This window comes from Trichosurus vulpecula, chromosome 7, assembly GCF_011100635.1.
Source record: "Trichosurus vulpecula isolate mTriVul1 chromosome 7, mTriVul1.pri, whole genome shotgun sequence".
Classification (NCBI taxonomy): Eukaryota; Metazoa; Chordata; class Mammalia; order Diprotodontia; family Phalangeridae; genus Trichosurus; species Trichosurus vulpecula.
In genome coordinates this window covers 259,372,799-259,444,887 of record NC_050579.1, presented here as the reverse complement: position 1 = coordinate 259,444,887, position 72,089 = coordinate 259,372,799, and the positions used below count along the sequence as shown (strand labels likewise).

The 72,089-nt window shown below is 39.7% G+C and overlaps 1 protein-coding gene and 1 pseudogene across 1 annotated transcript; both read right to left on the bottom strand.

Annotated features, from left to right (window-relative positions):
- The window catches only part of LOC118857933, a 1,489-nt pseudogene extending 153 nt beyond the window's left edge, over window positions 1-1,336 (bottom strand).
- A 32,011-nt stretch (window positions 1,337-33,347) lies between these two features.
- On the bottom strand, window positions 33,348-47,171 carry CCDC42 (coiled-coil domain containing 42). Its single transcript, XM_036767263.1, has 7 exons — window positions 47,089-47,171; window positions 45,823-45,928; window positions 45,172-45,276; window positions 37,873-38,070; window positions 35,407-35,628; window positions 34,561-34,722; window positions 33,348-33,443 (listed from the first exon to the last, which is right to left on the bottom strand). The coding sequence occupies exons 1-7, from the start codon at window positions 47,169-47,171 to the stop codon at window positions 33,348-33,350; spliced, it is 972 nt and encodes a 323-aa protein (XP_036623158.1).
- Window positions 47,172-72,089: the final 24,918 nt, after the last annotated feature.

Below are 72,089 nucleotides of genomic sequence, written 5' to 3'. Positions count from 1 at the left end.
CTGCTGATGCTCAGATTCTTCCTTCTCAGCAGTCTGGTTCTTATCCAGCTGGCTGATTGTTTCATTCCATTTGTCAAGGATCTTCCGTTTGTCTTCATCCCCAGTCTTGCCTTGCAGTTTCTCATCCTCTACGGTGGCCTTCATGTTGAAAGCATAAGATTCAAGAGAATTCTCAGAAGACATCTTGTCTCTCTGCTTCTCATCCTCAGCCTTGTATTTCTCAGCCTCCTGGACCATGCGCTCAATGTCTTCTTTGCTCAGACGTCCTTTGTCATTGGTGATGGTGATCTTGTTCTCCTTGCCTGTGCTCTTATCCACAGCAGAAACACTGAGGATGCCATTTGCATCAATGTCAAATGTTACTTCAATCTAGGGTGCTGGGGGGATTCCTGGGAGCTCAATTTTGCCAAGCAGGTTGTCATCCTTTGTCGTTGCTCTCTCACCTTCATAAACCTGAATAAACACACCAGGCTGCTTGTCTGAATAGGTGGTAAAGTGTCTGCTTGGTGGGGATGGTGATATTATGTTTGATCAAAATGGTCATAACTCTACCAGCAGTTTCAATTCCAAGGGAAAGAGGAGTGATATCCAACAGCAGCAAGTCCTGCACATTCTCAAATTTATCACTAGACAAAATGGCAGCCTGGACAGCTGGTACCATAAGCTCCTTGGCATTGAAGAAGTCTTGCAGAAGCTTCTGGATTTTGGGAATTTCAGTGGAACCACTCACCAGGATGATGTCATGAATCTGTGATTTATCTAGCTTGGCGTCTCTTAAGGCCCTTTCCACAGGGTCCAGTGTGCCACGGAAGAGATCAGCATTCAGCTCTTCAAAATGGGCTCGGGTGATTGATGTATAGAAGTTGATACCTTCATAGAGGGAGTCAATCTCAATACTGTCCTAGTTACTGGAAGAGAGGGTACACTTTGCACATTCACAAGTGGTATGAAGATGGTGAGCAGCCCTCTTATTCTCACTGATGTCCTTCTTGTGCTTTTGCTTGAACTCAGCAGTGAAATGGTTGAGCATTCTGTTGTCAAAGTCCTCCCCATCCAAGTGGGTGTCCCCAGCTGTGGACTTGACCTCAAAGATGCCATCTTCAATGGTAAGAATGGAGACATCGAAAGTACCACCTCCAAGATCAAAGATCAACACATTTCTCTTGGCACCAACCTTTTCGTCCAAGCCATAAGCAATAGCAGCCCCAGTTGGCTCACCGATGATTTGGAGCATATTGAAGCCAGCGATGGCTCCAGCATCTTTGGTGGCCTGATGTTGGGAATCGCTGAAATAGGCTGGTCTCTCCCCACCCTGAGATATTGCCAACTGGGCCATTGCACTCACGGGTTAAGGTTCCCAAATTGTTCAACTGACTGCTGTTCCTCTCAGAGTTCTACAATAACCCTGTGGGGCTGTAGATTTTAGTGCTCTTGCTTGTGAGCCTACACTGGTGTGCTTCCCATTATCAATCAACCACCAATCAAATTCCACTAGGGATAGTGGTAAGGATAGGTCTAGAGATGAGTAGTAGATCTGTGAGTAGTAGGGAACTTCCAGTTGAGAAAATTTATGAATTCAGGTCATCACCTTCTCTATAACTTCTAGCCTGAGAAAGAAGAGGTGATGTGATTTCCCCAGGGTCATATAGCATGTGTCAGAGGCAAGATTTAAACAGAGTTCTTCCTGGCTTCAAAGTCAGCTCTTTATCTATTACATCATACTTTTTAACTCCATCAACTTTTATTAAAGGGATTTGTGAAAAAGCGTAGTTGATCCAAAGCATTCCTCTCAAATAAAAGACATGGCCTTTCCCTCATACACACAAGTACAGTGGGAAGAGTGGGTTCAAATTTAAAGCATGATGGCAGTGAATTACACTTGTAGAGAATATGTATGGCAAAGGAGTAACCCTCCCCCAACTCCCATCCTGGGTCCTGCATGTCCTCTCCTCTGTTTGTAAAGTCTTCATGAATTTCCCCTTAGGTATAACTTTGCTATATCTAGTGATAGATCAGGTTGGTTCTCCAATAGGTCAAGCCACCTTTCACTGACTCCTTACTAGGCTTGGCAGCTGTTGTGATAGGCTAATAATGCAGTGTCCCTAGACCGACAACACTGCTGCCTCAGAGGACCTATATCAAAGTTTCTGCTCAGTCACCTTCCCATTCTTGTGGCTACTGCTACCAGCTCCAATGGATTCTGCTATCTACTCCAGTCACTGTGTGCCCTCTAACGGAACTGCTGGATCTCCCATGCTCATCAGGTCACCTGGACATGCCACTTTTGGAACATGAACAGAAAAGAAACCAAAGTGTTGTGATCATGAACCCATAAACACCAGGTAAGAAAGAGGGCAGCGTCTGTGAAGAGCTTTCCCAACCACTCAAAGCAGTCCTCCTCTCTCACAACCACCAAGCAAAAGTGTGTGAGAGATGGTTGCGTAGTGTCTTATGGTCAATTTTTCTATCTTAGCCATCATTTAGAACCCTTATCATCCCACGGTACCAACCCTTGAGACTTCGTGGCGAGAAACTGGCTCCCAAAGTTCCACGTGTTAGACTGGAAACTTCTATAGACAAGGAACATCTATACATCATCTGTATAACCCACCAGGAAGAATAAATTTCTGACCCTCTGTCAAGTACAGTTGAAACTGAGGTTTGGAGAGGCTTAGGGAAGTTAAATGTTTTGCCCAAGATCATATATATGATAAGTGGTGGAGCCAGGGCTCCAATTCCATTCTTTTGACTCCAAGTCCTATGTTTTTTTCACTATACCATGCTGTCCCAGCTGCTCTTGGTTAAAGGATTACTGAAATGACAAGGAGGGACACTGGGAAGGTGAGAATGTCCTTATTCATTCCATCCTGTGACTTATTTTCATCTGCAGATTCTGTAGAAAGGTTAGCATTTCAATTGGTGAGATGAGGTAGGGAGAGAGGTAGAGGAGCTATGTTTCAGTAAGAGATTTTTTTTCTTGCATAAAAAAGGTATTCTGTTGGGCTCCCAAAAGGAGCTGCCTGAGCCAGTCCTTGCTGAAATGCACAAAAGCATCTGTGAGCCTGTCTGCTTGACTGAGCCCCCACCAACCCACATGTTATTATGAAACAGTGCTATTGGCTCAGGGTTCACTGTTGCTCATTACAAGAACTGGGCACTTGAAAGAAGTGAAGATATTTCAGGATGTCTCTCAGATAAATGAGTTAAGAATAACTTTGCAGAGGATGAGATTCACACGATGCAAGTTGCCCAGAAATTCTTGAGAAATGATGAGCAATTACCTAAACTGCCTATCCTTTTTAAGGAGACAGTTTTATATAAAATCTCATCACAACCCTGCTACATTTGTTTCTCCTCATTCAAACACTTTAATTAGACATCAAATTGGGCATGAGGGTCTGGGTTCTAGTCACCTCCTAAAGTTTCCTTTCTAATGGTAAAGCATAGTCAGTATCTACATAGATGGCCCTATGCCAGGACTGAAATTAATTCCAATTTAAGTAAATTCAGTAGTCATTTATTAAGTGCCTACTATGTATAAGGCACTCTGTCAGGTGCTGAGGCTACAAAGAGAAAATAAAAGAAATTTTTTCTTGTCCTTAAGGAGCTTACAATATACTCAGGAATACACCATAAACACAGATAAGTAAATACAAAACAACTTTAGGGAGGACCGAGTTGTAGAATCTAGAAGGGTCAGAAAGACTTCCTGTTGTAGGTAGGACATGAAGTGATCCTTGATGACATCTTAGACAAAGTAGATGAACAAGTGCATTCCAGGCATTGGGGGATGGTTTGTGTAAAAGACTCAGAGGAAGAAGAGGAAATTAGAAATTTAGGGAACATTAAGTAAGCCAGTTTGGCTGGAACATATAGTACCTGAAAGAGAATAGCATGAAATAATTCTGCAAATCGCTTTCAGGGTCGCAATGAAGAGTTTCTATTTATAGTTTTTATTTCATGTAATTCTAGAGGCAATAGAGAGCTTAGGGAAATTTTTGAAGGCATTGGAGAATCACCACTTATTTCTCTGGAATACCCCCTGGAAACCTGAAGGAGTGTAATCTTGCTCTGACATGTTTATGAGTGGGAATTGGGATAAGGAGCCTCAGAGCTTATGTGGGTGACACAAATCTTGCCATTTCTACTGCTACAGAATCTCTTCTGATCTCCTCTCTCTATTCATACAGGTCAGGCATGCATCACCTCTCAGATTACTGCACCTGCCTTCTAATTGATCTTCCAGCCTTAAATCTCTCCCCAGGAGGTTCCTTCTCAGGGACTGTAGCAAGCCACACTCTCAAGTGACTCTGGTTCTAAACTTGCTTGATAATTTATAGATAGCTATTTCTTCAGCCTTTGTGTAATGTCATTCCAGATCTTTTTAGCATTTAGTTTAAAGCCTATGATTAAGACTGAGCAATTCATTGGGCATCTTATAACTAGCTTTAAATAAATAGAGGTGGCTTAATAAACAGAATAAATCAATCAATATTAGTCACCTATGCAATGGAGAGACGGATTCACTGATAATATAGAGGTGATAAACCTGGGAAGCTGAAAGAATGGTGTTGTTTTCTGCAGAAAAAAGGGAAGTTTGGGAAAGGGATGTTTGAGGGAGAAGGGAGATAATGAGTTCAGTTTAGGGCATGTCAAGTTTGAGATGTCTTTCCAATATCCAGCTTGCAATATTCTTTGAATAGTTGGTGATGCAAACCTAAGGTTTAGGGAAAGTCTAGGGTTGGATACATTGTGTAGATCCTCTGAATTGAAATAATAATTAAATCCACAGGAGCTGATGAGGTCACCATGAGAAAGAGTATAGACAGAGAAAAGAAGAAAGCTTGGAACAGAACCTTGGGAAACATTCATTGTTATGAAGAGCTTTAAAGCTAAGGAGTTTATATATGATCTGGAGGCAAAAGAAAGTCAATGGAATTGTGATGTGGCAAGAAGAGATTAATAAAGAGCAGTCAGACAAATAGGAGCAGAACCCAGAGAGAAAAGTGTCTCAAAAAGCCAGAAAGAAGAGAAGATCCAGGAGCAAAGGGTGGTGAGCATTTTCAAATGTAGTAGAGAAGTCAAGAAGGATGAGGACTGAGAAAGTACCCTCAAATTTGGCAATTAAGAGATCTTTGGTTGCTTTGGGGAAAGCAGCGTCTGTCCAGTGATAAGGTGCCAAGTCAGAAAGGAGTGATGAGAAAAGAGAAAACGGAGGAAGTTAAATGTATGTCACTTTTTCAAGGAATTTGAGAAAAAGAATTTGAGAGGCTGAGAAAAAGAGGGAAGAAATAGGATATCTTGAGTGTTTGGCATAGTCTAATGAGGGTTTTTTAAGGGTAGGGGAGACTCGGATATGTTTGAAGGCATTTCTTGAAAGATAAAACATAATTTTTTAAAAAGCGTTCAAACTCTAATGTGACCCAAGGGGTAGGAGAGCTCTACTTTCTTCAAGTCTCCTTGGACTGCCTTGAATTTCCACAGCTCTCCTCAGTCTCTTCAGGTTCTGAAATTACTTCAGGCTCTTCTGGCTTCCAGCTAAGAGAAATGGTTATTAATAACCAATTAATATTAGGGAGATCCAGAGTGTTTTCCCATCCAAAGCCTAATCTTTGTGAAGGTCATTGCTGATAGATGAGATTGCCCAGATCCCCTGGGTACATGCTTCTTACCTCACCCAACTAGAAGACTTTACAAAGACGATCTAATCTAGGTGGAATTCTTACCCCACCCTCGGTTCATTGTTCACTGATTGGGTAGAGGATAGAGGGTAGAAGCCCCCTCCTGAAATTAAGGCCACAGAGTCGGGGAGCCCTACCAGGGTTAGGGTTAGGGTTCGAGTTGGTATAGTTTGTATAGTTAGCATAGTATAGATAGATAGATAGGTAGTATACTATAGTATAGATTGTATAGTTAGTATAGATTGCTCAAGATGGGAGTGGTCTGGCTTGAAATGAGTCTTGCCTTGTCTTTGAGTGACATGATCAGAGTCACATACCTAGCCCCTCATTATAATAGGCCCACCTCTCATAATAGTCATTCTCTCATTAATTGTTAACCAATCAGAGTTGATTTCCACCTGTCAGGAACACCCAGTCTTCCAAGGGTATATAAATGCCGAGTGGCCTCCGTGAGCTGTCTTTGGTTTCTGAGAAAAAGCCAAATAACCAACATTTTATTAACTATTTGCTACCATAATTAATAAAATAATTGTTAATTACCTAGAAATTCTATCTCTCAGACTTTTTATTCATCACACAGCTTCAAGAGAGAAGATGGAAGATACCAATACCACCTCAGGTTGCTAAAGTGAAAAACTTTGGAAGAAGCTAACATGAGAGGAGCTGACAGTCTCCATCATGTCCCTATCTCTAGGTTGCTACTGTAGAGACTTTGGGCTACTTCCTGTTGGGTGATATCTGAGACTCTCTCCTGATTGAGCAGAGTTATCTCAATCTTAATGGGAGGACTTCTTCACTTTCTATTATCTGGCATATATTTTCTGTTTACTTTCTATAATTGTGTTTGTCTATCAAATTGGATAAATGGGTTTCTTTGCTAATAGCTTTGAGTGTTCACTGTAGAACTGGTATTTGGTGGGAAAGGTATCAAACCTTGGATACAAAGGTTGGAGTCCTGTGTCCAAGCCAATGATATCCCTAGGCTACATGTGGGAGACATCCCTCATTACATTAATAATCAGAGAAATACAAATTAAAATGATTTTGTGATAACCACCTTGCACCTATCAAATGGGGAAAATTAATAAGTATAGCATGACAGTATGATATAGTATGATACTTCGATAAATCTACATTGATATACACATTACCTTTAGTGGTACAGATTATGGAAACCATGAATACCAATGCAAAACAAAATATAGCTAAGAATAATAAAGTTTAATTTTGCCACAGCTTTGGAAAAAACAGGCATGGTGGTAGAATTGTAAATTGATTAAATCTTCTTGGAAAACAATATAGAATTATAGTTCCCCAAACTGTTCATGCCCTTTATTTAACCCAATGACCCTACACCTAGGACTATGAAAACTAGAGTAGTTATTGACAAGAAAAAGGAGAATTTTCTGGACAAAAGTATTCCTAGCAGCACTGTATGAAAACAAGCTGTGTGTCCAATAATTAGTGAATAGCTGATGAAATTGTGGCATATGAATTGTACAGTAATGGGAAATTACTATACCAAAAGAAGTGACAGATAGTAAGAATATAAAGAAATATGGGAAGATCCATGAAGTGATGCAGAGTGAAGCCAGAAGAATAAAGAAAAATAAATGACAATAACCTAAGACAACAATACCAGCAGCAAAAAGGAAATACATAGAAAAGAATTTCAGACGAGATCACATGAGGCACATAGGAAGTTTGCAAGGGGTTTATAAGACTGAAGGAGAAGGAAGGAACCAGAAAAACCAACACAATGACTACACAAAGTAAATGGAAAAACAACATAAATAAAAAAATGAAAATGGAATGTTGCAAAATTATGACGACCAACCCGGCGCCCAAAGAAGAGACATGACCACAAACCTCCCTGTGTTTTTTGCACAGGTTGAGTATTTGGGATGTGGTACGTACAATGCTGGATTTGACTGATGTGTTGGGATGTATTTGGGATGTGGTACATACAATGTTGGATTTGACTGATGTGTTGGGATATACTTGAGATGTGGTACATACAATATTGGATTTGACTGATGTGTTGGGATATACTTGGGATGTGGTACATACAATGTTGGATTTGACTGATGTGTTGGGATGTATTTGGGATGTGGTACATACAATGTTGGATTTGACTGATGTGTTGGGATGTATTTGGGATGTGGTACATACAATGTTGGATTTGACTGATGTGTTGGGATATACTTGGGATGTGGTACATACAATGTTGGATTGGATTGATGTGTTGATTAGTTTTGCTGAACTGGTTTTCTTTACCCTCTTTTTTATTGGGGGTGGGGTAGGGATGGTGGAAATATGTTGGGAAATAAAGATGATAAAATCATTGCAAATTTTAAAAATAAAATATAAAGCATAGTTTTATACACACACACAAAATCATTTACAATGAGTTCTTAAACAACACACTATGTAATTTACGTGCATAATAAGTTGTTTCTTTTTTTCTTTTCTTTTGTGCTTATTTATCTATTTGGATTACTTGGCTTGTGCATGGAAATTAAAACGAAAATTATTCATAAAAGTGTGTTGCAAAGCTTCTTTCAAACTTTGCTGTGTGTATATATATATATATATATATATATATATATATATGTATATATATGTTTTTTAAAAAAGGTTAGGAATTTGGTAAGGGCCTCTAAGTTTTGTTTTCTCTGTGCCTTTACTCAGTCATCTACATGGGAAAATAAAAGAGGCTTAGGGTTTGAAAATTCACAAACCCCAAACTCCAGAGCTGTTTGGTAATTATTAGAAAAATAAGCACTACCTGGTTCCTAGTTTAACCTTCAGAGGTAAAAATTTGGCAAGCATATGGAATGCTCACCAGAAACTGGGCATTTTCTCTTTTCCTAGGAGACCTACCAAGAAAAGCACTCATCCCCTTTTCTTTCATTGTGCCAAATACCCTCAGCTTGGGCCATTCCTGCTCTCTGTATCTGCTTTCCTTGAGCCACTGACCATAATTAAGAGAAAGCTGTGGAAGGGTGCCTGAGTCTTTACAAGACTGTTTACTTCAGAGATGTCTAGCCTCTCGGTTTCATAGATGAGGACGCTGAGAAATGATTTGCCTCCTTAGGCAAGTTTGAGTCTCTAAGGCCTTACTGTGAGTGAAGATTCAGGAGCATCCGAGCGTCTGGGATTTGGGGGAGGGAGCAGTGAAAGGAGAGGGGGGAGAATATAAAGAGAAGACAGAGCTGCTGAAGACACACTTGGCCTACTTCACGATTCTATCACAGAATCAGAGAATCTCAATGTTTGAAGAGACCTCCAAGGTCAGCTAGTCTAGGTAAGTGGAGAGTCAGACAGAGATAAAGGCTTTTAATGAAAAACAAAGTTTGAACTGTAATTATGTGATTTGGGGACACTTAAGCCTCAGTTTCCGCATCTATAAAAGGAAAAGATTCGATTATTTTTGTTCAGTCATGTCCAACTCTTCACAACTCCATTTGGAATTTTCTCGGCAAAGATACTGGAGTGGTTGGCCATGTCCTTCTCCAGCTCATTTTACAGATGAGGAAACTGAGGCAAACAGAGTGAAGTGACTTCCCCAGGGTCACACAGCTAGTAAGTGTCTGAGGCCATATTTGAACGCAGGACGTTGAGTCTTCCTGACTCTAGGCCTGGAATTCTATCCGCTGCCCAGGGTTACGTTAATGTCTCTTATAGCTCTAACAATCATAGGATCTCTTATGATCTTGTAGTTTCCTAGAGTTTTCTCCTCCAAGTGTCCCCATCCTGCTCCTAGGTTCTGCTATTCTCCTCTAAAGAGCACCTGTTCAATCAAATTAGCATGATCCATTCTGGAAAAAAAGTATAGGTCAACCTAACTATACCCTGGACTGACTATAGGAGGCAGCAGAGGATGAGCTGGAAGACTTGGGTTCTAGTGCTTCCTTACAGTTTGTTCTTTATGCATGACAACCCATCTTTCATGTCCATACCTAGTTTCCTTCAGCACTCGCCTTAAGTGCTACCTTCTATATGAAGGCCCCCACCCCTGCAAACTATTTCATGTCGATTTTCATATATAGATATACATGTACCTGTCTTCCCCATTCCCACCCCTACCCCAAATGTAAGGTCCTCAAAGGCAGGGTCTGGTTCGTTTTTGTCTTTATGTCCCTAGTGCCTAGCACAGTACGTGTTGCTGTTCAGTCCTGTACAATTCTGTGATGCCATGAACCATACCGTCCATGGGGTTTTCTTGGCAAAGATACTGGAGTGGTATGCTGTGTCCTTCTCCAGCGGATTAAGGCAAACAGAGGTTAAGTGACTTGCCCAAGGTCACACAACTAGTAACCATCTGAGGCTGGGTTTGAACTTAGGTCTCCAGGCTCAGAATTCTACCCACTGAACCACCTAGCTGCCTTCTGGCACATAATGCTTAATAAATGATTGTTGATTGGTTGAAAGGTCTAGCTCTGCTTCCTGCCTACTGGGTAACTTTGGGGGAAATCACTTTCCCTCTCTGGGTCTCAATTTTCTCATTTATAAAATAAGAGGAGTAGGCTAAGGGATCTCTAAGGTTTTTTTTTTCCTAGTTCGGACATTCTGTAAGTTTTTTGACCATTAACAGGAATGAAACAGTGTTCTGCTTTCCCCTCACCCACACCATTTTCTCTTGAACACATGGCAAATCAGTGTCCAAATATGCTGTGAAAGGAAATTGGCAGCCATCGAAGTTCCCTATCCCTAAGGAGCTTGTACTGATATAGCCAGGCTGGAGGCCTAGCCGCTGCTACCACAACAGACAAGATGGATGAGCTGTTACGTAATTGGGCACAAACATAGCATTCTGTCACTTGGCAAGACTTTTTCAAACAACACATGCATATTTCTGTGGACACCCAATCCTCCAAATTCCTTTCCAAGGACTCTGCAATTTCAGCTTTGGGGAGTTAATTTCTTTTCAACACTGGCTAGGAAAGAAAAAGCATTTCCTGAGACCCAACTAAATGCTAGGAGGCTGTACAAAGGGCTAATAAGACGAACAGAAGGGAATAAGCAATTCAAAAGCACCTACTATGTGTTGGATCCTAAGGAACGATAAGAAAATAGCAATCACAACTGCTCTGGGGAAACTTTACTTAGATTGCTTGACTTCGGGTTGATGTTGTAAGTCACGTCCAACTCTTTGTGACCTCATTTGGGTTTTAAGTCTGTTTGTTTGTTGTTGTTGTTTGCTAAGATACCTGAGTGGTTTCCCATTTCCTTCTCCAGTACATTTTATAGATAAGGAAAAGGAGGCAAACAGGGTTAAGTGACTTTCCCAGGGTCACACAGCTAGTAAATGTGGGAGGCCAAACTTGAACTCAGGGATTTCTGACTCCAGGTCCGGTGCTCAATCTACTTCGCCTCCACCTGGCTGCCCCTTGACTTCATAGAGTTTCTATGAAAAGTTTCTATATGGGTTCATATGAGTTTCTATAGGAAGCAGTTGTAAGTGTAGCAAAAATGCCCTTGAACTTGGAAAGAGCGCTGGATTTGAAGTCAAAAGACCTAGGTTCAAGTCCTGGTTTTGCTGCTCATTAGCTAGGTGACCTTGGTTAAGCTATTTTAGTTCTGGGCCTCAATTTCCTTACAATGTGAGGAAATGGCTCTCTTGACCTCATGGCTAATTGTGAAGAAAACACTTTTGCCATAAGACGGCGCCACCTAAAGGTTAGCAGTTAATATTAGAGTAATCCAGTAACCCTGACACAAGATGGAGTGGCAGTGACAGATTTCGCTGCTGGGGTCTTTTCCAGCAACTCTGGCTCTTTCCTTAAGCAGGAAGTATCAGAGACGGTCCTATCTTTCTTTTTCTCCTTCTCTTTACTTTCCTCTCTCCATGAGTGCTGCCAAGTATATTACAACGTTCATACTTGTGCAATGATTAGTGATCTGGACTGTGTCATTCCCATAGTCCATTGCCCCATTACCTACAGTCCAGGCACGTCTCAGTTCTTAGGTTTTTATAAAAGCTCGCTGTCTAAGATCCCATTAACGTATGAAGTAATAGGGCTGAGATGGTCTGTGGAGGAACACCTGGTATCAGAAAAAATCCAGTATCTTGATGTACATGTCAGGGCATAAAATGCCCATGTTTAAATTAAAACACTAAAGCAAGACAAAGGTGGTATCACTGTAACCTTGGCTTTCCCTTACTTCCACATATACTCAGTATCAGAGAATCACAGAATTTGAGAGAATACTGCCTGTTTTGTCCAAATTGCACATGAAATGACTTCTGACTATAAATATCTAAGCCATCCAGCCTCTCGGTGAAGACCTTCAAAGAGGACAGCCCATTCCCCTTGTGAACAAAGGTTTTCCTGATATCAAACCTGAATTTGCCTCTTTACGATTTCTAGCCATTGACTAAACTAAACAACAGCCAAATAGAATAAGATAAAATTCAGTAGGAACACATGCAAAATTTTGTACTTTGATGAAACAATCAACTTCACAAGTTTAAGATGGAGGAAATATTAGATAGAGAGTTGTTATTGTGGCATAGCATTAAAACTGTAAATTAACTTTGGTAGTGTTGTCATTTTTTATGCTGGTGCAGCCCAGCCATGAACACTGAATATTCCTCCAAATATTTAAATTTTTATTTTTTTAAGGAATACTTTGTAATTGTAATAATTTCTAATTGAATCTATGTAAGTATTTTGTTTGCTTTGGTAGATTAATCCCCAAGTGTTTTATGCATTTTCATGTGGTTATTTGGATTATAGGATGGTCTCTTGGATTTAGAGATTATTATGTAGAAATACCTTTTTTATTTTTCTGGTTTTATTTTATGGCCTATTTTATAATGTTGTCTCAATTAGTATCTTTGCTGATTTCCTAGAATTTTTAAAGTAAAGCATCATGTCACTGTAAAATAGGTTATTTTTAATCACCTTTTTAACCTCTCTTTACACTTTTAATTTCTTTCTCTCCTTTCTCTTGTTATTGTTAGCATTTCTTGAACTATATCAAATAACATAGTAGGTAGAGTGTGCCTCATTGCTTTATTGCTGTGTTTATTGGGGAAAAGTTCTGATGTATCTCCATGGCAAATGAAGCTTGTTTTTGTTGTAGAGAAATACTTTTTATCATTATAACCTGAGCCCCAAAGCCCATTGGTATGGGCTCTCTTTTCACTGGTCCTGCTCAATGCTCTATGCCTGACTGAAGGGTGGACTGAGAAGACAGAAGTGCTCTCTTGAGTATCATCAGTCTCTTTGATTTCTTAAGTCTTGTGGGGGCTTCTGGCTTCCAACTTCAAGGAAGAGGATGGGCTATGGCAATAACCTGAAGGGAGACGAGACACCCTGGGAAGAAGCTGACATGTAGAACTACGGTCATGTTCTTATTTTCTTTTTTTGTTTGTTTGTTTTTGGGCAGGGCAATTGAGGTTAAGTGACTTGCCCAAGGTCACACAGCTAGTGCATGTGTCAAGTGTCTGAGGCCAGATTTGAACTTAGGTCCTCCTGACTCCAAGGCTGGTGCTCTACTCACTGCACCACCTAGTCGCTTCCATGTTCTTATTTTCACCAGAAACTTTAGGGAATTTTCCCCTTGGGTGAGATCTGGGATTCTCTCTCTGGCTCAGTTGAGATACCTTGCACCTAATAGGAGAGCCCCTTCACTCTGTGTTGTCTCATATGTATACTTTCTCAGATTTCTGTTTTGCTAACAATTAGGATAAATGGGTTTCTCTGCTATCTGTAGAGCGATTTCTCTCAATTTTGAGAATTAATTTCATATTGACATTTATAAAAATTACTTTGTGATAAAAAAGATTTATTATTATTATTCTTTAAAAGTTTGGTAGAATTCTCCTGTGAATCCATCAGGACAAGGAAGGTTTTTTTTTTCCTTTTGATATTTCCTTTGTACCCAATCCTATTCCTTTTTCTGAGATTGCATTATTCAAAATCTCAATCTGGTCTTCTGTTTGGATATTTTATGTTGATGAATGTAATCCTTTTTCTCTTTTGTGTTCTCGATTTTGTTAGCATATAACTGTATAATAGGTTCTGATAACTTTTACATTCTTTTGGTTGTTTTATTGTTCATTTGCTATTTTGTGGATTTGATTTTCTAACTTCTTTTTAATCAGGTTAGCCAAAGGTTTATCAATTTTGTTCAATGTTTTCTATTATTATTGTTAATCTTTTCAAAGAACCGGTTTTATTTATCTTAGATATAATCTTTTTGCTTTCCAGTTTATTTCTCCTCTGATTTTTTATATTTCATCTTTTCTGCTCATTTTAAGTTTGTTCATTTGTTGGCTTTCTAATTTGGAAAATACAAATTTTCTCCTTTTCTATTTTGTTAATGTATGCTTTAGCTGTATCCCAGAAATTTTCATATATTATTTCATCCTTGTCACTCTTTTTCACATAATTATTAATTGTTTCTAAGATTTGTTATTTGACCCATCCATTACTCAGGATTTCATTGTTAATAGCAATTGTACAAAAAAGATCGGAGGGGGGTGGGAAGAGGAAGGTGGGGTGTTAGTGGATATGGCTGCCCAAAAAGCAAAAGCAAACTTGAATTATATGAAAAAGTTTATAGCTTCCAGACACAGGAAGGAAGGTAACAAACATTTATTAAATGGTCATTATGTGCCCACTGTACTAAGCACTTTCAACAAATACTATCTCATTTGATGGGACAATAATCTCATTGTGTTCTGCCCTCATCATCTGGAACGCTGTGTTCAGTTCTAGGCACCATGGTTTAAGAAAGACATTGACAAGGTCTATGACTAAAATGGCATAGCAAGAAAAGTATTTTTCCCCAACACCAGGGACGCACTGCCCCATAAACACAGACAGAATCTGGCGGGGGTGGGGAAGAGGAGGCAAATCTGGACAGCATACTAAAAATAGGAGACATCATCTGCTGACAAAGGTCCATATAGTCAAAGCTATGGTTTCTCCAGTAGCAATGTACAGATGTGAGAGTTGGACTATCAGGAATGCCAAATGCCACAGAATTGACACGTTCAAATTGTGGTTCCAGAGAAGACTTTTGAGAGTCTTTTGGATAGGAAAGAGATCAAATCAATCAATACTTAAAGAAATTAATTCAGACTGGAAGGTCAAATATTAAAGCTGAAGCTTAAATATTTTGGCTACATAATGGGAAGACAGGACCCTGATTTTGGGAAAGATTAAAGGCCAAAGGAAAAGGGGACAGCAGAGAGTGAGATGGATAGATAGTGCCACGGATGCAATGAACATGAGCTTGGACAGACACTGGGAGACACTGGAGGATGGAAGAGCCTGGTATGCCATGGTCCATGGGGTCACAAAAAGTTGGACATGACTGGAAGACTGAACTTCAACAAAGGTCTTCGTCTTAACATTTCATTATCTATATTTAAATTTCTCAACTTTTGCTAGAGACTTACAGGGCCACACTCTCTTATACTAGCTATTACTATTATTATTGCTGAATCACATTTATGACTTAATTTTGTGTTTTCCTATATCACAGCCTTCAAGTTTTTTTTTCTCTTCACAAAGAAGGAAATAGAGAAAAGGAATCTAACCAGCACTAGTATTGTACAATTGAGGTAGTGTGTTCTTAGTTCTCTGCTCCGCCTCTTTTCTCCAAGCCCAGACCCTGGTGTCTAGTTAGTATATATTTTTCTCTCTTTTTGGTGCCCTCCTTTATGATCTACTGTCAAAAAGTTATTTGTTATTTCCTTGTTGATTTTAATGTATTTCTACACCAAACTCTGTGTGTATCTTCACAATCCTCCTTTGTAAAATTCAGATAATAGACACCTACTCTCCCCAGTGTTCCTCACGTGTTCTCTTCTTCTCATGCACCCTAATTATGTGAAAAAGTAAGGTCTTCCCTCTTCTTTATCATTTCCTCCCCAGAATTTTCCTTTTTCCAGCCTTTTTTTTCCTCTCTTAAAATCAGAGAAACAGAATAAAACCATACCTAGTTTCTGGGTTTGTATATTTTGTAAGTATCTCTATGATTCTTGGAGACAGAGGGGTTCGTAAGGGACATTAATGTCTTCTCCTTTTAGATTATAAGCACTCCATACTGGTTTAGTCCCTTATAATTATTCAAACATAATTGTCTTTCTAGATTTTCCTTAATTCTTGTGTTTTCATTTCTAAGTTTCTACAAATCTTTGGTCTTTTCATCATGGATCCTTAAGAATCCTCTCTTTTGCTTAAGGATTTTTTTTCCTTCTGTAGAATTATACTCTGTTTAGCAGGGTAAGTTATTTTTGGTTATAAGCCTTTATCTTTTTGGAATATTGCATACCAAGATTTTATCTTGTAAGGGTAGGGTTAAAAATCTTTTAGCTCTGATACAACAGCTCTTGTTCACTAAGGGTGAAGAAAATCATGGCACTTCTTTGGGTGAGATAGCAAATCTGTTTGGATTGACTGAGATCTTAGTAATGATTTCTGGGACTTGTATAAGATCATCCAGCTAGTTGTAATAGAGATTCAAGAGTCAAGTGTCAGGGAAGAGAGAGGGGTCTGGGTGATTTTAGACTTCTTATCTTTCTATCAGTGTCCAAGAAGAAACAGCTTATGGCAGTGTCAAAGACAAAGCTCAGTAGAAGAGCTACAAGATAACTAAGGGAAACAGCTTGAGAACTCTAGCCAAAGCACTTCCTGGAATTTTAAGTTGCCCTTTGCCACATGTATTCTATGAGCTTGAGCCCACTTTCCCCAAGACTCAGAATGCACTCATAGGAGGGTATGGTATTTGGTTTCAACTGTTCTTACTATTCTACCCTTTCTGAAAATTAATTACGTCTTGCTGACTAACAGATATCAACTAATCATCATGGGGTGGGGGTGGGGAGTTCATGAGTTACATAGCATTAGTCAGAACATCTCCAACCCCTCAGGAATACCCCTAGAGACCAGAGGAGATGTAGTGGCCATGCTCTGGGGATCCAACTTTTCAGAACAAGTGGGAGTTCATATTGCTACGTTCTCTTTTATAGTAGTTGTTGTCTAGAGATGTGTGATCTTGACAAGTGGTTCCTAGGTACTTGAGCTCTTTCTTTCTGATTACTTGCAATATTTACTATTTGACCTAGAAATTCTAGAATTTGGCTATGATAATTTCAGTGTTGAGGTTGATTTTAGTAGGGTTTTAGTGGATTCTTTCTATTTTGAGCCCACTCAAAAGGGGGCAAAGTAGCCTTATTTTAATACATTCAGAAGGGTTTTTTAAAAATAATTTCTTGAAATATGGTATCCAGGTTTCTTGCTTTGTTGTAGTTTTTCATGATTCTTGGATGATCGCTCCTTAACCCATTTTCCAAGCCAGGTTGTTTGATGATAGATACTTTATATTTTCTTCTATCTTTTCAACCTTTTGACTTTGTTTTAATGATTTCTTATTGTCTGATGGAATCATTGACTTCTGATCGGTTCATTCTACTTCCAGAATTGATTGCTTTGGTGAGATTTTCCAGCTGTAGTTCTAAGCTTTCTATTTCTCTGTTTGCCCCTTCTAATTTCACTTGTTAAGCTCTTGCTTCCTTTCTTCCTGTCACTTTTGTGGCCAAGTCACTATTTTCCTCTAAGGTCTTGTATTTGTGTATATATCTTCATCATCTTAATTTACCTTTGAACCTTTATGGCTTTTTAACCTTTATGGCTTCTTTCTTTAAAATTTTAAAAAACTTATTTATTTATTTTGGAGGGGGAAGGCAGGGCAGTTGGGGTTAAGTGACTTGCCCAAGGTCGCACAGCTAGTAAGTGTGTCAAGTGTCAGATCCTCCTGACTCCAGGGCCGGTTCTCTACTCACGGTGCCATATGGGTTCTTTTAACCCACTGCATTTCTTCATTGTGTTTGCTGTTGAGATTGAGTTGAATGGAATTACAGCTCAGTCATCACAAATTTATAATGCCTGCATTCACTGATTCCCTAATTCTGTAAAGCAAGTTGCTTCACTTCTCATAAGCTCTCGGTTTCCTCACCTCAGATAGGAATAATACGGCTAATACCACCTAAGCTGTTGTGGGCAAAGCAGTTTGTAAATCTTAAAGTGTTAAGTAAGTATGTGTTATTTTTAATAACAACATACTAAGTTAGTGTGATATAGTAACTAGGATGCTGAACTTGGAGACAGGAAAACCTGGATTCGAATCCTGCTCTGACACTTAGCACCTGTGTAATTATGGGCAAATTACTTAATTTCTGTAAGCCTCGGTTTCCTGATCTATAGAATGGAGATAATAATATCTGCAGTAAGAACAATAATATTGGTGTGATTATTGTGATGTTCTAGAGAGAGAGTAATGTATAGAAATTGCTTTGCAAATTAAAAAAAAAATATATATATATATATACGTATGTATAAATGTAATTATTAATCCAGATTACTCCCAAACTGGGTATTTTGTTGGATCTGCATTTCAAGTGTCTTTTAGGCCTGAGGCAGGAGACTTTGTAATAATCTCCTAGCAAAAGTATATTGTTTAAAACACTATCATATGTATAGTATCACTATATCCTCACAAAAATTTCATGTTCCCATTCATCTTGGGCAGATCACTGGATTTCTCTGGGCCTTCGTTTCCTCATCTGTAATATGGGACTGACAATACCTGTACCATTAACCTCACAGGGATATGCTGAGATCAAATGAAATATTGCCTGTGAAAGCCCTTTGTAAACAGTGAAGCATTATGTCAGTATCAGCTTTTATCACAGTGATTGTGTCGGCTCCATACCAAGATGAAGCACACTCCATAGCTGGGAGGACGTTCATGGGGAACCAAGAACTTATCCTGCTTTTGTGGGGAGACCGAGACATAAGCCAGGATTGCAAAGTTCCCAGAGAAAATCCTTAATGGAAATAAAATTCCCCAAATTCTGATATTCTCAGAGGAAATCCTGGGAGTGTGAGTAGTGTGTTGGGGGCAGAGAGAATAGGGGAGTAGGGAGGAGGGGGATGGGTGGTGTAAGCCAAAGAAAATTTTGAAAGACAGTCCCATGATTAAATCAGACCTGTGGGAGACCATTGCAGAGCTGTAGTTCTGTGTCATGGGTTACAAACAGAACAATAACAAGTCATACACACAGCTTTTTGGTTATACACAGTTGTTAGGGAAATGCCTCTGCCAAAGAACTGTGTTTGTCTCCCACCCTGCACTCACTATCCAGGCAGCCAGCTGTTTGTAGTTATAACCACCTGCAAGCCTACAACCCAGGCTCACCCAGGAGTGGCTCTTCTCCACAGGAAAGAGAATGTAAAGGCCCTTGAGAAGAGCTAGCGGACGATCTCAGTATCAAGATTCTGTCAGATCTTGGTTCTTCCTCTGGATTTCTTGGTTATTAACTTTTTGCTTTGACTTTGTATATCTTACCTGTCCTTTGGGGTTTTGTACTCTCTTCTTAATTCCTATTATTTCTAGCCTCTTGTTCATTGGTGCCCAGGCCCCACTATTTGGCTGGGAGGGGCAAACTGTGTGCCAACTGTATGGCAACTGTATGTCAAGTTCACATTGTGAGGGAGGTTCCAGCTATGGAAATGCACATCTGGATGCTAAGAATAAGATGGAAAGAGAGCAAACCTAGAAGGCTAAAACTTCAAGGGAAAGATCTGAGATTTCTCTTCCACTGATCTTCACTGACTCTGGAGAGCACAGGGCCAGTGCCTGGAGAACAGAAGCTATATTGTCTCTGATTTTACGTGCCCACACAGGGTCTTGCAGGAAGTAAGCACTTAAATGCTTGACAAATGAATCTAAGAATCAACATTAAATACAATGCTACAACAAACACATTTTTCGTTAATATCTCATACAAGAAGAAGTGGAGACCCATTGTAGAAGATTAAAGTCTTTTTCCTTTTAAGTCACAAGCTTGGAATTTCTTTCCTTTTTTCAAAAATATATGTTATTTTCCCCCAATTATGTGTTGAAACAATTTTTAAACATTTTTTTAAGTTTTGAATTCCGAATTCCATCCCTCCTTCCCTCCCTTCCATCCCCCCTCCCTGAGACAGTAAACAATCAGATATAGGTTATATATGGGCATTCATGTAAAACATTTTCATATTAGTCATTTTGTACAAGAAGACTCAAAAGAATGAAAGAAAGAAAGTGAAAAAAGCATGCTTCAGTCTGTATTTAAACAATGTAAGTTCTTTCTCTGGAGGCAGATAGTATGTTTCATCTTTAGTCCTTTGGGATTGTCTTGGATCATTGTACTGCTGAGAATAACTAAGTCATTCACAGTTCTTCATTGTACAATGTTGCTGTTACCGTGTACAATGTTCTCCCGGTTCTACTCACTTCACTTTACATCAGTTCATGTAAGTCTTTCCAAGTTTTTCTAAAATCACCCTACTTGTCATTTCCCATAGAACAATAATATTCCATCACAATCAAATTACACAGTTTATTTAGCCATTCCCCAGTTGATGGGCATCCGTTTGATTTCCAAATCTTGAGCTTGGAATTTCTTTTTTTTTTTTTGATGGGGGAAGGCGGGGCAATTGAGGTTAAGTGACTGAGCTTGGACTTTCTACAAAGAATTAAGAATATACCTAATAATTTTCAAACATTGGAAGTTTTGCTAATGCCACTCTCATTTTAGTTTCTTCCCCTCACCTTCCTTTCCTTATTTGTTTACTTTTTCCCCTTCCTCTTGAACACTTGAGTGTCATGTCAGGTCCAGACTCCAGGCCAGACATGGTAAACTAAGGAAGCTGGGTTGCTGGGATTTTTAAGGCTAGCAGAAGGTAGCAACACTGCTCCAAGATGACAGCAGGAGAAAGTCATCAACTAGAATCTGAAAATTCACATTCTACAACCAGAAATCACATTAGGAGGAGGAGTCTAATTAAAGAGGGGAACAAAACGACTGTGATGCCAAGTGAGCAGAACAGTCCACAGCGTGGCTGAAACATAAACAGGAAATGGGTGGTGGATTAGTACCAAGATAAAGCTAAGTAGGAATAAATGGAATCACAAATAGTAGTATAATACTGGATGCAGTGTTGGAATTGAAGTCAAGAGACCTGGTTTCATGGCCTGTTTCTGACACTTATTAGCAATACGACAAGAGGCAAATCATTCAACTTTAGTGAGTCTCTGTTTCTTCACCTGGACAATGGAGATTTGTTGTGAGGAAAATGCCTTTGTAAATAAATGTGAGTTTTTACTATTACTATCATTCGTTTTCTTCTCTTTTTCTCATCATCGTCATCATCATCATCATAGCAGTCTGGGATCAGAGACCAGGCAGGCTGAAAGGAAGACTAAAAGTAGCCTATAGCAAGTACGGAGACAAATCACCCATCGAGGGCTCAGTCTCTTTAGGGGTGAATGCTTTTTGATAGGCCAGGGTAACACAGGGAGCATGCTCCTTTCCTCTGCCTCCTAACTTTTCTCTGCCTTCTCTTGGATTCTTCAAGGGTCAGTGGCCCATTAGAGCCATAACTGGATATCCCAGAGTCTCTTTTTGGTTAGCAGGCCAGAATCACAGAAGCTTGGAGCTCTCAATGATCCCGTAGTACAACTGGTACCTGAATGGGAATTCTCTTTATACCCTCCCTTTGCTTCAAGATTTTTGTTTCATGTTAATTTTAGTGCTCAATCTCTTCTCCGTGACAATTACAAGTTAGCATACATCAACATTTTTATATCACATATTTTTATATCACATAAGAAAAGGAGGTTGACCTGTCTGCTTGTCAATCAAATTTCTTGGAATTATGGGGCATTGGTCAATGTATGAACACAGGAACTTCTAGCAACTGGCTCTCTGAAGGATGAGCTATGTCTCTCATAAATTTAAAAACTGACAGTCGACTCTGAAGAGAATTAAAAGAAGAAAGACAGATATGGAAGAATAACCTAATTTTTAAGGACTTTCTTATACCTCTGGGAGAGTACAGAAAGAAGGAGGAGAGAATTTCTTCTTTGCTCTTTCCCCCTAACTCATAATGGCATCTTGTAGCAGAAGCTCCTTGAGGTGTCTAATGAAGACAAGTCCAGCTGAGGAGATGGGTAGCAAGTTGGTGAGGGGATTGGAGTGTCTGGCACCTAGAGCTGAGATCTTGCTTGGGATATGGCAGATTTCTAAAGTCTAGACTCCTTTTGGTCCTGGGTATGGGCTCAGTGCTTTCTGAAAGATCCTAGGTTAGTATTTCAGCTGATCCCAAAGCTGGAAGTAGTTGATACCATGACCAAGCATATATTGGTTCCAGGGCATGAGTTCCAATTCTTCCTAAAAGTACATAGCATACTCTAGGCCAGAATTTGAACAAAGCCTGAACCTAGAAATTGTAGAGATTATGATCAAATGTCAGAACTGCAAGTCCTGCCCAGGTTCAAGTCCAAGTGGCCCAGCAGAGAACCTCACTCAGGAGAGATGTCATATCCCAAGAAAAGCAGCATAAGGAGAGAGCAAGTCGGAGTGGGCAAAACATCTCAGAGAGTGTGTTCCACATGACTAGGTAAGAGGTTTAAGGTGCACTACATGTTATACCATGCTATGTGTGCTATGCTAGGCCCCCATAGCCATTACATTGTATTGTATTATGTGCTGTCATTCTCAATTACCACACTACATGGCTTTCCTTAATTATTATCTTATGAGAAATCTTTTGGGGGAAGGGATTATTTGGGAAGTGATTGTGTCAAAATAAAATGTATCAATGAAAATAATTTTTAAAGTATTGTACAATTTCTCAAATACAGTCCAGTCAATCTGTTCTTCCTATTCAATTCTGAACTTATATCTATCCAAGGTATGTATTAACTGTCACATTCTATGGGTTTTCCATCTAATTGCATACAATACTCTGGGCAACTGGTTGTCTTTATCTACTTGGTTTTTCTTGTATTGTTAGTAGTGCCAAGCTCTTTTGAATGTTATTAACTCCACTTAGGAGGCTTTGCAATAGTCTGGAGCTTGGTTCAATCAGAGCAATGTGGTTTGCAAACTGGAATATCCAGGAATGACTGGTTTTCAATATGGGAGCCCTTTTTTTGTTTTCTTCTGAAAGAAAAAGTTCTTATGAACTTGACAAACATCAACAAACACAAATATTTCAATATATGAACAAGAAAAAATGGCAAATGTTTAATGTGTATAGCTTCTTTTTAAATATGTACATATATGTATATAATTCAACAAGTATATTTATAATTTAACCTGTTTGTCTGTCTTAGTGGTAAGCATTTACAAATCAACTGCATGCAACCATACCATTTATTTATTGGAGAAAATACAAAAATCAATACTAAATAAGAAGAAAGAATAAAATTGAGGTTATTTAGTATACAATTGAAACAAATTCAACCTGACCTATCTAAACAAGTTATTGATACTTTATAAAAAAATTGGCTAGATAAAAGAACAAAGACTGACATAAGGAAGTTTAATGTATGTATAATGATGAAACCAAAAGAGACTAGAAACCACATTACCTTGGAAATGTTTACTTCCCTTGTGAAGAAAAAATATATGGAAACTAAGGGCAAATGTCAGTTGAGAATGTAAACTACTTTTCAGTTATGTATTTTTCATATGAGCAAATTGTTTTCCCCCAATTGAGCAGTTGCCCAGAGTATTATATGCAATTAGATGGAAAACCCATAGAATATGAATCTTGAAGGTATTATCCTCTCTTATATGGTGACCCCACCCCCAAGACAATCAGAAAAGTGCAAACTTAATATCTGCGACTGGATGTTTCATGGTCAATCCGGCAATTTAAATTATGAGCAAAGGGAGAAGAGATATGACCTTCCTGCCTCAATGGGAATAAAAAAAGCAGTTAATCTCAAACTCTTTTAAAGAGTTTGCCTCTTTGCCTGTTTCTTTGGAATAAGAATTTTCTTTTTGTTTTCTTGCCTAACTGCAATGGGTAATCTGAATTTGGCCATCCATTTGTGTGCCAATGGGCAGAAGAGAATAAAGCCAGTAGCTATCCAGGAGAAGTTCGGAAAGGAAAGTAAGGTCATCAGGGAAGAGGATCAGAAGGTGAGTGAGTTAGCAAGTTAGCAAGAGTTTAAAGAAGTAAAATAGATTTGGGACCGATGATGATCAATGGGGAGGAAGATCATGGCAGAGGATTTAGGAAGAAGGATCAAATGAAAGAGAACTTGATAGAGCAGCTGCTGGTGGTGGAGAAGCAGCTGAGAAGGAAGAGGAAGATCAGCGGACTTTCACCCACATACTCCTAAAATTTCCCAGCTCTCATTATTCAGATGACTATATTCAGTAAAAGAGTCAAAGATTAACTCAACATTGTGCATTTTTTGGCTAACGTGCATTATTGAAAGAATGTGACCAGAACTATAAATAACCCGTTTGTCTGCCTACCCATCCATCTGGGTGAGTGATGGTCTGTTTGTCCTGGGCTGGTATGTAGCTAATCTCACACAGGGGGCCCACCATCTGTAGTGAGTGATATCCTTGCCAGGAGCGCTGAGTCCTGCCTGGCCATATATGGTAATAAGAATTATAGCTGACATGTATAGCCTTTAAGGTCTGCAAATAATTGTCCATAGTTTGTCTCATTCGATCCTCACAATAGCCTTGGAAGGTAAGTACTATGGATATTATCATTTCCATCTTTCAGATGAAGAGATTAAGACTCAGAGAAATTAAATGACTTGCCCATAGTCAAGGAAGTGCTAGTAAACACCAGAGGTGAAATTTGAATCCAGGTTCTCTTGATTTTGGATCCTATCCTAGGGCAAAACAAGCGAGCCACTTTTCTCGGATGCAACAGCCAGAAGGGCACTGAAAATATAAAAAATATGCATGTAGTATCATAAACACAGAGGCAACACAGCGTAGAGTATAGAGAATTGGACTTGGAGCCAGGAAGACCTGGATTCAAATCCTGCCTTTGTCTCATACTGCCTGTGACCTTTCAGAGCTCTAGGCTACTCTCTAAGATGTTTAAGTCACAGATCTATACAGGTAAAGGAAAGTTTCCTCAATGGAGAGTTTTCTACATCAAATGAAATCCCAGGTCCCGTCCCTAGCACTAGCCGAAGCACACATGCCATTAGAATAGGTGGGGTGTAATTTTATGTTCTTGCCTCTGCACTAAATTGTAGTTACTGTCTTTCTTTGTACGCATGCTGAAGGAGCCAAGTGCTTTGACTACGTCAGCCACTAGAGCCCGAAGCTTGTTCAGTTTAGTTCACAGGGAAATTCTTACTCAGGTTGCCAATTAAACTCTGTGATTGGTTATCTGTATCCGGGGAACTGCCGAATAGCTTTCTGAAGGGGAAATGGAACTGTCCTTATTCAGGTCCTGATGCTTCTCTCCTTTTTCCCTCTCTCCCTCCCCTCCTGCTCTAAACTCATCTGAGATGCCAAGTACATGATACAGAAGAGGTGGGAGGGACCCGCACAGATAAAATAATATTCGTCAAGCACTTTGCATAGTAGGTACTAAATAAATGTTATCTATCTGTCGCCATCATCATCATCCTTCCCCTCCTCCTCCTCCTCCTCCTCATGACATTGAGGTTTACGGAGGTCATGTGACTCGCCTAAAGTCACAAACAAGTTAATGGCATAACCAAGACTAACTCTCATCTCTTGACTTCCAATTCAGTGCTTAGTCCACAATAACTAATTCAATTCAATGAACCTTTTTAAAGTGCCTACTATGTGTAAGCCTCTGTGCTAGGTGTCGTAGACGTAAAGAAAACAATGAAAAATTATATTGTTTTCCCTAACAATTTATATTCCCTGCCCCTGCCAGTGGACAGTCACAAGCATTTATTAAACACTGAATAGGTGTGGGTCAACCTTACTACATTTATAACCGTAAGTCCACATGCAAGTGTAATCTGTCGTCATTTGAGTCCCCATCATCACCTAAGAAAATGACTCTATGCAGAGTTGCCAGGTGAGTGGAATGAATGAAATCATTCGTTTTACAGATGAACAAACAAACTCAGCGACGTGCAAGTGCCAGTCATCTTACGTCCTCCAGAGCCAAGACTGGAGCCCAGATCTCCTCACTCCTGGGCCTGTTATGGGTCACGGACTGGAGCTGATGGATGCTGAGCAAGGTTAGGCCTCGGAATTTAGAGAACAACCTGGTAGGAAATATCAGGCCAGACTATTTGTGCCTCATTAGGTTCAGCTGGGAGGAGGGAAGGGCGGTTGGAAGGACTGTGACTGAGGGGTCAGGGGCTAGGAGGACAGATCCCAGATGAGCAGTTGGATACAGACAAGAAATTGGCCGCCACCGCCTCTGGGGAGGGTAGAGAATTCCTGGGATCTGGAGGAGACGAAGATGTGGAAGGGAGACCCGAGAGGATTTGAAATATATCCAACATATAGAACTCCCAAGAACCGGAGAGGAAACTTTTTGTTTTCCAACAAGAACAGCATTGACAAGGGAAGTGGTTGGAGACAGGGTCTCGTCCCTCGCAGCTCATCGGGCACATTTCTTGGCTGTGACAAGCCATTCTGGTCCCTGTTTCTAGGACAACTGAAAGAATTAAATAGTAACAATGCTAAGGATGATAAGGAGGCAGCCCTGCGCGCCGGCGCTGAGCCAAAGACAAAGCGGTCTCCTACGTCACAAGTTTTGAGGTCAGCTCTAAATTTAGAGAACAATTTTTAAAAAATCCTCCTAGCGTGAATGTATATTAGAAGAATGGGAATGACACGCTCAAAAGAGAGAGAGCGAGAGAGAGAGAAGTTGGATGAGAGGGGCTGGAGAAGCCTCTTTTTAATCCTGAGATAAAAACTAGATCACCAGAGGGCTTTTTATACAAAAAAAATATTTTTGAAAACCAAAAAATGACGGGAGAAGCTGGATATCACAATCCTTTTTTTTTTTTGCCTCTTTCTCAGCTTTTATTTCTTTCCATTGCTTGGAAACAGTACCACAGATGGGGTGAGGGGTCTTCTTTTCTCCTTTACTATGCCATATCTGGTCAGAGTGCACGAAGCTCCCATTCTTAGGCTGACTTCACCCCTCACCTCTCCAGCGCTCTATTCCTGCAACTTAACTTGTAGTGGGGCGTGCATTAAAAAGATTACTGTAGGGGCAGCTAGGTGGTGCAGTGAGTAGAGCACCGGCCCTGGAGTCAGGAGGACCTGAGTTCAAATGTGACCTCAGACACCGGACGCATGTACTAGCTGTGTGACCTTGGGCAAGTCACTTAACCCCAATTGCCCTGCCAAAAAACCAAAAACAAAACAAAACAAAACAAAACAAAAAGATTACTGTAGAAAGGACCCAAACAGCTCTGGTCTCTTGTTCTAGCCTATGAAGGAGAGAGGAAAGTAGAGGCACATGGGCACTAGAAAAAGGAAGATAAAGCAACCATCAAGAATGAGGATCTGGTTGTAGGAAGTGACCTGGTTGCCAGGAGAATGCAGAGAAGTTCCAGGGCTCACAAAGAAACACAAGCCCATGCTGAGAGAGGGGAATGCAGAATGAGAGAGAGAATGAAAGTGAGGGCAGGCAGGTAGATGCTTGATCAAAGGAACTTATAGATTGCAGGGAAGAGAAACAGCTGACACTGAATTGGCCTTGGCACCCATAATAGCAGTGCATATGACAGGGACTTCACTAATTGGTACTGTGAGCTAGAGGGGACATGACTGAACCCCCTAGGGAAAGGAAGATGAAGTTAGGGGGAACTAGAATTTCTTTCCTGTTATGTACTGTATTTATTCTATGGGTTCTATGGCTAATGCTTCTGTTAGACTCAGTCCTTGCAGGGAGTTGGAAGGACTTTTATGAGACATAAAGCAGAGATGAGCTGGTGGATCACTAGGCAGGAACAGGACAAGATACAGGGATTATAATTACAGCAATAACCAAGATTCAACCCAATCCATTAGGAGAATGCCATTATAGAGGGATGTGGGAGTCTGACATTTGAGTTACACTGGTTTATGCAAGCTCGGTGACAAATATATCCCTAGTATGGAGGACTCAATAAGGAGTAACCTCATCCGTTCTCAGTCTTCTGTGTTTAGCCTTCATCTAGAAACGTAGGGACATCTTCCCATTGGAAAGTCCAGTAAACATTGATGACTATGATTTGTAAACATAAAGAGAAGAGAGGGTAGAAAGAATGCTTCTAGGATTCAGGTTTTTATCCATGCCATGTTGGTACTCTCTCTCTCCACTGATACCAATGGTAACCTCTTCATGCCTTACTGGCTGGTCTTACTAAATGGTTCTGGTAAAACAAACCAAAAAACCAAAAACTTTCTAAGTGATGAGCTTCTCCATTGCTAGCTAGGCCAGCCCTTAAACACCAGATGTTGCCAAGCCTGTACTCAAAGCCTTTTGAAGCACTAAGAACTGGCAGAGATTATGTTCTGCTGTTGTAATCTTCCAGAACATAGGGTCGCCGTGTTCCGATGAGGCAAGAGAGGTGGACTTTAGTGGAAGAAAAGGGTATTATTTTGTAAAAAGATAAAAACCTTCCCCAAACTCTTAACCACTATGTAAATAGACAAAATACCAAAGTCCAAAGTCCCATAAGGTCACTCTGTGAATATTTCCTGATTTTTTTTTTACTAGAACTGTGATTCCATTGGTATAGGGAAATCCCAACAATGAAACTCCTATCAGTGCAGATTGCCACCTGCTCTGCAGCTTATAGAGAAGTGTCTGGTGCATTAAGACAAGATGGCTTATCCATGGTCACCAAAAGAGGAGACTTTAGAGGCTAGATGTCAATATTACTTACAGTTCCTGGCAAATAGTTCAATTGGCCTATCTTGTAGGTGAGGCTAATCAAACATTTCAGGTCTGGGATTGGAAGGAAAGGAGATGTGTAGGCTGTCTAGCAATTAATAAAAGGAGGCTTAATTAGCCATATAATGGAAAGGATGCTCAGCAAGGATATAGCAGTGGTTCAGGTAGATGTGACCCACCTCATTTCTATCGAGAAACTGGTTTGCTGAGCTGGATACATGGTGACTCTCATGGCAATTTGCCACACGTGTTAAGTTTGAGTCCACGTTCCCTTGGATTCTAAATATACTAGTGAGAGATTGTCACATACTTAGTGGGGCGCGGCGGGGGGAGTGGGGGCAAAAAAGGGAGGAGAGGAATTTTTTGTAACTAACTCTTACTATTTGATCTGAGTAAATATTCCTTTCAAACAGCTCATTGAATCTAGCTGAGTAATTTATATCAGTAACAAGCATAGTGGGAGGCACACTGGTGGGGTTTATGAGCTATGATTACCCCTAAAATCCCAAAGGAAGATTTAGCAGCATCCCATTGGTTGCCTGATTTATCAGTGCAAATAGGAATTGTGAAAGTTCAGAGACTTTGCTACACCATCTTTGCCAGTTTGATGAGTATAAAGCAAAAACCACAGAGCTGTCTTAATTTGCATTGCTCTTATTAATGATTTTGAGCAATCTTTTATACAGCTAGAAATAATTTTGTTGTATTTGTACTATTTATTCTTTGATTGCTTTTGTATTGGGGGCTGGGCACTTGGTCTTAACATATTTATTTGAATTCCCTTTATCTTGGATATCAGATTTAAATCAGAGATGTTTAGTGTAGAGCTTATTTTCCCAAGTGATAGTTTCTCTTTTTACTTTTTCTTAGTTTCCCTGGATAATTTTACTTTTGTTCTTTTATGTGAATTTTGTTATGTTTTGTCTAGTTCTATAAATATGTGGTTGGTATTTTGCTATACATCATTGCATTTCTAGGGCTTTGCTGGGGAGGACAGATTTCAGCAACCTGGTTGGTTGAGTCACAGAACTAGTTTCTAGTTCCTGCCTTGGAGCTAACTTTGGGTCTCTGTTTCCTTCTTTGTAAAATAAGGAGGTTGGACAACAGAGTGTCTTTCAGCTCTAACAGTCTGTCTTTCTATGAGATTTGTCCCTTAGCCTCTCTGAAGCCTCAACTCCATCAAGGAGTTGAATGAGGTGATCTCTCAGGTCCCTCCCAGCTAGATGTTTTTCACCTCTTTTTTCAAAGAGTACACAAGTATTTGCACCCCCACATCCTTATTCAGGCTTCTTGGATGCCAGTTATAAACAACTTACCTTATTTAACACCTAGGCAAGAATAATTCATTTAAAAAGTTATAAGAAGTTTCCTCAGGATGTGGGTGGGTATATAATCAGCCTCCTCACCAGTAGCCTCAGAGTGTCCCTCCATAGGCTTGGTACCTGTGTCCCTCTCTCCCCTTCTCCCTTCCCCCCAAAGGCTGCTTTGCAGACTCTTGTCCTAGGTGTCGTTTATGGTGCTTGCCCCAGATGCAAAAATTCCTAGTTATGACCTGAATTAGAGTATAAGCTCCCCAAGGGCAAAGACTGTGTCATATTGAAATTTTTATCTCTCCCAGTGCCTAGCAAGGTGCTGAATTTATTTTTTCTGGTGAGCAGCTTCATTTAGTTTAGTTAATAGTTAATAGAATAAATAAATAGTTAATAGCATAAATCTTCCTTTTTTTGAAAACTGGGTTGTGTCTTTCTCTAGTCTTTTGACATCTCTTCTATTCAACACAGTTCCTCAAAAGTTGCTTGTAGTTGTATAGAACAGTAGAACTGGACACAGAGTCCAAGTCTGAGCCTTGGCTCTGACAGACAGTCATCCTGTAATCTTGGGCAAGTCATCTCATCTCCGATGGCAAAGTCTTCTGCAGTTGTAAAATGGAAACAGCAATACTTACATGACACGCTTTATAGGCCTGTTGTTAGGAAGGTATATATATATATATATATATATATATATATATATATATACACACACACACACATATACATATATTTAGGAAGGTATATATATATTTATATATATGTGTGTATATATATATATATATATATATATATACACACATATATATACATCGCTCTTCTCCTTGATACTCTCTTCTCTCTAGGTTTTAAGGACACTGCTCTCCCCAGGTTCTCTTCCTACCTACCAGACAGCTTCTCTCAGCCTCCTTTGCTGAATCGCATCCAGATCATGTGCTCTAACTGTAGTTATTGTTCAGGGTTCTGTCCTGGGCCCTCTTTTCTTCTCCGTCTATATTACTTCACTTGATGATCTCATCAGCTCCCATGGATTTAATTGCCGTCTCTATGCTGACGATTCTCACATCTACCGTCCTGTCCCCAAATCTCTCTCCAATCTCACATCTCTCAAACTGCATTTCAGACATCTTGAACTGGGTATCTGGTAGACGTCTTAAACTCAACATGTCCAAAACCAGATTTATTATCTCTCCCTCTAATTCTCCCTCCCTCCTACCTTTCCTGTTACCATTCTCCCAGTCCCTCAGACTCACAACCTAGGAGTCATCTTCAGCTCCTCTCTCTTACCCTCCTACTTCTCACCATGTGTTGCCAAGGCCTGTCAATTTCACCTTTGCAACATCTCCGAAATACGCCCCCTTCTCTCTTCTGACATTGCTCCCCGCTGTGGTGCAGGCTCTTATTACCTCATGCCTGGACTGCTGTAATGGCCTGCCTCAAGTCTCTCCCCACTCCAATTCATCCTCCATTCAGCCACTAAGTGATTTTCCTAAAGCCTGTGTCATTCCCCAATTCAATAAACTCCCCTTTGCCTTCAATAAATTCCCTATGGCTCTCTCTATTGCCTCCTGTATCAAATACAGAGTGCTCCGTTTGGCATTCAAAGCCCTTCATAATCTAGCCCCCTCCTATCTTTCCAATCTTCTTACATTTTCTGCCATTATACTCTTTGATAAATACTCCTGGTTGTTCCATGGCCAAAGCACTGCGTCTCTGAGCTCCAAGTATTTTCTCTGGCTGTTCCTCATGCCTAGAACACTCTCCCTCAATTCTGCGTACTGTCTTCCCTGGTTTCTTTTAAGTCCCAACTAAAATCCTATCTTCTTCAGGAAGCCTTTCCCAAACCCTGTTAATTCTAGTGCCTTCCCTCTGTTATTTGCTATTTATCCTGTATATAGTATATTTGTGTGTATTTTTTGGAATGTTTTCTCCATTAAATTGGGAGCTCCTTTGGGGCAGGGACTGTCTCTTGCCTCTTTTTGTATCTCCAGCACTAGCACAGGGCCTGGCACATTGAGGTGGTGTTGTAGCGGATAAAGTGCTGGCCTGGAGTCAGGAAGATCTGAGTTCAAATCCAGTCTCAAACACATACTAGCTTTGTGACCCTGGACAAGTCACTTAACCCTATTTGCCTCAGTTTCCTCATCTATAAAATGAACTAGAGAAGGAAACGGCAAACCACCCCAGTAACTTCACCAAGAAAGCCCCAAATGGGGTCACAAAGAGTTGAACATAAGTGAAAAATCAATGAACAATGACAACAATAAACGTTTATTGATTATCAGTTCTTCCAGTGTCCTGGTATGCGTTTACCATGAGACTTGAAAGTCATAGGTCTCAAGCTGGAAAAGAACTCAACAGCTATCAAATCCAACTCCTGCATTTTAAAGATGGGGAAACTGAGGCCTTAGAGACATGAGATGACTTGGGCAAGATTTCTTCTCTGACTCCAGATCCAGAATCCTCTTTACTCTAAGACATTGGAAACCATTCTTCATAGATAAAATGGAAGCAAAATAGACATTCTATTTTCTCTCCATCATCAACTGTCACGATACCAACTCAGTCAAGAAACATTTATTAAGCACCTTCTATGTGCCAGGCACTGTGCTAAGCACTGGGGATACAAAGGGAAAAGACAGCCCCTGCACCCAGGGGTCACAGTGTATCATCGCTTTCACACGCGCTCACATTTACAGGTTGAGTCACCAGAGGGTGTTGGAAATCTCTCCCACTCTTGAGCTGCTAAGCTACATAAAAGGCCCCTTCCACCACCATTCCCCACATCTCCCTTCCCCCATCCCCCAGCCTCCTCTGCCTTAGCTGAGTTCTATGTTCCACAAATTGCCCTGTTCCCTTCTGGACCAGTCAGAGCAGTGTTCCTCATAAAGGAATCACATTCTGTGATTGCATTAATTGAGCTGGGTAGGGGGAAAGGAAATACCCCACCCCACTCCCTCCCCCAACCCCCTATGCAAACAACAGTCCTGTGCCATTTTTCTTGCTTTAAATAGGAAAACAAACAAACAAAACAGCCCTTTTAGTTATCCTTAATGTTTTTCAGATGCCTCTGCTCATTCTGACCTTTCGCCTCCTTACAGGTCTGGGTCTTTCTCACCTACTTTATTTGCTCTTGTCTTCCATCTTTTATCCAGATCTTTTTGAGTCTATTTGAGCTCAAAGTACCTGCCCTCCATGCAGCTGCATGGGTTTCCTTTGATTCCTCCACTTTTTCCTCCTCGTAGAAATAACATGTGATTGTATTATAAGTATGTCAGGTTGGGAAGCCTCCCATCTTTCTTGAGCCATCTCCCCCTTTTAGGACCTCAGGCTATGGGGCTTTTTCTATTTTGCTTCTGATTTTTTGAAATCTTTTTTTCCTAAAATCTAGGGCATACCCACCCATCCTTGGATGTTATCTTCCCAATCCCTCCCATCCACCCTCCTATAATGAAGAAACTGCCAACGAAAAAATGAAAATTGTGTCAGTTTAGAATTTAATGTCTCTTAGAATCACATTTGGTGAGTGTCTGAGGGAGGGATGGTTATCATTCAGTGGAAAGGCAGGGTTACCAACGAAAGGCTGAGAGCACTATAGTGTACTGACCCAGAAGAGCTGGGAATGATCGTTTCCTTTTCTATACCTTAAAGGAGATGATTGGTTGGTTTTGTGGTGCCTCCTTCTTCTTAACCTCTGCCCAGATATCTGACAGGTCTTGGATGAACTCCTGGATCTGACAAAACAAAAGACAGAAAGAAGTTTTTTGGCCTACAGCAGGTTTCTCTGTTGTGAAACACCTACCCATACAAAGCTGCCTCAATCCCGTACAGATCATCTTCCCATGGCCTAGAAGAAATGAAGTTTCTTTAGGTTCCAATTAGTCAGGCTGCCTGGTTCTCAGGTTCTAATTAGTGCCTAGGTCTTTGTGGAATCTGCGAGAGGAGAGACGTAGGTCCCACTGCTTCAAAACATCCCAGCTCCTCTTCAGCTGAATGAGCAGCACGGAAAGGATGAAATTACAGTGACAATACAGTAATAGTTACTTAAATGGTTATGATTATTATAGTCGGTTGTTCAGAACACAGCTAAACTATATAAAGAAAGATGGTAAAAAAGTAGTTAAAATAGTTGTCACAAAGCAAATGCACAAAATTTCCCCTATTTTGCTTATTAGAAAAATTGTCAGTCAAAATGATTGAAGCTTTTAGAAACTGAAACAGTATTTTATAATAATCCTTATTATAGTTAATCCACTTTCTATCTCACTTGATGCCTTGCATTTGCTTACACTTCTGACCAAGGCCAAAGGTTTTTACTCCGAACAGAACTTTGTGTTTTGGGCCTCTTCCAGTTCTGATTTTGTGATTACGATTTTATGAGAATAATTAGTCTTTATTTTAAAAGTACAACCAAGTCTGACAGTATATATGCAATGTTCCATACCCATCACCTCCAGCCCAGCAAAAAAGGGCTTTTCTCTGGATCAGATCATAAATATGTAGATTTGCATTTATCTCTAACAGGTACAACAGAGATTGTTTCTAGAAACCCGTGACCAGAAATCCCAGACTGTGGAGGCTCTATGAGTTAGGTTTATGTGTACCTAGACATAATCAATGCCATCCTGAGCTAAGGTGTTTTACAAGCAGGTAGGAAACAGTAAAAGTGTGCTTGTCATGGTGCTGCAAATACCCACCCTTTCCTGATCTCCTCCAGGACTACTGAATTTGGAACTCTGGAATATCTCTAATGTTCATGACAAGGCCTGGTTCTTGTGGCATAATGAAGTCCCATGACCCTATCATCAGAAACCCCTGATACCCTGTAAAGGGCTATCCTTGCCCTCCTACCATGTCCAGCTGCTTGTGGGTATCCTCCACAGGCACTTGTGTGGTGGTCTCCTTCAGTTGCTTGCTCACAATTTGGAAGAGGTTCAGGGTTGCCATCTTGATGGTGCCCAACAGGAGGGTTTTTTTGGCAGCTGTATTCTGGATGTGTGCCCATCGAGATTCCTGGAAGTAGAGAGGAAGAGGGGTAGTGAGGAAGGCAGAACAATGAATACTGCAGACCCAGGGAGGAAGTAGGACTCATCTAATCCTCAACTACTACTACAACTAGGCAGGTCAGGAGGCAACCTGGACTCAATAAACCTCCTCTTTGGGCTGCTTTATGCTCCTTGGGAAGGCTTCATTCCGTCTGGGATGTCTGGGATGTAGCATTACCCAAAAGCAAGGAGATGGATGACTTCATCCCCATTCACTCCCCTATTACCCTTTTTTGTCAGTGTGGGGAAGGTCAAGGCTTAAGTCAGGCCAACAGTTACCACCATTACCTGACTCTACTGAGAGCAGAATGAGGATCTGTATCTTTCTTCTTCTTGGAAGTTTGAATTATTATGTTCCAACCTTGAATGAGCCAAATTCAAGAGTACAAGGTTCTGGATATTGGGGTCATCATGATGTTGGCACCCAAAGGGGTGGGAGACACCACCTTCCTGAGTAGTGTGGCACAATGAAAAGGGCAGTGGATTGAGAGCTGGAAGACCTTGGTTCAAATCCCAGCTCTCCTACTTATAAACCGTGTGATGTTGGGGGTCACTTGTCTCCTATGGGCCTCAATTTCCTCCTTTATAAAATGAGATGATCTCCAAGCTCTCTCCTAGCTCTGATAACCCTATGGCATGAAGGCCTTCTTACCCAAATGATGACATCACTACGGGCACGGTCATAGCGCATCTGCAACCTGGCAAGCTCATTGTTGTGCTGGAGGACCTCATCGTCCTTTTCTTCCACGTAGCGGGTAAGCCGGGCCTTGGCCTTGTCGATTTTCTCCTGCCCCTCTTGGGCTGACTGCATCAGGTCATGGTGCATGCTCACCAGGGTCTTATAGCGTCCAATAACCTCATGGATCTCCTCAAACTATATCAGGTTGGAAGGGAATAGGGATCATTGCCTTCCAGACCCATCTATTGGTCATCTTCAAGAACAAATGATGAACAACAATGACAAAAATGAACTTGGCAGACCCAACCCGTTTGGATTTGGGAGAAGAGTAGTGGTGATACCATCTCACCTTGAAAATTTACCTCTCTCATTCTGTCTGCTCCCATATTGGAGTCACTGAGGGTATCCAGACTGGGGCCTCTAAGCTGGGAGGACTAAGGGCTCCAGGTTCTCTTTTTTTTCCCCTATCAGGTTAATCATGTCCCTGCCTGGGTGGTGAGCTGCGCCTACCCTGGAGCCTCTAAGTTGAGAGGACTGCAGGTTCTCCTTTATTTTCCTCTCAAGCTAATCATGCCCCTGCATGGATTAGACACTGGAAGGCTCCAATCAACACAGAAGGGCCACAGGTTAGGTGATCATACACTTTCAATGTATGTACAAGCTCTTACCTTCTTTTCTTCTCTACCTTACTCACACTCTTCCCCACCAGTCCTAAAAAGTGGGAATAGCCTAGGATGAGGCTATTAATAATGATGCACTGTGGAGGTGAGGGAAGCAGAGTCAGAAAACCGACATTCGGCCCTGACAGCTACTAGCTATATGACAATGAGCAGTCATTTCATTCTCAGCCTCAGTTTCTTTCTCTGTAATACAAACATAAATACTACACTGTTGAACTAGTGGGAGAGAATGTGAGTGAGGTAGAGGAGAGAGGGGGCTAAGAAGGAGAATCTGGACTTGTATATACACTGAAAGCATATGGTCACCTAACTGGTGGCCCGTCTGTGTTGAATGGAGCCTTCTAGGGTGGGCCCAACTCACTACCCAGGCAGGTGTGCATGATAAGCTTGAGGGGGAAGAAAGGAGAGCCCTCCATCCTCTCAGCCTGGAAGATCCAGGTTGGGTACCCTTAGTGCACAAGGATACACCCACTTGCACTCTGGCCAACATCTTCATCTCCTTCCCCACTCCCACCCTCATCTTCAGGAGTCTGCTACCGGAGCCATCTTTGGCTCTGAGGGGTTACTACTCCCAAGTCCATTTCTCACCTTATCTTGCCAGGAACCAGGCCCCAACCTCATTTCTGAGCCACCTGATCTAAACCATGCCTCTACAAGGGTATACTTCCCCCATAGTCCAGCTTCCCTTGTTGTGAGGTACTGTATTCTCTTTCTCCTATTAGAATGGAAGCTTCAAGGAGAGGAACTGTCTTGCTTGCTTGTATTTGTACCCCCAGTTCTTTGCACAGTGCCTGGCATATAGTAAATGCTCAGGAAATACTCTGCCTCTGTCATAGGATTTTAGAATTAGAGTCAGGGTCTATATCCCTCCCTTTCCCTTCCTCAATGACTGGGTGCTTATAGGTCCTAGAGTCAGGAGACTGAATTCTCAGTCCTAGCTTTGCCACTTATTAGTTCTATTACTTTAGGCAAGTCAATAAGCCTCTTTGGACCTCTGATTAAAACAGGTGACCTTTGAGGGCCTTTTCAGAATGGACATTCTTTGAATATAATGCTTATTTTAGAATTTTGGGCACTAGGGAAAGATTTTGGAGGAGAAAATACTTTTGGGAAGAGCCTGTGGGGGCGGGGGTAGGGTAGAGGCTTTCTAGTATTTAGTACCATATTGATCTAAGTGTAGGCGGTGTTTTATCCCCAAACCTAATTTTTATAAAATAAGAGCATAGATTATAATCTTTAAAAAACCTTAGGTTTTTTTTTGAGGGGGAAGGGTTGCCTATATTATAATTCAGTGGTCTCCAAAGTGAGAGTTCCAACTTCCTATGCATCCTTTAAAAATTTATTTTGGGACATTTTCTATAATGTACTTAATATACGAGAATAATGATACATGTATATGATATATAAGCAACAATTAATTAAATAAAAATGCATATGATGGGGATGTATGCTCCAAATTTTTTTCCCAAGGGTGGAAAACTCTTAACATGCTACCAGCCACATCTCCATCTGTGGCCTAAGATCTCCTGCTTCTCGAAGGCCCATTGAAGGTCTTAAGGAACAGCCTAAGTTACTGAGAATAAAGGTGGGGACACTGACCTGAGCTAGTAAGAAGCCAGAGGTACTCACAGTCTTGGGGACATCTAACCTCAGGACCGAGTACTGTCCCCCAGTGTGAGAGGCTGATCAGCCGGAAGGAAAGATCAGTTCCAACTTGCTTCTCCCCCGCCCTGCCCCCAACCTAAATTAATTCACTTACCTCAGAGTTCTCCACCACCCTCTCCAAATACTTTTGGAATATAGAGTAGTCCTGCAATTTGGCATTGACCCTATGATGCTCCTGTCTCAGGGCAGCCATCTCTTGCTTCGCCCTAGCTAATTCTTTCACCCGCAGTCTCTTCATTTCTCTCTCTTTGCTGGCTTTCTTCAGAGCTCGAATTCTTTTCTGGTCATTTTCCTAGAGGAAGGCCCCAGAAGGACATGTAGGGAGTAGAGAGGGCATGGGGTCAAGCAGCTTTGTCTTGCTCCTGTGGCTGGCCTAGCAAGGGGCATAGCGTTGGGGTTATTAGAATATTACAACTGGAAGGGACCCCTTTGGATCAGCTAGTCTAGCTTTCTGCTTGATATAGGTGGTCCTCACCTTGCCAGGTGGTACTCCAGCCTTTCCTTGAATATCTCCAGGGATGGAGAATTCATGACATTAAACCTGAATCCTAAGAGGATTTCTATGGTCTCCATTGTACAGAGTGGATCTCTGGTACTAAAATTCCTCCATGAGATTTACTTGTTTGCCCAGCCAGGCCTAGAGTGGGACCATTTATCTATACAAGACTGTTCTCCCCTGCGGACAGCTACTTCTTAGATCTTCCCTACAATACTGTCAAGGCCATCATTTAGATCTTGCAGAACACCTTAAAAACATTCAGGTAAAATTGTTCTGCTGAAAATGGGGGAGTTTGAGGCGCAGAAAGTTTGAGAGGTTATAGCAACTTCCTTAGGATCTTAGCATTTTAGAGCTGGGAAGGAGGTTCAGATTTATTCAGAGATCACTTAGTTCAAACACTTCAATTCACAAAACAGAAAAACGGGCACAAAGAGGGGCAGTGATTTGCCTAAGGTCATAATATTCCAAATCGCTGCGGATTAAGGGCCTCCCCCCCAGATTGATTAGTTAGATGTAATGATGTAAAATGTAAATGTGTGTGTGTGCATGTGTGTGTTAATTATGTTAAAAAGTAGTTTGGGAAATTTCTGTGGGTAGAATGCCTGTGACACTAGGGATAGACAGGATAGACTGTGATCATGTAAAAAGTATGGGAAATAATTGATAGACCTTAATCTAAATATTGGGTTTGCTGGTTATATATACTTGGGCAACTAACTTTCTCTCTCTTGTCCTCCGTTTTTTCCTCTGTAAAGTAAGAGAGGGCGGCCAGCTCTAAGATGTCTGAAGTCTATTCCATGTCTGACACAAGCTGCTTCCTCCCTTCCCATTCTGGAAGCATTGCTTGCACTTTGAAGAGATGAGGCAAGAAAGAGACCAGGAGCCTCAAAGGCTGTAGAGGTATTTCCTCAGAGTGAGGCTGCTTGGATGGAAATGGGTATGAGAAGAAAACACTCTAGTGCTTTGGCCAGGAACATTCATCAGATGATGGATACCCTTTCCCCTTCCCCCTTCTCCACTACATCACCCAAGGTGAATGGGGCCATCACTTTGGGCCCACACTTTTGGGGAAGGATGGGTTGTGCATTGCTTAGATACTGTTGCTTTGCCACCTCCTTACTCCTATACTGTTGGTCTGTGGATCATAGGATCATAGATTGAGAGCTGAGAGAACATTGAGTCTTAGAGGTCATTGAGTCTAATCCTCTCTTTTTATAGATGAGTACCAAGGAGGTTAGAGTCACAAAAGGTCACATAGGTAGTAAGTAGAATAGCTAGATTTGAATCCTGATCTTCTGACTCCAAATCCTTTCCACTGTACTCAATGGTTGTATCTTCACCCAGCCTACCTTGGTCCTACCATCTTTTCTTTCAAGTCAAGTACAAGCAGAAGGAAGGATGCTTATAAAATGTCTGGTTTATTTTCAGCAAGAACAAGACATAATTCACCCTTAAGGCTGAATCCTAAGTGGCCCAATAAGTGACCACAATTGTTCCTTTCAAATAAATCAATCTGTATACTATTTCCATACTTCAACAGACACGTAATTTCATCAATGTAGTTACAACTTCTGATAGTGCAAACAACAACCAAGTTGAGCCTTTTTGTTGCATATGACTCTGATCTATGCTCTTCTATAAATCTTCCTCTGGGCGCCCATCTAATATGCTTGAGTGTATCTGCTGGATCTCCTGACACTATAGGAATATCAGTGGAGCACATCTGTTATCCTTTACTCTAACTACATGACCAGTTTACTATGCTTTCCTGTTATACTTCTCTCCATGGGGTAACCAGTACCTATTCTGCAATTAGCCTTAGGAAGTTCCTGGGGTCTCTGAGAGACTCGCCCAGGGTCACACAGTCAGTAGGTGACAGAGGTAGCACTTGGACTTAGGTCTTCTTGGCTTTTTATCTACTATGTTACACCACTTCTCCAACAGGAGAATGTGGATATTAAGAAGCGGACATTTATTTCAGAGAGAACCTCATGGGTCCCTATTGCTCAGCTTTTGTTCTATGGGCAATGGACAATAAAAATATATATGACTGTGGGCTCAATGGGTTGTTCATCTAAATGCATATTATAGTTTGAGCAATAGGCAATTTTTATCCATTTGGTTTTTTTTCTTATATGGGGCTAGATGGGCTGTACCCATTTATGGATGAGCCCCAAAGAGTTGCAACAGGTCGTGCAGGTAGTAAGTAGTTCAGTCAGACTGAACTGTTTTGAATGGTAATGGATGTCATTTAGGAGGCTCTACAGCATTCTGAGACTTGAGGCAAAATATAATCTATAATTTTATATGTATGTGTATGTCTATACATATGTATACATATATTTAATAGGAGCCTCTGGAAGATTTCATTATCTATTTGGCAATACTGCCGTCTTTTGAACTCTGCACTAGGCACCCTCCATAACAATGGCTAACACCATTAGTATATGACTTCTGATTTTATGTCTCATTTAATATTAATAAAAAGGTATATTGTGGCATTTATCAAGGACTCTTGTGTATTTTGCATATGCAAGGAAGAAATCTTTTTAGAGGAGAACCTTTGAGGCAACATAAAATGAATTCTTAGAATTAACAAACAAGATGACAAAAAACAAACAGTGGGATCTTGTATTCTCTACACTTCAACTGTGAGACTGCAAAAATGTGATCTCTTCTATAACATTTTGAAAATCTCCCTGATTCTTTCTCAAACTTTTACCAAGGATGCCCTCCATTTTATAGAGATGGAAAAGCATATGGATCAGTATTGAATGATACTTTCTCAATTGCCCTTTTTTCATAATGAGGTTTATGATTATTATGCCTTTGGCATCCTATTTTTCAAATTCTCAAGACAATCAGTACTTCAATGCCCTGAAAATGATGTCACTTCCAGCATAAACTTCTGTATATGTTCGGCCTACTCCAGCTTCTTATCCTGTCAATGTTCTCTATAGTATCATTTCTACCTAATACAAGCCAAGCAGAATATGGGACCATCAAATATTGTGATAAAAGTGCAAATATGGTGGCTCTGCAATCATCTACTGAAAAAAAAATAGTAGGTTATAGAAATCTTGACAGAGCTTTTCAGTTTGTCTGTTTTGTTGTTCTTTTAGTAAATTCATTCTCTTACCGACTTTTCTATAACTTACTTTCTCCTCTATCCTTTCTTTCTGTTTCTTTGAGGTGCTACTGCTCATATGCCTCCACCCTCCTATAAGATTTTACAGATGAACTTATATTCCAAACTAGTGTCGCCTGTGGTTGCTTTATCTTTTATCCTGGCAAAGAAATTAAAAGTGTCCGTTATCTGAGGCAGTTTGTAGATTATTACGATCTTCTTGTGGTGACTGATTTAAATTGACCAAATTTTGTTAAGAAAGTGCATTATGTGTCAATGTTTATTCTTTTGTCTTTTTCCCACTTTTGCATCAATAATTTGTTTAGATAAGTCAGTTTTGAAGCTGCCTAAACTTCATGCCAAATCTTCTCATTTTTATAGTTTATCCTGAGTAGGTATTGATTTTGATCTTTGCTCGAACAGATAATGGTCTGATTGTATGCAGAAAGTTAATTTGGAAATGACTCCAATGTTGGAAACCACTAATCTCCTTTCTGATAAGATATTATTGTGGTTTTATTTGGTTTGTGTCATATCTATCTAGTACCTTCTAATTCTTTTCTTGTCAGGTTTCAATGTCATCTACAAACCTTTAGCCTCTCTCATTTACCTTTAACTTCTCTAATGGCTCAATCTTAAGGCAAGTTTTTGCCATACTTCCCTATATTACCTTTGCATTGAAGATACTTTCACTAGAGGATTTTAAGGAGTTTTACATAAAATTCCTCTATGTCCTCATCCTCTACAATACAAACTATAATTATTTACATGAGAGTCTTTTGGTTCACAATGAGTACTGTAATAAGAGATAACTAAGTAACCCACGAAATTATGTCCCTTTGGATATGTGTTAAAAACCAATTCTACCAACTCCTTTATTTGCCCCCTGAATACAACTTCCTTATATCTTCTGTTTTCTTTTATAGCAAGATGAGAAAGATTGTTATGATTAACTTCCTCTAAATGAGGTCATCATTGATTACTGGATAAGAATCTCAAATTAGAGTACTAACCAGTAAATCAATGTTTCTAAACAGTCTAAAAACTGTGTGATTCTTAGCATCCTCTTCCATCATTCAACAAGGATTTATTAGCTGCCTACTATATGTCATGCACTGTGTTAGGTGCTACAGGTAGGAAGACAAAATAGGCCTGCTACCCACGAGCACAGACAAAGGTACACCAGAGTCCAGGAGATGACCCTATACACCACCTTGGCAGTTAGTGAGAAATGGGAACATTACTCCAAGGCAGTCTTGAACGCAGGTCATAGTAAAGCCATAAAGTGGCATTAATGAACTAGGCAGGCCAAGCTATCTATCAATTTCAAGCCTGGAGCCCTGCACAAGCCTAAGGAATTCATTGCCACCTTTCTTGTAGGTGTGGGCTAAGCTTCCCTAAGAACTCACTTGCCTTCTGGGGTGTGGATTTCCTTTCAAACAGTATACACTTAATTCTAGAGAAACATATTAAAACAAAAAAATAGCTATTCACTCAGGTGGCTCACCCACTTCCTGTGGCAATACTCCCTTGAATTAACTAGGAGTATCTTTCCAGAGATTATTTTCTCTAATCCCCCCTCCCCTCCTCATTTCAAATAGACTCTCATTTCTATTAATTGTATGGCTCCAAAACTCCAGCCAATTTACACTGGCAAAATTCAAATTGAGTTTACAAAACTAGATCTCCTTCTCTTCTAGATTTGCTCCCTCTCATTTCCAGTTCCTCTGTGTGCATTCAAATAGAATTGACATGAATTCAGTAACTATCTGGTTTCAATACAAACACATAAGAAGAAAACCAAAAGTGATGCTTCAAGAGCTATCTGTTCTAAATGTTGGCCACTTAGTCTGCAGCTAGAAAGGGTTTCGTTTCCCCCTCCTCACCCTGTACTCTGCTGGGACAAGTAATAGCAAGGAATAGATGAAGGTATATAGGAAAGAGCAGATCTCCCATTCAGGATCACACTGGAGGAACTCCAAGGAGTCTTGATAGGCAGCCATTCTTTTGGTCTGATGGCTACTAAGATCCATCTTTATTTACTGTCCTTTTGCTGTATAAAATGCATCTGGCCCTTATGGGCCCTTATGGTTTAGCTCTGGTCAGAGGACTCACTTGGCCTATGGCTTGACCACGCACCTGAAAAGTCTTGGCCCTCAATGAATTTTCTACCATCACCATTGTCTTATTTTCAAAGTCAAAATCTCTGTCTCTCCCAATTGGAGAAAATTCTATCAGCTCTCCTAGAACCAGAAGAAACTAGATGAAGCTTCTATCTAGCTAACAGATCTCCAATCTTCATTGATTCTGAGAGGAGGATTACATTCAGATCATAAATTAGAGCTGAAACGGACATTAGAAGCCATTAAATCCAACCTCCTCATTTTACAGATGAGGATGTGTACCCTTCAAATAGGCTAAAAGACTCATGGTCATACAAAGAGTAAGTAGCAGGATTTGAACAGAGGTCTTCTGACTCCTCCTACTCCAAATCTCACTCTTTCCAACATACCATGTGGCTTTCCAGCTTGTCAACATCTCTTAGATCCTAACTCCTTTATTTGTCATCCGGTGTATTGGCTTTCATTCCCAGTTTTGTCTCATCTACAGACTTGATAAACACACCATTTAAAACAATCCTCTAATTTACAGAAGAGAAAGAAATCTGAAATAATTTGTTCTTCAGTCACTTAGAATCTCTCAAGTTCAGTTTTCTTCTCTCTGTATTAGGGATAATAATGTGAACACAGCAAACTCCAAAGGATTATTTCAGAAAAAGTGCTAAAAACAGATGGTTGTGATGAACAGAGGCCAGGCCATGGAGAGAAACAGAAGTGGACCAGAGTAGCAGAGACAGGCAGACTCTGTGGTGACTGAGTCAGATGAAGCAGCTACAGATTGTACATGTGTGGTCAGATGGCAAGAAGAACACAGAAGAGATCATTTCCTTCTCATTAACACCTTTGTGCCCCTTATGCTTATTCTATACCACCTCGTGTACATTATAGTTTTTTGTGTCTTCTCTTCCCAATTAAACTATAAACTTCTAGAGGAAGAGAAGTGTCCTGTTCTTTGCTGTAACCCCTACAATGCCTACCTAGCATAGGGCCTTTCCTACACTCAACACTTATACTCAGGTACTCAGCAATTGTTTTGTTGAAATGTTTGCCAAGGGCCTACTTTATAAAAGACACTATGTTAGATCATAGGGGTACAAAGATGAAAAAAGACACACTCTTTGCCCTCAAGGAACATACACTCTAGTATGGGAAAAGAAATGTGTACAGAAATAACTACATCACAAATGTACTAGGTGTTTGGGAGAGGTACAACCATAGTGTTAGGAGAATTTGAAGGGTTACCTGGGCTATGGCCAGGGAAGTTTTTTAGAAGGTGGCACTTGAGCTTGGGCCTTGATGAAAGCAGGACTTCCATAGATAGAGATTGTGGGAGGGAGTCCATTCTAGACATGGGGGACCATGTGAGCAAAGGAACTCAGGTTTAAAAGGTTAAGATGAGAATTGGCAGCAGTAGATCAGTCTGTTTGGAACAGAATTCATTTAAGGTCTGCATTATGAAATAAACCTAGAAAAGTAAGCTGGAGTCAGATGGTGAATGGTTTTGAATGCCAGGTTCAGAAGGCATAGGCTTTATTCTAGAGGTACAAGGTGGCCATACGAGGTTTTTGGGCAGAGGGTTGAGATGATGAATGAGTATACACTCATATGGAGTAGGGAGATTGTAGCTGCTTAGATTCTCATCCATACCTGTATAAACTGTTCAAACTTCTTTATATGAGCCTTTAGTTGTGCCTCCTTGGCTCCAAGTTCCTCCCAGCGCAGATTCAGGGCCTCCATTCTCCTTTTAAATGTCTACAGGACCATATGAAAAAAGTCAGAACTTACTGCTTGGGCCTTGTGGCTGTTAGCAGCTGGGTGTTCTCTAGGGCTCTATGGCCCACACAATCCTTGCAGACTCAGCAATTGTCTCCTTGTATAGCCTTAGACTGCTACCAATTCCCTACCCTTGAGCATGTAAGCAAGCCCCTAAACTAGGATCAATCTGAAGTTACAAGGATTTGCCTGTATCCTGGGTAGGGGATGGCAACTGAAGGAGGCAAAGAGGTTGGCTCCCTTCTCTTCTTCCATGAAGGTGAGCAGGCCAAGATTCCTATAGTTGAGGGCTTCTGTCTCCCATCCCCAGTGAAATCTGGGCCCATTTCAAGAAAGCTTCCTCCTTTCCCTTCCACATCCCATTCTCCACACACACACACGCACACACACACACACACACACACACACACACACACACACGGATAGACTATAGCACCCTTTCCTATGCATTGCCCATTTGCCCTTTCCTCACTCTGCCTCTTTCTCTTGACTCATCACTGTGCCCCCTCTTTGGCATCCCCTCACCTCCTTTTTTTCCTCCATGGCTTGATGCATCAATTTGGCCTCTTTCTTTTTCTCTAGGAGCCGGATGGATGGAGATGGTGACTGCTCCTCTGTTGATGGGAACTTCCTGTTGCAAAGTACCAGAAAAAGTATGACTGCTTCTGAAGGGCCTGATGGCCACTAAGTGACACACACTATGGGACAACTGGGAAGTCCTGAATGGGGTAGTAATTCCGAGAGTCAGATATCCTCACTCTTATCCTTCCCACCAGATCAGCCAAAGAAATGGGGCAGGGGAGGGCTTTGGAATGGTGTCAGAAATTCAAGAAGAAAGAGCACAGAGTGATGTGAGTGTGTGTGTATGTGTGTGTGAGACAGACAGACAGATGGATGACAGAGACCCAGAGAAAGAGACAGAGAGAGAAGAGATTACAGTTGTATGTGGGGAGGGGGCAAGGAATTACAATAACTTTATATTGCTGTGGGGAGTTTTGATTTTTTTTTCGCCAACCAAGAAAACCCTTCACACTGTGACTACAATGATGTAAAGAAAAACAAGCTTGAAAGACTTCAGAACACTAATCATCCCAGTGACTAGAGTCATGACTTCAGAAGTTTGATGATGAGACTTCCCCCCTTCTTGGCACAGAGAAGCAGGTTAAGACATACACTTTCAGGCATGGACCATATATTTATTCCTTTTGCTGGACTACATACTTATTATGAGATGACTTCTATTTGGAAAGAAAGGGGTTTAGTAGGTAGTGAGAGGGGTACAAAAACAAAAAGAAAGGAAAAAAATGGCATTAATAAAACATTTAAAAATACACAAAAGGAGACAAAAAGACATTTACAAGGGAACACAAACAGCACAATTTCATTACTGCCTTGTTAAATGTAATTTATGCTTTTGAAAAACAAATAAGTTCATAAATTCACAATCTTCTTTCTTATTTATATATTAAAATGTTTGCTTTATTGAGAATTGTTAAGTTCAAAATATTAAAACAATTTAAAGAGAACTAGGAGAGGGAGAGAGTACCAACATGGGCAAATTTTATTTTTATTTTACAGATGACAAATCTGATACTCAAGAGAGGGGAAATTACTACACAGATAACAATCAGTGGAGACATGATTAGAGTGTCTCCTGACTTGTACTCGGGTTCATTCTACTACCACAGACTGTGTCCTGGGAATGCCTGGGAGGCCATCCTGGAGGTGATGAGGTGCGCCAAGAACCAGGGATATTGAGGGTTGGGGGGGGGGGGGTTGTCTGTGACTTACATTAGCAACTCCAGCAGCCGTTCCCCATACTGCAAGCGGAAGTACTCCGCCAGGTCTTCCTCTTCCATGATTCCCAGACTCATGATTGCTGCTGCTCAGGGGTTACAGCAATCCTCAGGTGATATCTATGGGAAAAACCCAAAGCCAGGAAAGGAAATTTTTCTGCTTAGATACTTGACTTTTGTTTCCAGACCCTCCTAATCTGGCTTACGGAATCTTGCAGTAAGTGACTATTTTAGAAAATCAGTTAAAGAGGCCCTAAAACAGTTGACAGCCTACTCTGGTAGGCTCTAGATCACTGGTCCTCAGCCAGAAGATACAGGGGATGGGGAGGTGGCTCAGGAACGGAGAGGTTGCTTAGTAACAACTAACAGCCATGGTTCTGTGTGGTGGTAGATGGAATCTGTCTCCCTTACTCTTTGACCCTTTACCCCTGCCCTCGGCCAATTCAGATCCTACCTTCTCTCTTTAGCTCATATCAGCTTCCTCTCAGGCTCCCCCTTTTCTTCTGACCCTGCCCTGAACTGTTGGGAACATTGAATGATAATAACCAGGGTTGTGGAAAAGGCAATGAGAAAAGGCCCTCTTATTCCTGGTATCTGACTTCAGTCTTATATGTCCACAACCAAACCAGAGTAGTCATCGAGAGACTTGAGACCTAGAAAGGCTGGCTGGTGGGGAAGGGGAACACAGTGGTGCCTATATGATCTCTCTTCTAGAGTGGAGCAGTTCTTAGTCCTTGTCTTCACCACCTTAGAATCCCTGCTTTCCTTCAAAACTCAGCTCAAGCCAAGTTCCCTCCTATATGAAACCTTTCCTGATCACCCCAGTTAACTAGTCACTCTTCCACCCAAATTACCATGTAAATATCTACTTTATATACATTTGGAATATACTTGTATATGCACAGGAGGACAGAAGGTTTTCCTGGACAAAATACAGAAACAAAGTGTTCAGGCTTTGCTCTTGACAGATATGCATAATAAAAACAGGAATTTGTGCTAAGTGGGTGGAGAACACTATGTTTCCCTTCTGTTCTGACTCAGATTCATTTGTAGCTAAGCCAGAGAGGATTTGAGGAGTGTGTATGATTACTGGGATCCTAAGTTAGATAGTTATCTCTAAAAGAACTTTAATTTTTAAATTATAAAGCATTTATTTTTTTCTCCCATTTCCCACTTCCCAGGAAAAAAAGAAGAAAAATAAAACCTTTGTAATAAAAAAGCTTAGCCAAGCCAAATAAATTCCTGTCATTCTGCATGTTTGTCCATCAACTTTCTGTCAGGAGGTGGGGTAGCATTCTTCATCATTGATCTTCTGAAATCATGATTGATCAGAGTTCTTAAGTCTTTCAAAATAGGTCATTTTTACAATTTTGATGCTCTAGTGTAAATCATTCTCATGATTCTTCTTACTTCACTCTGTATCAATTCACACAAATCTTCCCAGGGTTTTCCAAAAACATCCCTTTTTAATTTCTTATTGCATATTACTGGAAAGCAATAGCATTCCATTACATTCATATACCACAGTTTGTTCAGCCACTCTTCAATTAATGGTCACCCCCTTAGATTATAATTCTTTACCACTACAAAAAAAAAGTTGCTATAAATATTTTTGTACAAATAGGATCTTTTCCTTTTGGTCTCTTTGGGACATAGATCTAGTAGTAGTATCTCTGAGTCAAAGAGCATACCATTTCTAGCTCTATGCCCCAAGAGTAATTTTGGGGGCATAGTTCCAAAATAGTTTCCAAAATGGCCATACCAATCCATAGCTCCAACTGCAATGCATCAAATGTACCTAGTTTCCCTTAGATTTGTTATTTTCCTTTTTGGGGGGGTCATTTTATGGGCGAGTTCACCCTGTTCACATTAATAGTTGTGAATGTTAATTATGTATTTCCCTTCATCCTATTTTTTTTTCTTTTTTTAGATCCCTACCCCTTCTTTTTCACAAGTTTTTTTCATTTCTTTCTTTCCTTTTAAACCCCTATTCGTGACTTTCCTCTGAGCTTTGGTTTATTTTGTTTATGATTAATCCCTCTCTGAATCTACCCTCCCTCTTATTCCCACTTTTGACCTTTCTCTGTTTCCAACTATTTTCCAGTTGAGTTGAATGTATTTCTACACCAAATTCTTTGCATATGCATGAGTGAGTATGTATAAGACTAATTCAGATGAAAGTTAGATTTACGTAACTCATAATCCTTCCACCTCTACCTTGTTTGCAAGTTCTATTTGTACACCATCATTATGTGAGATGTTTCCTCCTCTTTAATCCCTTCTTTTTTCCCTATTGTCTCCCTTTCCTTTCTTCTTTTAAGATCAACAAAATATAACTATGCCACTCTTAGGCCATCTGTCTTATTTGATTCTACAACCCCTGAGAATTCTGAGGGACACTTGTATCATCTCTCCTCCATTAGAATGTAAACGCCTTATCTTTTAAAATGCCTTATCTTTTAAAACACCCTTTCCAATTGCTCACTTGTGTTTATCTTTTAATGTTTCTCTTGACTCCTGTGTTTATATTTCAAAGTTCCTACTCAGTTCTGTTTTTTTCATCAAGAATGCTAGGAAGTTGCCTATTTCAGTGGTCTATTTTTCCCCTCTGTCCATTTTTTTTCTTTGGGTAGATTATTCTTGGTTGTAGGCTTATGTATTTTCCTATATGGAATATTGTATTCCATACTTTCCACCTCCTTAGAGTGGCAGCTGCTAAATCTTGCATGATACTGGCTGTGATGATTTTCTTGGTACCAGAACTCTTGTTTCCTGGCTGCTTTTTTTTTAACCTGGAAGTTCTGGATTTCAGCTATGACATTTCTGGGAGTTTTCATTTGGGAATTTCTTCTGGAAGTGATCAGTAGGTTCTATCTCCACTTTACAATCTCATTCTAATACATCTGGGCAGTTTTCTTTCTTAAAATATGATATATAAGCTCTTTCTTTAAGACATAGTCTTAATGTCTTAATAGTCTAATGACTATTAAATTTTCTCTCCTTGATCTGTTTTCAAGCTTAGTTATTTTTTTCTGGATGGTTTCTTACATTGTCTTCTGTTTTTTTTTCAATCTTTTGAAATTGTCTTAATATGTTTTATTGTTTCATGGAATCATTAACTTCTGTTTGGTCCATCTAATTTTCTTTTTCAGTTTTTTTTTTCAGGAAACAAGTTTTTTTCATTATTCTGTCCTTCACATTATCCCTCATTCAGCAAATTAAGAAAACAAAAAATAAATCTCTTACTATATATCTACATAGTCAAGCAAAATAAGTTCCAACATTATCCATGTCCATAAAGGTATATCTTTCTATGATAGCTACTGGGAGCCCAAAATGGCAATCAGTCAATAGAATTTATTAAGGACTTACTACAAGCCAGGCATTGTGCCAAGTGCTGGGAATACAAAAAGAAAGTAAAACCAGTCTTGTCCTCAGGGAGCTTATATAATGGAGGATACAACACGTAAATAACTAGATACATATAAGATATATACAGAGTAGATGAAAAGTAATCTCAGGGGAAAGTACTAGCAGTCAGAGTGAAAAGTCTTTGGCATAGGGTGGGATTTGAGCTGAGTCTTGAAGAAAGCCAGGGAAACTAAAAGGTAAAGCTGAGGGGAATCACCATTCCAGCATGGGGAAAGGCACAGAGACAGGAGATGGAGTCTTGTATTTGAGGATCAGCAAATAGGCTGCTAAATGGAGGCTGGACTAGAGTAGGGAGAAAGCCAGGGAAACTAAAAGGTAAAGCTGAGGGGAATCACCATTCCAGCATGGGGAAAGGCACAGAGACAGGAGATGGAGTCGTGTATTTGAGGATCAGCAAATAGGCTGTTAAATGGAGGCTGGACTAGAGTAGGCAGCAAATCAAGACAGAAATCTATTGTTATAGTCTGGGCAAGGGTTGGCAATGGCCTGAACTACGGTGGTAAAGAAAAAGTGATACATACAAGAGATATGCTATGAAATGAGAAATAACAAGATTTGGCAACTGATTGGATATGTACAATAAGAAGTCAAAGATAACATGGAGGTTAATTAGGAGGATAGTAATACCTTTGACAGTAATAGGGAAGTTCAGAAAAGGAGAAGGTTTGGGGAAAAAGATAATGAGTTCTGTTTTAGACAGGTTACGTTTTAGGCAGGTGGTGATGTAGAATTTTATTTCAGAAGAGAGAGTAGGGATAGATACCTAGATTTAGACATTTATGCATAAAGATAATTGAATCCATTGAAGAACATACGATCATCAAGTAAGATATAAGGGAAAAAAAAGGATAGAAATTTGGGGGACCCTGATGGTTTGTGGTCATGACATTGGATGTAGAACCAGGAAAGGAGACTGAGAAAGAGTGGCTGGACAGATAGAAAGATGAACAGGAGAGAATATTGTTATGAAAACCTAGAGAGAAGAGAATCTAGGAGGAGAAGATGGTCAGTATTGTCCAATGCTGAAGAGATATCAAGAAGGATGAGAACTAGGCATTGGATTTGGCAATTAAGAAGTTGCAAGTAATCTTGTAGAAAGCAATTTCAATTGAATGATGAAGTCAGAGGCCAGGTTGCAGAAGGTTTAGAAGAGAGAAGAAAGAAAGTAGAGGCACTGATTTCAGAGGGCTTTTTCAAGACGTTTGACTGAGAAGGGGAGGAGGATATATGATGATAGCTGGTAAGCACGGTAGGATCTAGTAAGGGTTTTGTTTTTGTTTTGTTTTGATAGGGGTTTTTTTGCATGTGTTTGTAGAGAGAGAGTGAAGATTAAAGAGTGGGGATGATTGAGAAGATAAGATCAAGGGTATATGAAGAGAGGTTGGCCTTGGCAAGCAAAAGGATTGCCTCATCAACAGAGACTAAAGTGAAAGCAGAGATAGTGGGGATGAAGGGTGGGGAGGTGGCAGAGAGATGTGAGATGAGGAGGAGGGGAAAAGAGGGAGCACTTGGTGAATGGCCTCACTAAGTAGAGGTCTTCAGTGGAGAGAATGGGGGTTGATTGTGTTGTTAAGTCCTGAAGTAAAAAGAAAATGTTTAGAGTAGTTACTGTGGAGAGGAATAAGGAATTAATCAGAAAGGAGCAGTAGGATGTCATGGGTAGTTTTTATAACTGAGGAAACAAAGTCTGAACTATGTGATTTATTAGCAAAGCATGCAATTGCAGAACAAATCAGGTCCAGGGTCCCCTCAGTAGGCACAAGGACCCTGAAGAGAGATTTACTAGGGTTTTTGTAGTAAAGTTACTATTTTTAGCAGCTAATATTTTAAGATTTAGGGACTTTTTAGAGTTTGGGCACTCTGATTGGTTGCATGCAACTGCATCCAGCAAAACAATTAATAGTACAATAATAAATTATTTCCCCAAAATCATATGACTTACAGGAAAACTAAACTAACTCAAGAAAGCAAGACTTAGCTCCAGGAGCTGCACAAAATGTCAGTGGTGACACAAAATGGAGTTGGTTTGCTTGTCTCAATTACCCCCTTTTGATCCATGGGATCACTACCTGTAAATTAATTCAATAAGATTTTTAACATGATCATAGTCAGTCAACTCCAATAATATGAGGCTCTTTGGGACTAGCCTGGAACAGGCTTTAAAGCAGCAAAAAGAATTATAACTATAATTATAATTCTAAAAAGAATGATAAGGCAGAGGTCAAGAAGGGCCCATTTACCAAGAGTGGCTACCAGGTCATTTCCTTGCAGCCAAGTGAACCGAGAGGAGGGATTCCTCGAGGGGCCACTTTAGGGTGAGTAGTTGCATTTCTGTTATAACTTACTGAATTTTTTAAAAATTCTATTTATTTTATTTTAATTTATAGAATAAAACAAGCATTTCCATAACATAGTACAACAACAACAAAAAGATGTCTGCACATGAAACTGCAAATCCATTATATACAACTTGCTATTCCTTTTACATATATAATAAAGTTATATAAATTTCTTTTTTATTCTCCCCCCCAAGATGGCTACCATTAGACACAAATATGCATATATGCGTAAAATCATTGTATTTATTAGTTCCTGCTCTGGATATAGATAGTGTCTTTCTTCATATAGCCTTTGTAGTTAATATGGCTATTTATAATAGTCAAAATGGCTTAGTAACTCAAAGATGTTCTTAAAACAATTATTGCTATTACTGTATACAACGTTCTCTTGATTCTGCTCAATTTCATCTTTTATTATTTCATGCAAGTCTATCTAATGTTTTTCTAAGATCATTGAGTTCATCATTACTTATAGCACAGTAGTATTCCATCGTGTTCATATGCTACAACTTTTTCAGCTATTACCCAATTGACAGGCATCCCTGAAATTTCCAGTCCTTTGCCATGACAAAGGGAGATGCTATAAATATTTTAGAACCCTAAATGTGCTTCTTTTCCTTTTTCCCTAATCATCTAGTAATGGTATTGCTGGGTCAAAGGGCATAGACAGTTTATTAACTCTTTGGGAGCAATTTCAGATTGCTCCCCAAAATGGTTTCACAATTTGACCAACAATGAATTAGTGTCCCAGTTTTTCCACATCTCCTCCAGCATCTGTCACTTTTCCCTTCAATCATTTTAGCCAATCTGATAGGTATAAAATGATATCTTAAGGTTGTTTTAATTTGCATTTCTCTAACCAATAATGATTTGGAGAATTTTTTTCATATGACTATAAATTGTTTTGATTCCTTCATCTCAAAACTGCTTGTTCATATCCTTTGATCATTTATCAATTTGGGAAAGACTCATATTCTTACAGATCTAACAAAGTTCTTTATATATTGATGACATGAGACTTTTATCTGAGAAACTGTCTATAAATTTTTTTTCCCCAATTTTATGCTTTCCTTGTGATCTTTGTTATGCTTGTTTTATTTGTACACAACTGGGGGTGGAGCCAAGAATGGGTGGAGGCAAGATGGCAGCGTGAAAACAGGGACTCACTTGAGCTCTCCCCCAAATCCCTCCAAGCACCTGTAAAAAATGACTCTAAACAAATTCTAAAGCTACAGAACCCACAGAATTACAGAGTGAAACAAATCTCCAGCCCAAGACAGCCTGGATGGTCACTAGGAAAGACTGCACCAGGACAGACCAGGCTGGAGCAGATCAGGCACAGCAGGCCTCAGGGCACTGAATCACTGGCAGCTGTGGCGGTTTCCAGACTTACCAACTCACAAAAGCCAAAGACAATGTAGCAGGTCAGTGGGAAAACTGTTGGACCTAGACAAGAGAAGGGGGCAGTCAGGCCCCAGCCCCGGGGTGGCGAAGGTGGCAGCAGCAGCAGGAGCGGTGGTGGTGGCGGTGGCAGTGGTGGTGGCGGCAGCTGCTTCCAGAGCTCCAGGCCCACAGACAGTGAGGGTAATCAAGTGGCTGGTCAGAGCTGGAGTGGAGTCATCTCTTTCCTGGCACTGAGGCAGTATTCTCTTCCTTTGCCCTGCTAGGATCTGCGTCGCAGTCCTGATTGGTGGTCCTTGGGGCAAGGAGGAGTGCTGGTGTGGCAGAGTTTGTGGTGGCTGTGGAGAGGGAGTCCTCCTGGTAGTTATATGGTAGAAAAGAGTGCTTGCACTCACAGACCAGAGCACAGGCCAGGAGAGGAGCATCATACCACCTCAGAAGAGAAGTAGCTTTGAAAACAGCTGCATAAAACCCCTGAAGACTGGGAAATAGCACTCTCCCCTCCGGCAGTAGTCATACCCTGACAAAGAGCTCAAAAATCAAGTAATTGGCTGGGAAAATAAGCAGGCGGCATAAAAGGATTCAGACTATAGAATCTTACTTTGGTGACAAGGAAGATCAAAACATACAGCCAGAAGAAGTCAATGAAGTTAAAGACCCTACATCAAAAGTCTCCAAGAAAAATATGAATTGGTCTCAGGCCATGGAAGAGCTCAAAAATGATTTGGAAAATCAAGAGAAGTAGAGGAAAAATTGGGAAGAGAAATGAGAGTGATGCAAGAAAACCATGAAAAGTGAGTCAACAGCTTGCTAAAGGAGATCCCCAAAATACTGAAGAAAATAACATCTTAAAAAACAGACTAACCCAAATGGCAAAAGAGCTCCAAAAAGCCAATGAGGAGAAGAATGCCTTAAAAAATAGAATTAGACAAATGGAAAAGGAGGTCCAAAAGATCCCTGAAGAAAATAATGCCCATAAGCTAGTGACTTTATGAGAAAACAAGAAATTATAAAACTGAACCAAAAGAATGAAAAAATGGAAGACATTGTGAAATATTTCACTGGAAAAACCACTGACCTGGAGAATAGATCCAGGAGAGATAATTTAAAAATTATTGGACTACCTGAAAGCCATGATCAAAAAAAGAACCTAGACATCATCTTTCAAGAAATTATCAAGGAAAACTGCCCTGATATTCTAGAGCCAGAGGGTAAAATAGAAATTGAAAGAATCCACTGATTGTCTCTTGAAAAAGATCTCCAAAAGAAAACTCCTAGGAATGTTGTAGCCAAGTTCCAGAGCTCCCAGGGCAAGTAGAAAATATTGCAAGCAGCCAGAAAGAAACAATTCAAGTATTGTGGAAACACAATCAGGATAACACAAGATCTAGCAGCTTCTACATTAAGGGACTGAAGTTCCAGAGGTCAAAGGAACTAGGATTAAGACCAAGAATCACCTATCCAGCAAAACTGAGTATAATACTTCAGGGCAAAATATGGATTTTCAATGAAATAGAGGACTTTCAAGCATTCTTGATGAAAAACCCAGAGCTGAATAAAAAATTTGACTTTCAAATACAAGAATCAAGAGAAGCATGGAAAAGTAAATAAGAAAGAGAAATCATAAGTGACTTACTAAAGTTGAACTGTTTACATTCCTACATGGAAAGATGATGTTCATAATTCATGAAAGACCCATTTGGCCTTTATTTTGGTATATAGTATAAGACATTGATCTGTGTCCAGTTTCTGCCATACCATTTTTGAGTTTTCCTGCAGTTCTTGTCAAATAGTGAGTTCTTATCCTAGAAGCCGGGGTCTTTGGGTTTATCAAAGAGTAGATTACTATAGTCATTGACTACTTTGTCTTGTGCACCTAACACATTCCACTGATCTACCACTTTATTTCTTAGCCAGTACCAAGTAGTTTTGATGATTGCTGCTTTATAATACAATTTAAGATCTGCTGCGGCTAGGCCACCTTTCCTAGCATCTTTTCATTAATTTGCTTGTTCTGTACCCTTAGTTCTTTCAGATGAATTTTTTTATCATTTTTTCTAACTCCATAAAATAATTTTTTGGTAGTCTGATTGGTATGGCATTGAATAAATAAATTAATTTAGGTAGAATTGTCATTTTTAGCTCAGCCTACCCACAAACAACTGATGTTTTTCCAATTAGATCTGACTTTGTGTGAAAAGTGTTTTGTAATTGTATTCATATAGTTCCTGGGTTTGTTTTGGTAGGTAGACTCCCAAATATTTTATAATGTCTAGAGTAACTTTAAATGGAATTTCTCTATCTCTTGCTGTTGGGCTTTGTTAGTAATATATAGAAATGTCGATGAGTTATGTGGGTTTATTTTCTATCCTGCAATTTTGTAATGTTGCTTATTACTTCAAGTAGTTTTATACTTGATTTTCTAGGATTCTCTAAGTATATAATCATATCATCTTCTTTGCCTATTCTAATTCCTTCAATTTCTTTTTCTTCTCTTATTGCTAAAGCTAAGGTTTCTAGTACCATATAGAATAACAGTAGTGATAATGGACATCCTTGTTTCACCCCCTGATCTTACTTGAAATGCTTCTAGCTTATCCCCATTACATATAAATGCTTGCTGATGGTTTTCAGTAGATGCTACTTTTCATTTTAAGGAAGGCTCCATTTATTCCTATGCTCACTAGTGTTTTTAATAGGAATGGGTTGTATTTTGTCAAAAGCTTTTTCTGCATCTATTGAGACAATCTTATGTTTCTGTTAGTTTCGTTGTTGATATGATCAATTATGTTGACAGTTTTCCTAATATTGAACCAGCCCTGCATTCTTTGTATAAATCCTGGCTGACGATAGTGTATTATTCTCATGACAAATTACTGTAATCTTTTTGCTAATATTTTATTTAAAATTTTTGCATCAATATTCATTAGAGAAATTGATCTATAATGTTCTTTCTCTGTTTTGACTCTTTCTGGTTTGGGTATCAGTACCATATTTGTATCATAAAAAGTATTTGGTAGGACTCCTTTGCCTATTTTCCCAAATAGTCTACATGAGAATTAATTGTTCTTTGAATGTTTGATAGAATTCGCTTGTAAATCCATCTGGCCCTGGATGGCTTGTTCAATTTCTTTTACTCATGTGGGTTTTTTAAGTATTTTACTTCCTCTTCTGTTAATTTGGGCAAGTTATATTTTTGTAAATATTCATCCATTTCACTAACATCATTGAATTTATTGGCATACAGTTTGGGCAACATAGTTTCTAATTATTGTTTTAATTTCCTCTTCATTGGTGGTGAATTCACCTTTTTCATTTTTAATACTGGTAATTTGGTTTTCTTCTTTCTTTTTTTAAATCAAATTAACCAAAGATTTATATATTTTGTGTGTGTGTGTTTTCTTCACAAAACCAGCTTAGTTTTCTTTGTTAGTTTAATAGTTTTCTTAATTTCAATTTTACTAATCTCTCCTTTGGCTTTCAGTGTTTCTAATTTGGTATTTAATTGGGGATTTTCAATTTGTTCTTTTTCTAGCTTTTTTTAGTTGCATATCCAATCTATTGATCTTCTCTTTCTCTTATTCATGTAAGCATTCAGAGATATAAAATTCCTCTAAAAACCACTTTCACTCATCCCATAAGTTTTGATATGTTGTTTCATTATTTTTATTCTCTTGGATGAAGTTATTGTTTCTATGATTTGTTGCTTTACCCACTCATTCTTTAGGATTAAGTTATTTAATTTCCCAAACTTTTAGTCTATCTTTCCATGGTCCCTTATTATGTATAATTTTTATTGCATTATGATCTGAAAAGGATGCACTGTCTATTTCTGCCTTTCTGCACTGGACTGTGAGGTTTTTATGCCCTAGTACATGGTCAATTTTTGAGTAGGTGCCATATACCACTGAGAAAAAGGTATATTCCTTTCTATCCCCATTCAGTTTTCTCCAGGGGTCTACCATATCTAACTTTTCTAAAATTCTATTCACCTCTTTAATTTCTTTCTTGTTTATTTTGAGGTTAGATTTATCTAGTTCAGAGAAGAGGAGGTTGAGGTCCCCCACTAGAATAGTTTTGCTGTCTATTTCTCCTGTAACTCCCTTAACTTCTCCTCCAAGAATTTGGATGCTATACCACTTGGTGTATATATGTTTAGTAATGTTATTACTTCATTGCCTATGGTGCCTTTTAGTAAGATATAGTTTCCTTCCTTATCTCTTTTAATTAGATCTATTTTTGCTTTTGCTTTGTCTGAGATTAGGATTGCTACTCCTGCTTTTTTTTTTACTTCAGCTGAAGCATAATATATTCTACTCTAGCCTTTTACCTTTACCCTGCATATATCCCCTTGTTTCAAATGTGTTTCTTGTAAACAACATATTGTAGGATTATAGTTTTTAATCCATTCTGCTATCTACTTCTGATTTATGGGAGATTTCATCCCATTCACATTCACAGTTATGATTACTATCTGTGACTTTCTATCCATCCTATTACTCCCGTTTATGCTTTTATTTCTTCCTTCTCCCTTTCCCCCCTCAAAAGAGTTTTGCTTTTGACCACTGCCTCCCTCAGTCTTCCCTCCCTTCTATCAGCCCTCTCCCTTTTCTTTCCATTTTTCCTTACTATTTCTTCCCTCACTTCTAACCACCCCTCCCTTTTCTTTCCCCTTTCGTCTCCTACTGCCTGTAGGGCAAGCTAGATTTTTATACCTGAGTATTGAACCAAATCTGACGAGCGTAAAGTTCAGACAATGATCATCTCACTCCCTTCTTTCCCTCTACTGTAATATGTTTATGTGCCTCTTCATGTAATATAATTTACCCTTTTCTGCCACTTCCTTTCCTCTTCTCCCATTACAATACCTTTTCACCTCTTATTTTTTTTATTATCACATTAGTTAATTTATACCCATACCCTCTGTCTATGTATATCGCTTTTAAATGTTGTAATAAAGATAGAATTCTCAAGATTTGCAAGTATCATCTTCCCATGCAGGGATGTAGCCAGTTTGCCCTTATTGAATAACATGTTTTTTTTCTTCCCTTTCCTATTTATCTTTTTATGCCTTGCTTGAGTCTTGTATTTGAAGATCAAAATTTTCCCTGAACTCTAGTCTTTTCATCAGGAAGGTCTGGAAGTCCCCTATTTCATTGAATGTCTATATCTTTTCCTGAAAGATTATGCTCAATTTTGCTGGGTAGTTGATCCCTGGTTGTAATCCAAGCTCCTTGGCTTTAAGGAATATCACATTCCAAGCCCTCTGATTTTTTAATGTAGAAGCAACAAAGTCCTGCATGATCCTGACTATAGTTCCATGATATTTGAATTGTTTCTTTCTGGCTGCTTACAGAATTTTTCCCTTGACCTGATAATTCTGGAATTTGGCTACAATATTCCTTGGTGTTTTCAATTTGGGATCTTTTTCAGGAGATGATTGGTGGATTCTTTTGATGACTATTTTACCCTCTAGTTCTAGGACCTCAGTGATTTCTTGGAAAATGCTGTCCAGGCTCTTTTTTTCATCGTGGCTTTCAGGTAGACCAAAATTGTTAAATTATCTCTCCTGGATCTATTTTCCAGGTCAGCTGCTTTTCCAATGAAGTATTTTACATTTTCTTCTATTTTTTCATTCTTTAGATTCTGTTTGACTGATTCTTGATGTCTCATAGAGTCTCATCTTGATGTCTCATCTTCCACTTGTTCCAGTCTAATTTTTAACGAATTGTTTTCTTCAGTTAGCTTTTGTACCTCCTTTTCCATCTGGCCAATTATACTTTTTAAGGAGTTGTTTTCTTCAGTGTACTCTTTTCCATTTTGTCAATTGTATTTTTAAAAGAATTGTTCAATTTCTCTTCTACCTCTCTAATTTGACTTTTAAGATCCTTCTTGAACTCTCCCAAGAAGGCTTTTTGGGCTTGAGACCAGTTCATATTCCCCTTTAAGATTTCAGATGTGGGTATAGTGACAATGTTGTCCCCTTCTGAATTTGTGTTTTGATCTTCCCTGTTCTCACAATAAGAATCTATAGTCTTTGATTTTCTATGTTGCTTCTTGCTCATGGTGTTTGCCTTTTTCCTGCTTTTAAAGTATATCTCTGCTTCTGGGGCACAGGGGGTACTATCCCCCACACTTCCTGTGCTGCAGGCTAGGGGCCTGGTTATTGGCTTTGTGTGCTGGGGTCTCAGGTTCTGGCAGCTGGAGGCTGTAGAGGTTGTAGCTTACCTGGTGCTGAGCTACAGCTGGTGGTGGTGGCTAGTGTGTGCCAATGCCAGGTGGGATTTTACTGCATTTCCCCTGGGTTACACTGATGCTCTGGGGGTGAGGTGTGGGGGTGGTCTGGCCAATGGAGGTCACCTCCTCAGCATGGGCTGTGCTAGAGCATGGGTAAGCTCAGCCACTGGTGGACACCCATCTGCTGTGCAAGTGGTTCTCTGTGCTAGTGTCTGTCAGTTCCTCTGTGCAAAAGAATGTGGGGAGTCCTGGTGTTGGCACTTATCTGTTCCACCATCCTGGAGCTCAGGATCTCCTGCTGATTTGCTGATGTGGGGCTTGCTGCTGGCTTGCTAGGATGCCCCTCATCCTGTACTGGTCCCCTTCAGGCATACCAAGAGGGACCTTTCCCATTAATCCCCCTAGCCTCATGGGCTAAAAAACTGCTGCACCTTGTCTTTCTGCTGGCTCCACTGTTCAGGATTTTTCCTGGGGCAGTATTTTCTGGGTTTTTCAAGGTCACTAAAGGAGAGTAAAAGTGACTTACTGCTTACTCCACCAACTTGGCTCCCGGAAATTCCCAGTCTCTTTGATAAAATGTTGAGAAGAGACACAGTGTGTTCAGAGGATCAGAAAGGCCAATAGCCAAAAGAAACCAAAGAAATAGAAAAAAGTCTTATATATACAAAAGTGTTTATATCAGCTCTTTTTTGTGGTGGCATGAAAAAAATGGAAACTAAAGGGATGCCTATTAATTGAGGAGTAGCTGACTTAGTTGTGGCATGTGAATGTGATGGAATACTATTGTACTGTGAGAAATGAAACATCATTATAAAAAGACATGAAATGACTTACATGAACTGATACAGAGTGAAGTAAGCAGAACAACTTATTACCTTGAAGCCTTTTATAAACTGATGAAGAATGAAATGAATAGAATCAGGAAAACAATTTATACAATAACAACCACATTGTAAAGATAATTTTGAAAACCATAGGAATTATGCTCTATACAGTGACCATTCATGATTCCAGAAAAATGATGATGAAACATAGTATCCACCTGCTAAAAGAGAAGTGATGAATTTAGGGCACAGAATGAAATCTCTCTCTGTCTCTCTCCATTTATCTAGATTTCTATACAGCCAATATTAAATTTGTTTTTCTTTTCTCTTTTTTCCCTTTGGAGTATGGGGTAAGAGGGAGAAAAAAATAGATTTCTGTTAATTTAAAAAATACTTTAAAATAGGTTTTGGGGATGCTGCAGATGTGAAATGTTGCAAACACTTTCAGATGAGGCCACTTCATTGTTAGTCTTGCTAATTGTTACAAGAGAGCTCTCATGAAGTAGGGTTAATCTGAAAATGTTTGTATTATTAAAAAAAAAATCACTAAGACTTTTTAAAAAACCACAAATATTCTTTTTCTGCCCGTTTCAGCAACAAAATTGTTCACATACAAAAGTATCATTTTCTTATATTTATATATTTGAACTCTGATATATCCTTTTGCTTGTGGTACAGCAGATAATGTGGGGAACCCCTGATTTTTCTGGTCCCTGGGGACCTTCCCATGGAACTAGACATACATTCTCTCCTTACTCAGGCACTTGCTGGGTTGGTCTTGGGGACCACGTGACCAACCAAGGGTTGCTGTGTCATCCTGGCAAGCATATCTGCAAGGCAAAGTGTGTGTCCCATGGGCATACTGCATGAGGGGGACCATAGATCGGCAAAATAAGGGTTCTCCTATCATTCCCACTTACATTACTGAAGTAGTGTAGGTTGTTTGCAAGGCTTGACAGTGAGTTATTGTCAGTGACTTACTACAGAGAAGGATGTGATGAAACACTGTACAATTGCTTTTATAAATGTCTGTTTCTGATCCATTGGTTTAAAATATTAGGGAAAGGCAGGGAATTAAGATTTACTTTGCGAAGTGATTAGGAGCAGCTCCTCTATGTTAATTGGAGAGGAAGTTAGCTGAGTGATTTAGTTACCTGGTCACCAAGGTAATTTTTCTGAGGGGATGTGGGAGGTGAGAGGTGGGAGGTGGGAGACAGATACTCACAGCATTGACACAAATCCATAAAAATGCTTCATTGCCTGGTCCTTTCCTTCTTTTTCTTCCTTGTGGTTCAGGGGCAGAAGCAAGGATAAAAAACTGAGATGATATTTCAAATAATCAAACAGGCCTTAAGGAGCAGAGAAAGGTCAAGAACAAGCATAGTGGGGAATTCTGCTTAAGAATGGTGCAGTGAAGGATCATAGCTCTCCCACAGAAACCCCAACAAATATCTGAAAGACCAATTGACAAATCTGAAAAGACTCAAAAGTAGGCTCCTCTATCCAGTCCAGAACTGTACAAACAGGTAGCCAGAAGAGGATGGATGTAGGATTTCAGAGCTGGTACCTCAGGTTCAAGATTAGAATGAAATGAGACATTGCCAGTCCATCTAACAGTTGACAAAAGGAAGTTTACTTATCCATAGCAGGGGAAGGATGTTCAAGGCAAGAAAGGATATTCATTGAAGTTATAGCCTTAATTGAGCAAAGCACAGCATTCCTGTCCTGATGACCAGGCACAAAGCTACATAAATGGCCTAAGCATTAGTTCTCTAATCAATTAAATCTATAGAAAGTTTCACTATCCTTTAAAGAAAAACCAGTCTAACCTGCATGATGTGAAACTTTAGGCTTCCATAACTGTGTAGGTTGGTAAAGGGGTCAAATCAGGAAAGCTAGCACAAGCTCAGGAAAATGTAGAAGAGGCAGAGGCCAGAAAAGGGGTCAAGCCAGGAAAACTGATGTGAACTCAATAACAGAAAATGTAACTATATATTTTAAATGACCTGGAAAACAGACCAAGAAAAGATAATTTAAGAATAACTGAATTAACTGAAAGCCATGACCAAAAGAGATCCCAGCTATCATTTTTCAAGAAAGCAAGAAAGATAACTGCCTAGATATGTGAAAACAAGAGGACAAAATAAAAGTAGAATCTACTAACCACTTTCCGAAAGAAACTCTAAAAGGAAAAGTCCTAAGAATGTTATATCCAAAATCCACAAGTTCCAAGTTAAACAAAAATTCAGCAGGTCACCAGGAAGAAGGTGTTCAAGTCTTAAACACACACACACACACGCACGCACGCACGCACGCACGCACACACATACACACAGAAGCAAGAGCACAGAAGACTTAGCAAAAACTACTGTAAGGAGAAAAAAAACTTGGAAACTGATTCAAAAAGGTAATTGATAAAGGCTCACCACCAAGAATAAATTGTCCTTCAAAATTGAGTACAATTCTACAAAGGGAAGAACAGAATTCTAGTAGAAAGCTTTAAAATGAAAATACCAGGGCTGAGCAGAAACTTTGAAATGCAAAGAGGAATTAAAAGAATTAGAAGAAACCTAGGTATATAAGGTTCAGTAGTTGGAATGGGCTAAATAATAATGAAATGCTTATATTCTAATAGAGGAGGAAAATACAGGTATCCCTTCAGGATCTTAATGTCTTGGAGGGTCATGTAAGGAGTTAAATAAGACAAACATAGGGCCCTAGTGTGGGTTTGTTTAGTTTAGTTTAGTTGTGTTTTTTTAAAGGAAAGAAAATGGAGATTAAAAAAGGAATATACTAGGGAAGAAATGAGGAAGAAGAGAGAGAAACTTACAAATTTGCATAAATGGAGTACATAAAAAAGTATGAAAACATGAAGGAAAAGAGTGGAGTTATCTGAACCAGAAAATGATGGGCTGAACATACACAAAGGATTTGGTGTAAATACATTAAACTCAACAAGGAAACAAGCAGGGCTATAAAAAAGGAAAAGGAAACATACGTAGGAGAATAGTGCTGGGAAATAAATAATCACAAACAAAACAAATTTTAACTCGAGAGGTTTGATCAGAAAAGAGGGGTCAACAAGATAGATAGAAAATGTAAGAAATGGGGATCAGAGTCTGGCCTTGGTAAAGAAAAGAAGGTCAGATGAGTAAGATCAGACCATTTCAATTATGGATTGCTGGAGCTGATTATATTCCTTCTCTATTTCCACTCTCTTTTTCTTTAATGAAGAGGGGATTGGGAGGAAAAGAAGGAAACAAATGAGGATAGGATGGAGGTAAATATATAATTAAAAACATAACATGAATGTGAATGGAATTAACTCATTCATAAAAAGAAGGAAGGGTAGCAGAATAGATCAGAAAGCAAAATATAATATATCCTTTATCAGAAATATACTTGGAGCACTAATTCCACAACAAACACACACATATTATGTGTATATATGGGATATATGCATATATACATACATACATACACACATATGTTGGAAAAGAATTTATTATGCTTCAGGTGGACTCAGAAAAGGAGGTATAGCTATGGCCATAATTATGTCAGATAAGGCAATGGTAAAAACAGAAATGGTTAAAAAATATATGCAGAGAAACTATATTATACCCAAAGGCATCACATATATTACATGTGTATAAATGACATAACATCCAAGTTCTTGAAGGAAAAGTTAATCAAACTGCAAGAAGAAATAAAGATTAAAACTACAATAGTTGAGACTTAAATGTGCCCCTTTTAGACCTAGAAAAATCTAACAAAAAAGATAAATAGGAAAGAAGCTAAGGACTTGAATAGAATTTTATAAAAGTTAGATAATAGATCCCTAAGGATTAATACATGGGAAGTGAAAGGGACACACTGTACAAAAGTTCTTGTTTTATGTGGGGAAGGGAGGGAGGAAGACAGGAAGGGGCTATCTGTGGAAGGAGGGGGCTGGTACGTGGTTCAAGGATACGTGGGGGCCAAGAAGAGAGAAAGAACAGGAGGAAGAACACATTAGCCAGCCATCTGAGGGCCTGGCCAGAATGGAGAGGAAGAAGAGGCAGAGTGGGGACAGATATAGGACACTAGGTACCCAGATACAGACTGAGGGAAGACAAACAAGTAGGTGTGTGGGCTGAACAGGACAAAGTTCTCTTCTCTCAGAATCAGAGGTCTCAATCTGGCTTCCATTCTTTTGCTTTTACTTGGAGGGGCAGGAGGGGCAGGAGGGGGGAGAGAGAGAGAGAGAGAGAGAGAGAGAGAGAGAGAGAGAGAGAGAGAGACAGAGACAGAGAGAGAGAGATAGAGACAAAAAGACAGAGAGAGACAGAGACAGAGAGAGAGACAGAGACAGAGAAAGAGACAGAGAGAGACAGAGATGGGGGAGTGAAGGGGGGAGAGGGAGAGAGGGAGAGAGAGAGAGAGAGAGACAGAGAGAGACAGAGAGAGACAGAGAGAGAGACAGAGAGAGAGCAGAGTATTGTACAACAAAAGCTAGCAGATTTTTTTGGAATGTGGATTACTTTCAAAATTCTTTGTGAATTCCAATTTGCATAATGCAAGTTTACATAAAGGAAGAACTGTCTACATATTTTTGAGGTGTGAATGACGCTTTTACAAAAATTGACCATGTGATAGGGTATAAAAACCTCATAAATAAATGCAGAAAACAGAAATATTAAAGCTACCTTTAAAGACCACAAGCCCACAATACATATTATAATTAATAAGTGACATTTTAAAAAATATTCAAAACTAAATGAACACCAAATAATTTAATACCAAAGAACTGATGGGTCAAACATCAAATCACAACAATACATAATTTCATCATTATCTTTAATGAGACAATATATGAAAATTTTGGGGTTTCAGCAAAAGCTGTCCTTAGTGGAAAAATGTATTACCTCTAAACATGTTTGGAGACTTCTGACCAAGATGGCTGCTGGAACAAAGGCAATAGATTGCTCTGCTTCCCCGGACCTATTCAGGTAAAAATCTGAAATTAGTTTAAGACCAAATAATGGTCAATAAATCCAATGAGAAACTACAGAAAGTGCTTTCTTCAACCCCAGAAGTGCACACAAAAGTAAGCCAGTAGCTTACAGGAGATAGGAATGGAAGCCACTAGCAAAGTCAGTGCTGGCACAAGCAAATAAGCCCTTAGCTTCCCGGAGTGGACAAAGAAGATCCAGTGACAGGTATAACCTTTGGGGTTCTCTATCAAAGGTAGCAAGAGCAGAAGGGTATCCTAGGAAATCCCTAGGGGAGTTGTAGGAACCACAGTGGGGGTCTTTGGAGACCCAGGGGAATGACAGCAGCCAGTGGGTGGGTAGAAGCAACAAGGGTAAATATGACTCTAACTGGGCCACCCTAGGACTCCAAGGTTCCTAGCAAACACCTGTGATCCAAAGATAACATAGAGAAGCCCTGGAGTCAGCACTCTGAACCTCAAGGATCTATGATAAAGGTCAGGGAGAGGGATGGAGGTAAGCATAAGAACCCAGAGAACACAGAGTAAAATGAAGCAGGGCTAACTGCCCCATCCGAAAGAACAGAAAGGGGGTAGAGCTTGGCTCTGGCAGAAAACACCAACTCAGGAACTAAAGAGAAGAGTAAACCAAAGAAGACACTGGTGAGTATAAGACATTGCAAATCTAGAAATCCTGTCAAAGAAAGAAAGAATAACTTTGTGAAAAATAGAAGCAGAGACTCAAGGGAAAAAAGTGGATTTTCCAATAGGACTAGATGAAGAAATGAAGCAAGAGAAAAAAAATGAAATGAAAACTCTTCAGGAAAGAACTGGAAGGAGAATAGAATTTTGAACAGACAGTATTAAACCTTATGTGAGTAACAGATGCCCTAAAAACTAGAATAGAGCAAACAGATATCAGTGATTCAATGAGACAGAAAGAAATATTAGAATGAATCAAAGATTGAAAAGTGGAAGAAAATGCAAGAAATATATGTATATATACACATATATGCATATGTTATACATATATGCATGTGTATATACATATATACATATATGTATGTATGTACATATCTACATAAGTATATGCACACTTATGCACATATGTGTATGCGCACATATACAATTATTTATTAATTAATTTGTTTGTTTACTTATATGTAAAACTACCTGGGAAACAGGTCAAGGAGAAATAATTTAAGAATCACTGGACTCCCTAAAAATTATGGTTGTTAAGAACAACAACACTATTTCAAGAAATTATAAACTAAAACTGGCCAGATCTATTAGAACCAGAGGGAGAAAGAAAGATAGAAAGGATACAATGGTCATTTTCTGAAAGAATGTCCAGATCCAGAGCTCCCATGTCACATAATATATATATATATATATATATATATATATATATATATACACACATATATATATATATAGTATGTATGTATGTATGTGCATATATATATATAATGTATGTATGTATATATGTGTATATATGTATATACTGCAAGCATCAAGAAAGCAGCAGTCCAAGTACCAACAAAACCACAGTCAGATCACACAATGAGCAGTTTCTACTAAAAATGAAAGGCAATCTTGTTAAATAATATTCCAAAAAGCACAATACACAAAAGATTTTGGGAAGATGATAGAGTAGGTCAGAAAATATCAGACTCTCCAAATTTCTTCCACAAACAAGACAAAACATTGCCTCAAAGTGAACTTTGAGCTGAAGAAATAATTAAAGGTTGGGGTTAAAGCAGCTGTCCATCTAAGACAACTCAAGAGGACCTCAGTAAAGAACCAATCCTCAGGGGTGGAGGTCTGCCCCAAGTGAAGTGCAAAAACCTTCAGGCCAACACAGGAACGAACAAGCCCCGGGGGCAGCTGCATTGGGCAACAGCCTTGGCTTAAGCCAAGTGTCTGTAGTCATCATACCCATAGGGGGAAGCAACTCATATGGAGATGCAGCCTGGCTCCTCCTCCTGCTGGTGCTAAAGCCAGATCTTTTGAAGACTTCAAAAGGAAAGTTTTGGTTACCAAAGTCCTTGTTACTTTCAAATGGTCAGTAATTGATATAATTTTATGAGTGAAAATGACATTAAAGAAGGGGTATTAATCATCTATTTTGCTGTTACGCCTTATGGACTATGGTCTCTTTCCATCTGACTTGCTGCTAAAAGTGCTTAGCACTGGCTACCAAATATCTGTGGTCTCCAGTTTTTTTCTCTCTGTTCTCTCATTGCTGCAATTTAGTCTTCTTCGTATAAAGAAAACCTAATGGCTGCTCATCCTAATTGTGGAATTAATACAGGTATGGGTAGAAGTTTGGGTTACGACTGGTTGGTTTAAGATTGGAAAAGGAGTACCTCAAGGCTGTATATTGTAATCTTATTAATTTAATTTATATACACAGTACATCATGTGAAATGCCAGGCTGGATGATTAAAAAGCCAAAGTTAAGGTTGCCGGGAGAAACATCAACAATCTCAGATATGCAGACAATGCCATTTTGATGGCAGAACATGAAGGACTAAGAAGCTTCTTGATGAGGGTGAAAGAGGAGAGTGTAAAAGCTGGCTTGAAGCTTAACATCAAAAAAACTAAGATCTTGGCAACTGGTCCCATCACTTCCTGGCAAAGAAAGGGAGAAGAAATGGAAGCAGCGTCAGATTTTATGTTCTTGGGCTCAGTAATCACCGCAGATGGCAACTGCAGCCATGAAAATAAAAGAAAGACATTTGCTCCTTGGAAGGAAAGCTATGGCAAATCTGGACAGCATACTAAAAAGCAGAGATCACCTAGTTGATAAAGGTCTGAAGACTCAAAACTATGTCTTTTTTTTTTCCAGTAGCAACATATGCCTGTGAGAGCTGGCCTATGAGGAAAGCTGAGCCCTGCAGAATTGACCCTTTCAAATTGTAGTGCTAGAGTCCCTTGGACAGCAAGGAGGCTATTCACTGGAAGGTCAAATACTGAAACTGAAGCTTAAATACTTTGGCCATATAATGAGAAGATAGGACTCATGGGAAAAGACCCTGATGTTGGGAAAGATTGGAGGCAAAAGGAGAAGGGGGCAGCAGACATGACATGGATATCATGAACTTGGACAGATTTCAAGAGGTAGTGGAAGACAGAAGAGCCCGGTGTGCTACGGTCCATGGGGTCACAAAGAATCAACTGAACGACTGAACAATAATAACAAATGAAGTTTGGGCACAGAAAAGTGGGGGAGATAATAAATTCCTAGTGGAAGTCACAAATACTTTGGAGGCAATCCATAATAGTCCTCAATAGTCAGCTCAAATCAATAAAAAGAATTTTAAGCATAGAGAAATTAGTAATATAAAGTTAATCAGAAATCCCACAAACATGAGAAATAATGCCCTTGAGGCAAAGGTGAGTCAAAGATCCTCGAAAATGAGGAGAGATTCATTACCCTGTGAACCACACAGGTCCCCTTTCCGATCCTTTACTGGTGTACATTTAATATTTTCCATTGATGGTTTCCTAACAATATTGTCACCAACACTAAATGTGGGGACAACTACTGTTTCCTCGGCAAGGTCACATGGACATGATGCTTTCCAAAGCAGCACTTTGAGCAGCACTAAGCTCAGACTGCCAGATTTCCAATGGCTTTGGTGCCCTCTGGTGGAAGTAATATGATTGTGTCATCACTGTACCTCAATCCTTTCTAGTTCCAGCTCCTGCCTTCATCCAAGTGAGGGAGCAGCATTTCTCTCGTTTTAATGTTGAAAGGCTGGAGATGGTTTTGTTAGTCCTGAGAAGAAACCCTGATCCTAAAGAAAAGTGGGACTGAGTCCCAGACACTTTTGTGATGTATAGAAGAATTATCAATGCCCGCAGCTGAGGAATGGTTGGGAGGGAGAGAAGGAGGCTGGAATTTTAGACACTAATGTGGCGCTGTTCCCCAAATCTCCTAGACCTGTGTTGGTCTCCCTTGTCCTACGTATTCTAAGACACACCTGCAATACAAGGTCCACTGCCCTCAGCCCAGCTTCACAGTATAATAGGATTTAGAAACAAAGAAAATTGAGAGGCTGTCGCATTCAATACCTTTATTTTACAAATGGAGAGAACAAAGGCCCAGTGATGGGAACTGATTTGCCTAAGATCACTTGAGCGAGGTAGCCGGGGAATCCCCACTTATATCTCATCTTTTCATTGCTCAATCCAATGGTCTTTTCTCAATCCTCACTTCTTTTGGACCCCTCTGCAGCATGTGACACGCTGACCACCCCTCTCCTTCCTGGGTAAATACAGGGTGTCCCTAAGTCTGGACACCTAGGCAATTGTGGAGTTATTGCATTGAGTTCGCTTGAATCTTGCACAAGAGCATCACCTTGCATCACAAATGATGGAAATCTTATTATTGAAGATGTTATTGTTAAATTCCAATTAAATAAAAACTTTCATTCATTTCATTTCTTGAAATATGCATTTTTACTATGGTTCCAGCCTTTAGGAACACCCTGTACAGCTGTCCCTTGTTCTCTTACCTGTATGACTGCCCCTTTTTCCGTCCCCCTTGCTGGATCATCCAAACTGTGAATATAATCGAAATCCCTGTCCTAGGATCTTCTTCTCACTACACTTTTTCCCTTGTTGACTTCATCAGCTCCCATGGATTTAAATCTCATCTCGATACAGATGATTCCAAGACTCTAACATATCCAGTCCTAAGTCTCTTGACTAACTGCCTATTGGATTATTTTGACTAGATGTTCCATAAGCATCTCAAATTCAACACGTCCAAAACCAAAACCACTTTCCCTAGAAAAAACCTACCTTTTCTATTTTGTTCAGGGCACTGCTACCAGCACTCAGTCATCTACATTCTCTTCCTCACCTCACTAAGCCGATCACTTGCTAAGTCTTTTCAATTCTACCTCCACATCTCTTGGATCTTTCTCCTCTCTATTTGTACCACAAACACTTATTCCAAGCCCACAAGCCACAAGCCCACTTCTCACCTATTCTATGTTTCCTAATTAATCTCCCAGCCTCACACCTCTCCTTTCTGCCAAAAGATGTGTTATTCTTAAATGTATATTTCTGACCATGTCACTCCCCTGATTAATACCATTCAGGAGCCCCCTATTACCTCTAGGATTAATTACAAATATTTCTGTTTGGCATTGAAAAACCTTCATAAACTGGTTGCAGTTTAACATTCCAGGACTTCATATACTATAGTTCAGTCAAATTGGCCTTCCTGCTGTTCTTCACACATGACACTCCTTTTCCTTTGAAATGATGCGTCTTATTTTAATTGATCCTATTTACAGCTAATTGATTTTACCCTGTAACTGCCTAAGTCATGGTTCCTTGTCTCTGAACTTACTTCAGAAATTCAATTGGCCTATAATGAGTTAAAGTTAGAAATCCAGTTCTTCAATCACTGTTCTATTCTTGCCTCAAGGCAATATGTTATCCTTGAGAGACATGGGTTGACACCAGGTAGTCTGGTCTAGTATCTTTACACCATCAAGCTATCCGTCAAGGATGTCTGGTTTGTTATCCTAAAAAGTCTGGTCCACTATCTCTAACCTTTTTTCTCTTCCCAATTTTTCCTCTAGCTCTCTTACTTGATTTTCAAAATCCTCTTTAAGCTCTTCCATGGCCTGAGACCGATTCATATTTTTCTTGGAGGCTTTGGATGTAGGAACTTTGACTTTGTTGTCTTCTTCTGAGTGTGTGTTTTGATCTTCCTTGTCACCATAGTATTGAATGGGATGGATAATTGTGAAGACTTCACAGGGTATGTCTA

What these genes read in the sequence shown, in the direction of transcription:
- CCDC42 (XM_036767263.1), bottom strand. Translation starts at nt 47,171, where the DNA reads ATGAGTCTGGGAATCATGGAAGAGGAAGACCTGGCGGAGTACTTCCGC. An exon ending in AGTTTGAACAGTTTATACAG is followed by an intron (nt 38,071 to 45,171) that starts GTATGGATGAGA and finishes GCCTTCCTCTAG; the next exon opens with GAAAATGACCAGAAAAGAAT. An exon ending in GTAGTGATGTCATCATTTGG is followed by an intron (nt 34,723 to 35,406) that starts GTAAGAAGGCCT and finishes CTCTACTTCCAG; the next exon opens with GAATCTCGATGGGCACACAT.